Raw genomic sequence first — 55371 nt, 5'->3', positions numbered from 1 at the left:
AAGCTGTGTCTATATATCTCTGTTTAAAGAATGGCTATCAGTTGTAATGCCGTAATGCAGAGAAGGTGATGTAAAAATAGCTAATTCACAAGAGAGGCATTAGAAAGGGCAACCTACTGTAAATACTTGAATACTGGGTACTGTATGTACTTCCTGGTTTCTGTGAATCTGTCAACATCAGCGGATGAGGGTTCACTCTCCTATGAATGTTCTAGATATGGAGCTAAGCATTGACTGAGACATTGGGCTTGATGCTGTGACTCATGCCTTTTCTCGTCAAACCAATGGCGAGAAATAATTATGGAAATATGCATAACCTTGAGTGCTGATGGAAAGCAGCAGGAAACGGTGCCGCTTTTGAACCATTATGCCTAATTTATGCTTCGTTGTACAATGGTGTAGCAGAGTGAGTATAGCCTATCTATAAGCATACAATGCAACGCATTGTAGATCATCAGATTTTATGGGTGTGACACCGTCGTACAACAAAGTATAAAGGGGGCCTTAGAGTGCTGTGTATATGTATGAAGTACAGTGGCGTTATCCTGCAGTATTACAGTATTACATGAACAAATGGCACTCATGTACAGTACAGTGTAATCTTTGATAGGTGGTGTAAACAAGTTTGCAATTCTGTTCATCCACATCGATGAGTGCGGAGGAAAGGTTTTGTCCAGGTCTGATGAGCAAAGATGTATTTATGTGAAAGACAGATACATTTTGTATATTTTCTAGAGTTTGTGAAATGCCAAAAAAAAGAGGCCTATCGTTTTAAACAGCCGTTAGTACAGAAAATGTCAATGAAAACTTGCTCATGATGTTTTATCATGAGTTCCTTTGCATGAAATGCATTTACTTTGCGCAGCTTTTTGTGAAAAAATTGTATTGGTTTGGATCTTGGAAATGTTCTTTCATGAAATGTCAGTATTTCATGTTCTTTATGTTGTGGACACAAATTCACAATTGCATTCTACTGCTCTTATACTCGTCACTTTCAAAGCAGAGCATCTTCAGTGAAGTGTTGCGTTGGTCTCAGTAATGACATAGACCAAAAGAAAATACTTCATATTCTTTAGATAAAAAAACAAAATATATATCCTCTGTGGTTTTGACAAACACAAAACTATTCTGGATAATAATCAATCTGAATTTATGATGCGAATGGATGTGGCTTGTTCCTTATCCCTCTTTGTACCTTGCAGTCTGTCTTTGTATGTCTGACTTTCTATATTCATTGATATTAATATTTGCCTATTTATGTTTGAACAGAAACATATTTGAAATGGATGTAACTTTTGGAGATGGACTTTTGACTTAGGTGGGTAATTCTCTCATTCCAAAGACGAATACGAATCGACTCACTCACAGAGTTAGTCAGTTTGCAAAGGCTCAATGAGCTTTGCAACCGATGTTCATGGTTTTTCCTTTGGTCTGACTACAGCTATCCTCTGAACCATACGTTCTATTCTATGTTGTGTCTCCAAAAGTGCCTTTACGCACAAGACTATTTTGTCTTTTGTTGATTATGAACATTTCTGTCTTTCCTTTCAAAACGAAACTGCAAAATGTATTTAAATTTTAAAACAAAAAAGGTTTAACAAAAGTGCTTTTAATGACGCTAGACTAAATCAACATTTGAAACCCGGAGGCCTTCAAAGTACTTTTAGCCTTTCGTTGTCTAAGATGGGCAACACAACCTATACGACCTTTTACCTTTTTTGAATAAACCAGTGCTATTTTGAATAAGATTGGTCCGTCAACAGTATATCACACAATGGGTGCTATGACTCAGTTCCCTTGTTGCAGGTGTTGATGTGACAATGTTTTGTACAGCAGAATAGACACTTGCATACTAATGACTCTCCAAGAACGCGGTTATATGACCGTCTCCATGATACCAGGTCCAGGAGGTCTTGAAGTGTGCAGAATGATAATGTGCCATTTAATTGAAGTAATTCTCTGAACATGACATGACTGGTATGGAAATAATTTGGCTTACTCTAAGCCATGCTCCTTTGTCTTGCAAGTGACAAACGACAACAAACTAGCAAATTAATTCCTTTAATTTGCATGATACACATATTGTGAATATTTTACTAATACATGATCAATGGTCATTCTCATGACTTATAAGATAAAAAGCACATCTCTATAGCAACACATTACAGTATATTTGAATGTTCTGTTTCTCAGGATATAAACGCTTAATGTAGAAAAAGCTTAATGAGGCAAAGACAATATTGAGTATGAATCATTGAATGAGTATTTAGTGTGGTGGAAAAGAAACAATATTAATCTGTAATCAAAAATAAATCAAAGATGCCAGCCAAAATCAATGAGTGTGTGTGTGAACAACATGAAGTTTCACATTTTTGGGGGAACCAATTAAAACCGTTAAAAATATTTCTGTTTTCCTTTATTGTTTTATTTCACAATCAGTTAAATTGTTTCCCACATTTATTGTTGCATATAAGAGGTCAATGGGACAATCCTCTTGTGCAATTATTTGGGTAATTCATTTTCCATCACAGTTATTACTCATAATCATATCACAAATACATGATTTTAATTCATGTATGCTAATGTCTCATTTAATCTATTTCCACATTAAGGGTCCATTATCCAGATATCCGTTATCAATTCAAGCCGTGCTAAAGGTGTACAATTGAAGGGAAGGGCTGACCGGAAACTGTATTGTTTAGTAGTTTTACTGTTATTTGGTAAAACATCGTTATACGGTACCAAGTTTGGCCTGTAAGTAATATCAGTCCAGACTTGACAACAGCCATAAGAGGGCCCTGTTTCACCTTTTTTCTCCCTGACCCCAGAGGAAAAGGGCTGGACAATCAATATCTGCCCTGGTTCAGGTGAATGTTCAGCTGCATACAACAGGATTTAAAGTCTGAATTATACTTACTGAAAATAGCAGAACTATTGTGGCTCTGCTATTTTAGGTGTGTGACACCAGTGCGCCACTAAGTATAAATACGGCTTAATTCTAAATTCATGAGACAATCTCACAAGGTCATGAGCCACTTTTAGTTGAAGAATTCATGGTTTATTGTTGTGTTGATATGGGAGTCGGAGCCTTATATAGCCGATACTATGTTGATGTCAAACTATAGTTGTTGCTATTATAAAGAGTAAACCTTATATTGTATTGAACCTGTAATTTTGAAAAAGATAGTTAGCTAAAGTGTTTGAAAAGATGTGTAGCCTACGCTTACCACCGTGGCTTAATATGGTCTCAATTTTAAATGTGTCTGGACAGAAATAAGCTGCCATATACTGTATCTTGTAAATGTGATCGTTCTCAATCTTGGTGATCGTGTTTGTCAAAGTGTAATTTGCCTCCTGTATTTCCTCTGTCGTAGACCGACGCATGAATACTAAATGGTTTTCATCTTACTTGACTGGCAGATATAATCAGGGAGCTGCAGGCTTTGTAGGCCATGAACAGAGATCTCAAGGGGAATTTGAACTGTGTCCTTGTTTACTATCCCTGACACGTTCATTTGAATCACTGGAAGACACCAATTCCAAAGGAGTTCAAAGACATGAACGTATAGCTATATACTGGGTTTCAACTGTGAATGATATTATTGTTCTCTCTCCTCAAGGACCCCACCCCCCAATTTACCATTCACAATTTTCCTTTGGGTGTTAATCATTTCAGGAGCTCGGGAAAGTGATATAATAACTGTAAAAACTGTCTTCTTTTTCTGTTATTAGACGAATAGCATTAGAGGAATGGATTTGAGACTGAGTGCAGTCACAAATCTTTAACTCTGCCAATGCAGACTGATTCTGCCAATGCTTCTGAATGCATGGGAACGTGGTGCTCCCATGTGAAAAGCAGTGGCAGAACACATTGAGATTGCTTTTTTCCCCACAATAATTTGAAGGTTGTACGTTTCTTACTGTATGGGCTACTACCTCACAGTAATGATCCGTGGTGGATAAAGTATTCAACCCCATGCAGTACTTGAGTAAAATACTCTGGTTAAGTTGCTCAGTCAAAATTCCACTTGAGTCAAAGTTAGTCAAAGTACTAGCTTTTAAAAATACTAAAGTATTCAAAACTACAAAAACACAAAAAATACAAAGTACATTTTCTTTTAAATATCAATGCATTGCTGCATTGGTTAATTTGTATGTACAGCATAAATACATGAATGTACTTTTTCCCCTTCCTAAAAATGTAGAGTTAAAAGTACAAATTGTCATTGAAATGTAGTGGAGTGACAAACAACTATTATAACTACTCAAGTCTACTTGGTTATTATCCACCACTGGTAATGATTACCTGTTTGAATCCATCACTGGTCTGCCATTCTGGAAACGTATCTGTGTTACCTGCCTCTGCCAGGTTATAAGCTCATCTTTTGTTTTTATTTAATTTTGTATTTCACTGCATAGTATGTTGTATTATCTTGTTGACAAAAAAATGTATTTTGTACATTATTGAATAATCCACATTAAATGTTTTTAACTCGTTGACTATTGTTATTGACCCACGGAAAATCTGATTCATTGTTTGTACAGGTATGCTTCTAATATCGAAACTAATATATGAACACTTATTTTAGTATAAGTATAACATAACTCCCCCAACACATGCAAATGCTTCTGACATGCAGAAGCACACACACGCCCACGCAGTCGCTGGAATTTTAACCACAAAAGTGGTCCCAAAAGTGGCCTAAGTAAGCTAAGCACACGCACGCACAGTCACACACACGCGTATATAGTATACTAACTACAACAAAAGATTCCTTTAAAAGACTCCTTTCATCTATGTCCCCTGCTCACGCATGCACGCACACACTCTCACTCTCTCACACACACACACACACACACACACTGTAGTGACTAGACCGTACTACGGCCTAGTCAAATTATAGGACAATGTCACATATTTTACAGGAATATTAACCACAACAAAAATCCCCTTTCATGTAGTGAACCTGCAGAAAGTGTTAGAAGGGGGAAAGATGTTCACTTTTGCTAGAAACAATGTACACGTTATTTGTACTGTTTTACACACTGTACTGTAAATGCATGTAACTAAGGAACTAGTGGTTTTAATGTCAGACTCAACTAAGGACACCCAGTTGAATATGTTTTGAATTCTGGAAAAGGGAGCCTTGGGCTCACAAAGATGTCATTATAATGCTCTTATCAGGACCTGCATGGGAAAGAAGGTGAATGCCTTTAATTCCGTGATTCTCAACCTGTGGGCCAAGGGACCACTGGTGGGCCAGCCATGACATGAGGGTATTCAAATTCAACACACTAAGATTTTAATGATACAATATAAAAATAAAATAAATATGCATAAAACATTTAAAAAAAAAACCTTTTCATTGTGATACCGATAAATAGGAATGTTGTGGTTCCACTGATCCAAGCAAGGACACCAGCAGGAGCGAGGTGAATTTACCGACCGACATTGTCCCGTATAATGTAATTTCAATACAGTGCCCAAAAACACCCCAAGGAGTGGGGACTATTCTAATCGATTGACTAATAATTAAAATAAACATGCTCTGACCATCTGACTATCTGACCACAGCAGCAGCTGAAAGACTGCCGTGTTATGTGGTCAGATGGGCTTTTGATAGTTGATAAGCGCGCCAGATCCAGAATAAGTTGAGAACCACAGATGTATTGGTCATATTCAGACCGCAGCCATCTGGCCAGCAAGGTGCTACCTATAGGTGATACTTCCCATTGACAACCCATTCATCCAAACAGAAAAGTCTGATTATATTAAACAACGTCAAAATCACCAACATCATTGCAGCTGTAGGGAAAGCTTGAATTATCCTCTTTCAATCTGTAAAAGTGTTTGTTTAATAAAAATCCACCGTAGACTTGTTATGAGCTACTTCCTTATGAGAAAGTGTTGGAGTTTGGAAGCGCTCGTTGAATATCACTCATTACTCAACGGCCCTGCGTACCACCTGTTTTGAATGTGCACATAAAGTAGTGCAGCAGGCAGCAGGAGGTTGCTTTACTCATAACGAGCGCTTCCAAAATCTGATACTTAGAAAATAATCATCTGCAAGGAATTTCTTGACAGGAAGTAGCTCATAACATGTCTACGGTTGATTTTTCTTAAACAAAAACTTTACAGATTGAAATAGGATCATTCAAGCTTTCCCTACAGCTGCAATGTTGGTGATTTTGACGTTGTTTAATATAATTAGAGAGGACTTTTCTGTTTGGATGAATGGGCTGTCTATGGGAAGTATAGGTATCACCTTGCTGGCAAGATGGCTACGGTCTGAATATGGCCAATTGGTGTTAATCTGGGTGCGGGTGGTGTGATAATATTTAGCACTGTTGCAAGAGCCATTGTTTTCACCACTGATATACATTTAAGTGTACAAAATACTACAAATGGAACCAGATGGATTCTACATTCTCTTTGCACTGGCATTTGACATGGGAATCATATCAAGCATTCATGTACTGTACACTGTGTTTCTGTATGAACCCCAATAGAATAGACATTTTTAACCTGCCTTTTTCTCTCCAATTTAGTCATGACTCATTATGCCAATTGATTCCTCCCACGACCCCACACACATTTCTGTGTTGTTACTGCAGAGTCCTACTGACTCACCTGCCTGTGAGGAGCCCTCACCCGGAGGACGTAGAGCTTTCGTCCTATACTCCTCCCAACTAGTACATGCAATGACAATTATCACCCTCCCCGCCCGGCGTCCCTCCCTCGAACACGGGCCAATTGTGTATTTTAACAGCTTAAAAACTATTATTGTGGTTTAAACATTTCTCTACGCCATAACACCCATACACCTGTATTTATTCAGCACTGTGTGTTTAATGTTAGACACACAAATATGGCATAGGAAATGTAATACTATAAAATACTTACTTATGTACTTAATGCTTGGGTAGGGCTGTCCCCGACTAAGGATTTGTATAGTCGACTGATAGATGAATAAATTAGCTGTTAGTCGACTAATAGTCGACTTTTTTTTTTTGCCCCAAAAAATTGTATATAAAAATACAATATTTACAAAAATATAAAAAAATATTGTATTATTCCACTAGGTCTGTGGGGGACATAAACACATTTGAACATTCTGACTGTTCAAATCTTTCTTTTTAACAACTGAGAGGCTTGTCATTAGCCAGATTGAGCACAGCAGGTGAGATTGAGATTCTGGAGTCTATCAGGCCAGCACACTGTGCGATTCAAGTCACAGGCAGTGGCACATTGCCACACAGGCAGACACACTTCAGATGCACATTGGAGATTTGAACAGTCAGAATGTTCAAATGTGTTTATGTCCCCCACAGACCTAGTGGAATAATACAATATTTGTGTATATTTTTGTAAATATTGTATTTTTATATACAATTTTTTTTTTTTTTTTTTTAGTCGACTATGAGGTGGTCAGTCGACTGAGACCCGTTCCGATCGATTAGTCGACTATTCGACTAATCGAGGTCAGCCCTAGGGGCTATATTTACAATACCACACAGAGACATAAAACATCCACCTGTTGAATAAATAATGTTTACAGTCTAGTGCTCCAGGTGTGCACTTTGCACTGTGCAATAAGACTGCGTACAGAGCATTGACAGAGAGAGTGGACAAGGTCTTTCTATTGGACTGTTGGAGACAATTAGTGGTAAACATCTAACATGATGTTAGCCTGGTGAAACCACTTCCCCTGCTGCACAACATTTTCAATGAAAATCTGGCGAGGGGGGAGGGGTTTACCCAGGCTAACGTAACATGGCCTGACACTGCATAGGATGTGTTTTAGAAATACCAGCAGCATTGTCCAGAATCCTCCATGAATGGCAGATTATGGCACTGCTTGCGTGGAATTACAATCCATATGGTATGGTTAGAAATAAACCCCACAACAAAACTGTTCACCTGTTCTGAAATCAACTGTTTAGGGCTGTCCCATAATAGCTGATCAATCAATATATCGGTTGGTTTGGTCCTCCAGGCTCCTAGTCGACCAATACTTGTTTAGTCCTTTTTTTTCCTTCTGCAAGTATATCTCATAATCTCTAGCTCTAAACTTAGTTTATAATTTGTAGCTGCCGGTAGCCATTTTGAAATCAACATTAGAATGTTCCGTTCTCAACCTTTTGTTCTGATGAATTGAAAATGGAGGACCCTGATATAAACAAGTCTTAGTGCTTTTCCTGGTTTCATCCTCGTAGTAGTTTTTGTGCTTTCGTTTGAAATGTACCCATTCTACATACTGTGAATAGCCAATTACAATGGAACATCACCCCTGTGAACATATGCAAGATGCAAGAAGGATTTATCGCCCCAATAATAATTTTTCTGCAACAAACGGTTACACTTTTTGCATTTGCGGCGCCCCCTATGGATGAAAATGGAATTGCTTTTAACTTTTGGTTGATTAAACCATCCGCAACATCTGATTCAAATTCGGGGTGGATTGGACGTTTGGTTCATGATTTGTGGCATTTTTTGTAAAATAGGCCCCTCCCACTATCTTCGGAAGCCGATTACGGCCGAACGATACGCATCAAAATTCTGCCTGTGGTGATTTAATCAGATATATCCGGAGATCATGTGTACCAATTTTTTAGAGATTTGGACAAAATCTGTAGGAGGAGCAGCAAAACGTGTGTTTGGAAGAAAATTCAAATTTGGTGGAAATTGGGCGTGGCATATAATGGGAAGACGTCATGACCCAAGGAATCCATGGAAAAATATTGATTTTAATTTTGATGGTTCAAGAGTTATAGGGAAAAAAAGTGAGCTGTTATAGCGTCACCATGATGCCGATTGATGTAATTCATTTTCATAATTATTATGAACCTCCCCCCAAGTCTTGTAAATATGGCGCTTACGGTCTCCGAGGGAAAGAAAACTTAAATTGGAGCCTTAATTAGTCTTTGATCTTCCCATTATAAGTCTATGGAGAACAAATTAATTTATATCAATTAAACTATACAACGGATCTGTTAGCAAAATACAAGCACACGATTCCCGATGAAGCCGGGCGATTTGACATATGGCTTGAGTGTGTGCGGCAAAAACTGTGGGAGGAGTAGCACGCTAAAGTATCGCTCATTTACAATAACAATAGTCTGGTAACCACACTAATAACACCCCACTCACTGAAAGTGAGTACTACTCACAGTGAGACGCCATAAATTCATGATTTATGATGTGGTCCTTGATGTGGTCAGCACGTCATCAAAATATCTAGATTGTAATTTAGGACGATGATGATGAACAACTAAAAAAGCAAGTGCTTGTTTCTCAGACAGAGGAGATGGCATTGAGTGGAACAGTGAGTGTTTGGGGGCCGGCCTGCTGATTGGGGCTGGACTTGTCCAGGACGGAGATCTGTGTGACAGTGCTGCTCTCTGTGAACAGCGTGCGTCGTCTCTTACTGTAACGCAGATAGTTCTGTGTCTGCCATTTCCACAGCCTCTTCTTCAGCTCTGCCTGCACCTAAGACACACACAAGACAATATACAGTATATACAGTATGTGTGCGTGCGCGAGCGTGTGTGTGTGTGTGTGTGTGTGTGTTTCTGTGTGCGCGCACGCACTGACCCTTTCACAGCCATGTAATATAAGGGTAAACACAGCTGCAGTCATACGCATGTTTGATTTTTTTTCCTGTACCACTTAGTTGGTACTGGCTAATGTCTGGTCTGGCTCGTTGGTACACCTAGGTACATAAATAGACTCATTATTAATTCACGTAATGAGCTGTAGCAGTCTTTATCCGTGAAAAGAGATTGAATGATGTGTTGGAGATAACCTATTTTAGCCTGACACTCAGCCTGAATTTTCATTTTGTTTCACTCCATTATTCAGTCTGAACGCCCTCCCTACTACAACCGTTTCTGGGATGGGCGTTGCCAAAGAGGCAGTCTTCGGTGATTGGTTCATACCAACCAATCAGAATAGTAGGACTAGGAAAGCAGATGACGTTGTTGTCAATCATGTGGCTATGGCTAACCCGTTTGCTAACCAAACAAACACAGCCAACGAGCGCTACTAGTATGTAAACAAAAGCGGTAAAATATGTCGGATGATGATGTTTATAAAACCTCTCATGTCTTCAAAGAAACTATTTATCATACGTCGATTTAATAGCCAGATTGATACGGCCGTGAGTTACCGCAGTGGGAGCAGCCATGTTTGTTTGTGTCTGGACGGCACTGTTGTTTGACGTCATCGAGTTGAAACGACGCTGATTCGTCGGTTGGATTTCCAACCGAGTCTGAGACCTCCTTCGGGAGCGTCACCAGACCCTAAATCGCCTGAACATCATTTTTTAATGTGCCTAGCGATTTAGGGGCTGGAGCCAGGCTAAACCTATTTATGGAGGAAGGACGTTTTTGTCTCGCCCCCTAGCGAGATGAAAACATAAGCAGCCATAGTGATATTTAACTTAGTGACCTGGATGCATGACAGCATGATCAGTTAATTCCTTGTGAAACGGTCCTCACTTACCTCTCCATTCAGGAAACAATAGAGCAAGGCCACCACAAATCCCTGAGAAACAAGACACAAGGCTGTTGACTACAACTTTAACCACAAACACTCATTCGCACACACCCATCTTTCCCAATCAGGTTTCACTTCCTCACAGCCAGCATGTGAACGATGGCATCTACTGTATATCCTTCCCCGGACCTCCTCTATATCCCTTTTATTGGAATCATGTTCTCTTTGCCTTGTCATGGTATAGGCCATTTATAATTTGGCCATTTTATTTTGCGTGTCTTAAGTACCAGGTCTTATTACCTAACTTGAGTAAACTAAAGACCTGGAGGCGTGATCAATGCTCTTTGGCCACTCAGAATATAGCCAAATGACTCTGTAATTGTTAGCCTTCTTGAAGATAATGAAGTCCAGCATGGGCCAGTTGTCGATGACTTCATATCCTGGTGTGACAAGTAATTTTTACAACTAAATGTGACCAAAACTAAAGACATGATCATCAGCTTTAGACGGACTCCTCCCAGTCCTGCTCCTACACTTATTAAGGGCACAGAAATTGAAGTCGTAGAGAGCTACAAATACTTGGGTGTCGTTCTGGACAACAAACTCTCCTTTGACTCTCATGTTGCCTCTACTTCAAAAAAAGTCCAGCAGCGTCTTTTGTTTGGAAAATGCGTTCTTTTAATGTCTCACCTGTAATGATGACTCTTTTTTATAGAAGTTTTACTGAATCTGTTCTTATGTTTTGTATGGTTGCCTGGTACGGAAATCTGACCCTAGCAAACAAGAACAGGCTCAGCAGCCTCGTCAAAGTGGCCAGTAAGATTTCTGGGAGAACCCAAGCCCAACTTATAGATCTGTACAAGAGGCAGATGCTTAAGAGAACCTCCACCCTCGAGGCTCCTGGAGGTATCGGATCACCCACTTTGGTCTGAGTTTGAACTGTTGCCCTCAGGTCGTCGGCTGAGGGTGAATGTTGTTGTTGTGTGTATTTTGTGTGTATTTTTACTATGATCTGGCTGCAAACCAATTTCCCGCAAGGGACAATAAAGATAACCTTGAACCTTGAACCCTTGACCAAATAGCCTATTTTCGTCCTACACAAAGTGTGTATGAATGGAGAATGATGATGTACGATGATAAGAGCGCCCCTTATTTCACACGGTGTGATTATTATTTTATATTTCTATTTTTTATTTAGAGTAGTAGCCAATTATTTTTTGTACTTCCTTTTCCTCCCAAATTAACTGATTCACAGAAATGTTTCATGGGGAGGAAACATCTAAAATTTCAGGTCAATATCATATTTTATTGGCTCACAAACATCACAATAAAAATATGCTTATGTGTTTCAGCAGAGAGCCTTGTGTGCTCTGATGTAGTTGTGCTGTTGAAAAACGCATTGCTTGAATCCCTGAACATTTTCACCCATCGAATACCGGGCCAATTGAGTGTAGGTTTGACCTTTTCTGGAGATCTCCTGCCGATATGACTGTCCAAAAGGTATCTCTCAGAAGCTATCTGACCTTTAGACCAGCTGTTCAAATTTAGACAATGGTGTGGGATGTGACTGTATATGATAATCAAGTAGATCTAGTCGCACATGCACAGTCGCACACGCATGCACGCACGCATGCACGCACACACACACACACACACACACACACACGCACACGCACACGCACACACACACACACACACACACACACACACACACACACACACACACACACTGTACAGTATACCTGAAAGGATCCCAGTCCCAGCTCTATGAAGATGCGTGCCTCTGCTCCAATTTGTTCTGGCAGGAAGGCGAACAGCATGTAATGCATCCCAAACAGAGGGATAAGAAACAGGGTGGACTTGCCCAGTCTCCTGCACACATCACAGGGAAAGAAAGATAAATATTATGTACAGTATGTGTATCAGAGGATGCCTGGATCTGGACAGTAACAAGGTAACCTTGTAAAGTGAGGACATTTTATGAGCTCTCACTTCAGTGTACGTAGAATAGGATTAGGTATGGGCGACATGGGCAGCCGTGCATACATGGCGGCATCGTGGGGGATGGAGTGGAAAGGCCTGCCTGCATAACATCACCTCAGGACAGGTCTCCCCACTGGAAGTCTGAGGTAGGGGGAATCTATCAAATTGTACCTCTAATTTTGTACAGCATTAGCTGCCGTCAGTAGGGCCGTTGGACCATAAGGTTCTGGCATGACAACTCAGTGTAGCAAAGTTGGGTAAATAAGTCAAGTGGTAACGGTAAAGTACTGGGAGTTGATACCAGCTCGGTGCACCTCAACAATATATCTTAGGAGTCTAGTAGCGCGATGAAACTACAACCTACTGAAAGATGTTAAGTGTTTTGTTTAGTTTAAAACAATGTGTTAAATAGCTCCATAGTAGGTGTTTCACCGTCTCTCTAGCTCTTTAGTTAAAAAAACCTAAAAAAAACAAACATTTTCCTGTGAGTTACCAATTTCATCCATTCAGGAGAGAGAACCCATTTATCAGCTTCGATTTTATAGTGTTCCATTCCTGCTCATTTGTCATCACTTTATCCTGTATTATTTCTGATTGGATACAATTGGTATCCCGACCTGATTTCACTAGTTCTGTTTCACTAAAGAGCTGGAGAGATGAGCACTAGCCTATATGCACTATCACCATGTTCTTATTGTGTTTGTGGTACTTACATGAAGTGACTGGTGTCATTGCCACCAACACCTGGAGACTTGAGTTTCTGCACCAGGATACGGATCACATTCATGAAGATGACAAAGTTCACCTGAAGCACACAAATATGGAAGTATCAAACAGACTGTAAGCCAAGCACCATGGGAACATGGATGTGTGTGTGCACTGTGCAGTGGTGTCATGGTGTTTTTTGTACTGGTACCACAGCGTTTAATGACGCCACATGCACGCGTGTGCAAGCACGTCCACGCGTGTGCATGTGCGCATCGCAGAACACACAGAACAGCTGATATAGCCTAAGCCTATTGTTAAATTGTGTGTGAGAGTCTTAGACACAAACACAAAAGTAGACTTAAAGATGGAGTGCCACGATTTTTTTCCACCCTAAAACATGATCATCAGGTATTATTATAAATATAAGGAGGAATAACTTTTTCCAAAAACAATTGGACACGCCAGTTCATTAAGTATGCCTGGTTTGCCTGGTGGGTGGTGATCCACCTGAACTGAAGCCGCACCCACAGCTGTAGTTGTATGATAATGGGGGAGGGGTTAGGGGATATGACTACATGAAAAGCAATTCTAGTGCCGTCTATGTAACATGCTATAAATCTGTATAAAATGCTATCTAAGTCTGCATGAAGTGCTATTTAAGGGGCCGGGTGCTATGGGCCATGATGGAGTCTAAAAAGGTGGGTTTTCACACTGCGGTGGAAGATAGGGAGTGAGGCTGCAATTATTTTCCCCCAGCCAATCCATGTGTTGATTGATTTGGATTCACCTGTGTCCTGTTAATCTTGTGCCTATTTAAGCCCTGTGTTTGGTTATTGTCTTGTATCCCGAGTTTCCAATTCTGTTCTCCACTTTATGTTACACCATGGTTACCCCTATAACAGATCATACAGAAGTCACGATTAAATGAAAGTGCACTTACTTGGTAAATACAATGATTTGGTGTTAGCATCATGTCTGCTTTAGCTATTGAAAAATAGATCTACAAGCTCATAGGGCGCCACCAAGTGGCGCGCTACGAGCTTGTAGGTCTGCTATTTTTTTTAAATCGAAGAACGACTGACGTAGAAGACATTTTTAGAATCTGATCTCAGGTCAGAATGGAAAACTGTCAGGATGTAGAAGACATTTTTTTAATCTGATCTCAGGTCAGAATGGGTTAAGGCTTATACTCACTAGTAGTGATGCAGTTATCGGACCCTCTATGAGCCACCATATGAAAGCCACATCTGTGTCATCATCCCAGCAGCTGGTGAGACAAACGAGAAGGTCAGAAGATTGTGCTAATACCTAAGGCTTGGGTAGGTGGGTGACTCACAATGAATCATCCTTGGGCCTAGATATTACTCATCCAAATTCCTCTAACAAAGTTTTCTTTTTTGTCAAGTAGGGATGTTTTGTTATATTTTTGGTTTCACGGCAACATCTTTGAGAAGTTGCAATGGTGATCTTAAGCCCAAACCACACCAAAGGGTTGGGTTGGGACAAAACGTTTTTTTTTAAGGTAGATCACACCAATGCAACTCATTGCAACTCAATGAGTTGTATTGGTGGTCTACCTTAAAAAACGTTTTGTCCCGACCCTTTGGTGTGGTTTGGCATTAGATAGACACAGAAACACAATGAGACAGATGGCACAATATCTTTCTCTGTACAGATCACACATCACACGCAACCCAGCCACACAACTATATGCCACATTACTGTATTTCACATGAACGCATCCTTCCATTCATCTTTTAATAGCATTCAAGCCGAGGTCAAGCTGAATCCTCACCCCCTGTTATAATAGACGTGTCGGGTTAGGACCCACACCATTATGATAGTTGTTGGGAGACCTGGAAGGGCACAGGTTGACATACATGGTAGTTAGACCATACTGTAGCTGTAGCATTATAGTCAGACCATGTTCAGATTGGGCAGCAAAGAGAAGAAACAGAACACAAATCAAGGCGGTAAGACCCACTTTGTTTTTGTTTGGTTAATGGCTTTTTTAATCTAAAATCTTCCTTGTGCTCTGTATATCTCCAAAGCATTAATATAGAATTTTACAGAAACGTTTCCTCCCTTACCACACGATGCATGGGCATTGCAGGACACACAATAGCAGGATACTCACCCCAGCCGATGAGAATGTACCACCAGAAGTATTTCTTCTGTGAGACAAAGGTGAGGGCCAGTAGGGTCTGCAGGTACATGCCCTCCACCAGCAGCCAGAAGTAGTTGGCCAGGATGCTGAACTGGAAGAAAGCCACGGCTGACTTGCAGGACATCTGCAGGACCAGACAAGAAGACCACAACAATATATTGTTCCAAAGAAAACAACAACAACAACAACAAGATACGCTATGATCAACAGCTCCAAAACACAACATTTGCAGAGAGACAGACACAGAGAGAGAGTGTGTGTGTGTGTGTGTGTGTGTGTGCAGCTTAATACTTTTTGTTTTGGGCCTGGAGCGGAAAATGTTTGAAATCCCCTGCTCTTGGTCCAAGTGTTTACTTTCTATAAATAGGGTTTCTTGTGGCTCTGACATGGCAAAGGTCTACTGTTGTGTGTGTGTGTGTGTGTGTGTGTGTGTGTGTGTGTGTGTGTGTGTGTGCTCCCTGCTATGTCCCAGTGATGAGCAGATGCTGGACCCTCGTGGCTACACAACGGGCATACTTATAGTGTGATTTCAAGTGGCGCTATCAGCACAAAAGGGGGAGTTGAGTTTGTCAATGGCTACGTTTACATGAGCAGTTAAATCCCCTTTTCATTCCGAATAGAAGTTCAATCCTATTAAACGTTGTTATGTAAACACCTACAAAAACTTACATCCGAATGAAAACGCTCGATGCGATCTAAAAACCATTCCGATTTCACTGGCCGGATTACTCCGATGTTCAATGCGATTGAAAGCAAATTGGACTCATGTATACACTGCTTCGGATGTAAATTCATTCTGGTCTTTCTGAGCATGCTCATTTCCATTGCGCTCCAACTCCAAGGCGCTCATAAGCCTCATATCCAAGGCGCGCCGAGGAGTTTGCACATAGAGTGCGTTATTTCGTGCATTTTGTGTGTGTGTGTGTGTGTGTGTGTGTGTGTGTGTGTGTGTGTGTGTGTGTGCATGTGTTCAACTGTCTCTCTCTCACTCTCTCTCTCTCTCTCTCTCTCTCTCTCAAAAATAACGAGCGACCCGATACAATAATAATCAGTGTGTTGCGTGCCCTGGCCGTGCTGTAGATAATAAAGTAGGCTACCCATAAAATCGAGATGATCACCTTCCCAGCGGAGAAGGGGAGCCGCAGCAGGTGGGGAAAAAAAGACGGTAAACATAATATGTATGTCTGTCCCTATCCAAGCAGCAGCCTCAAAACTACTGCGGAATGAAATGATGGGATTTCAAAGTGTCGTCTTTCGTCTGAAAGTCACAATGAATGAACTGCCTATATTTTATGTGTCCAACAGATGGCGTAGTTTCACGTGAATTAACATGTATCATGTCTTCTATCACTTCTCCATATAAACACTCATTCGGAATGACCATTTCCCATGTAAACTCGCGGCAAAAAACATTACATCGGATGTATTTTATTCGGAAGTATTTATTCGGAATGATCACCCTTCATGTAAACGTAGCCATTGGCTACGTTTACATGGACAGTTAAATCCCCTTTTCATTCAGAATAAAAGTTAAATCCTATTAAAAGTTCTCATGTAAACACCTACAAAAACTTAAATCGGAATGAAAATGGTCAATCTGATTTAAACTTAGATCTGATGTAACTGACCGGTTTATTCCATTTTTAAATCCTATTGAAACAATTGTGGACTCATGTAAACACTCATTCGGATTGAAGTTCATTCTGGTCTTTCTGTGCATGCTTGTTTCCATGTAATTGGTATGGCTATATTATGCTCTTGTTTTGCGATTAATTATATTAAGAAATTATATTAGAAACCTCTCATAGGCTACAGGATACATCAAATATAAAGTAATACGGCATAAAAGTGTTTTTCTATTATTATTATTTTGTTTTACTGAAATGTAGTGTAGTAAAAGTAAAACAATTGGAAAGTAAAGTAGAAATACCTCAAAATTGTACTTTAGTACTAAAGTAAATGTACTTTCCACCACTGGACGTAAACATATCCGCCCGCCCCCTATCCAATCAGAAGCCTTCCCAGCCCCAAACCTGATGTGGAATGAAATAATGGGATTTTAAAGTATTGTCCATGTAAACACTCATTCGGAATGACCATTTCCCATGTAAACACGCAGCAAAAAACTTACTTCTGAATTAATTAATTCTGAAGTTTTCATTCTGAATGAAAAAGCTCTCCCAACCGGAACCCCGGCTCATTCACGGCTGGAGCTTCAATCCCACTCGCTGCTCTCAACATTAATAAGCCCCGCGGCCATGTCCTACTGGATGCCGTGTCATTAGTTATGTGTTAAAGAGTGTTTACTTCGATGGCCTTAATTGTGTATTCATTTAAGTATGCACAAACTAAAAGCATAAGCACAAAGTGTAAGTGCACTGTAATTGCTTGTGTTGACACTGATTTGTTGTTCCCTTTCAGATTTACATCAAGTCCATTATTAAGTTATGCCATTATCTGTCCATTAAGCCCATTATGTGTACACTCACAATACCACTCCAAGGTCCGTATGACAAAAAAGCTAAGTGTTATGGCAGGGGTTACACGCACAAATGCACGCACGCATGCACGCACACACACACACACGCACACTGTATGGCGAGCCGTTTATTATTGTTGTTATTTCTGGTATTGTTGTTTATTTCATAGTTATGGTTCGATAAATATATATATATGTACTTTCCATATATATATATATATATATATATATATATATATACTAACGAACTACTGGTCATATACAGTTTTGGAGCTAAGGTTATTGTATTCATATATGTATATCGACTGCTGGTAGTCTTGTTTACGCTGCACTGGCCATGAGGCTCCACTATGGCCAGTGTTGCTGTTGTGTTTACTGTGCTTACTGCTTATCCCAGCTACAGACTAAGGCTTCACTCACACCTACACAACAGAATGTTGTATAGCTGATGCATGAGTCTTGTGCGTGTTGCAAGCTCGCAATAAATTTCCAATGGAGTCTGTGTTGTATGAGGGGGAGGGGGGCAGTCGAAACACAGCCGAAAGCTGTACAACCGCTTGTAGGCGCAACATCCACACAACATCCACACAACACAGAGGGTGGCGTTTAACCACCAACCAATAGGAGAGAAGAGCTGTTTTTGATCCCAATGGGCGGAGTTTCATTGTAGTCTCCTGAGTCTACCAGCACATTGAGCACAACTACACGCAGAGAAACGTGGGTCTGTTGTTTCCGCATTCCTCTCTAGCGCACCGCCCACTTCCCGCAAAGCCAAGTGTGAAATGGAGGCATCTAGTGAGGGGACGGCCATGACACTTGCAACTTGCTTACATCTTCCATGTAACATTGTTGTGTAGGTGTGAGTGAAGCCTAAATATGTCCCTTCTCGCTTGCCATCTCTCACGAGAACCGGTAGAAGCTGCGTGAGGGACTGGAGACCTTAGTGTCTAACAGTCTTTGCCTGGACTCCGACGAGATAACATTGCTTATTTAACTCCAGCTGTTCGTTACTATATCTTGTCAGTTGTCAACTTTTGCTTATTTTTGGTTAGGTGAAGTTATTGTTTTGTTCGTCTCCTTTTCTTTTGGGAACACCCCACCACTAAGTCCTTGACCGTTCTGCTTAATATCCTTCTCTATAACTAATACTGCCTATTAGTTATCTTTATTATAAATGATAGCCAATGTACTTGAAAGTCGATTAACTTCATGTATTATTTGAGCTATTTGTACTGAAAACAACACTTTTGTAACGTTGTAACATTTATCCTTAAGTGCAAGTAAAAGCATTTTTGAATTTGCAGTGGGTTTCCTGTCCATTTTATATGTTATGCGTACCTTTACCCCTAGACTAATTGGTCCGTAACAACACACACACACACACACACACACACACACACACACACACACACACACACACACACAGACCGTGGTGGACACTGCTAAGCACTGGTCCGTGTCCTCATCAGAGAAGAGGACACCATCTTTAATGAAGACGGCGCTGGCTCTCAGGGTGAAGGAGGAGAACAGGTTGATGTGGATGTAGTTCCTGGTGCAGTGGAACTTCCTGCAGGCACAAGAGGAGAAGAAGAAACGACGAGAATCATTTTATGAAAGGAGAGCTCCACGTCTTTACATTTTATTGAGTTATTCTGCGTGTGAATCGTCTATAGTCTTGTGTTTTAATTTATAACTTTACCTTGAATGGGGTCAGCAGGAGCTGTGGGGGGCAATTATTTTTGAGGAAGTAAACATGCATCTTTTAAATCGGTTGTATCACTTCCTGCTTGAATGCCATAACCACTTAAGAGTACCCATTTCAACCTATCTTCATCTAACTATAAATGCGCCACGTCTCTGTCTGCGTGTGTGTGTGTGTGTGTGTGTGTGTGTGTGTGTGTGTGTGTGTGTGTGTGTACGGAACTACGGATGTAATGCATTTAACTAGAGAACAGTTTGCCCCACCGACTTCAAATTCGACACACGCGTTCCACACCACCGCAGGGAGTGCAGTGCCTGGCCTCGAGTCTGTGGCATACACCGTTGTCCAGAAACACCACAAAAGGCTCTGGTCAGGCTCTGCCAGTGGGCCTAATGAGGCCAAGTCCCCTCACCTGTGCAATTTCCAGCCTCTGCCTCAGCCAATTGATTGCCACGGCAACCCCACACTTGCCAATTTATTACTTAACAATGCAATGCATTAGAGCTATGGTACGGGTATATATATATATATAAGTTATTTTAACTTCAATCATTTCTTAAGTTTTAAGTTAATTTGTTATTTACTTTTCTTATTTCATTTACTTATTTTCTTATTTTGAAGCTTCCTGTATTTCGGTTCACTTTACTTTGAAACTTCCTGTTAACGCACCACACTTAGCTGAGGCCTGCTAGCTTCACACATACCATTCTCACTCTGAGTCAGTGACAGAGGGGAAGAGACACACACCATCATTTGTTTGAACAGCGTGACTTTGTTACACTGCAGAGCAAGGTATGAACGAAATGTTTGACTCTTTATATGCATCATGCACTTTTGTACTCAAAGTAAGGTTGCCTGTAACTTGCAGTTAGTGAACAGTTGATTGAATGATTGAAGTTGTTTATATTGTTCTACAGCGCCTGTCACACTATGTTGTGACTGTTTGGTGTACCTGTGACTGTTTGATGATGTGCCCTGAGGTTCAACTGGTTCATGCAGCCCTTTAGCAGACTAAAGTGGAGTGAGGTACGGTATGATTGTTTATTTTGGTTTGGAGTCTCATTCATAATTTGTTTGGGACTTTATTAATTGTATTTGTTTATGGTATGTTTTTGTTTATGATATTTGGTTACTGTGCATTTTTCCTTTGGTATTTTATTGGTCATGTATTGAAGTGAACTGATTTATTGTATCACTTTATTATAAGTTTATTAGTGACATTTGTATTTGAGACTGGCTGGGTTTTACCAGATTGTTGGGCCATGTCATAATGGTGTTGAGGACATAGTTGTATACTGGGCCATTAACAAATAGTGCATATTTTGGATTTTGTTTGCTGTGATTACTTTAATTACTTTATTTGCTTTTGGTTTTGCATATTTGTATTGTTTTGATTTGATTGTTTTATTTGCTGTGTATTTTTAGTGTGGAGAGCCCAGTAGGCCCTGAAGACTTACTTCACCCATAGCTAAAGGGCATTTAGCCTCGGAGACCACAGGCATTACCTGCCCTTTCATTGGGCTCAGTCCCACTTTTAGGATCATGATTTCCCAGCTATAATAACCCCCCTCTTCTGTTCTGTATTTTAACTTGAATATATTTTCTATACTTGACACCTTTGTTACATCAGCTTCTGGTTCTGTTCATTCTGAACCCGTAACCTTACCTTGTTCTGTCACATTGTCCAGCATATATCTAGGTTTAATGCTATGGTTAATGTGTTTGAATGATCCCTCACTCCTATTTGTGAGGTTGGCCAATTATTCATTTCAAAATATAGCCCTGCTACATATAGGCCTACAAAGTTCTCTTGGAGAAGCAGGGGGTTTACTAGCCGCAATTTGCAACTCTAGATTTTTTTACAATCTGTTGAATCTAGAGTTGCAACACCCTCCATCCACTTCCTATTCATGATTTTCGGTTTCTGATCTGCTGGTCTTAAATGACGTTAAACTCACCAACATTGCAGCTGTAGTCCAAGCTTGAATTATCCTCTTTCAATCTGCCGAGCTTGTTTTTCATAAAAATCCCCCGTAGACATGTTATGAGTTACTTTCTGTCCAAAATATTCCAAGAGTGACATTTCCGAGCCGCCATTTGTATTTTTGCAACGTGCCGTAAAACAAGATGTGAGGGGGAGCGCTTGTTTAATAGAATCTTACCTGCGCAGGTAAGACACCCAAAGAAGAGGCAGACACAGTGCGACGCCCCATCACACACAGCCTTCTATTAAACAAGCGCTCCCCCTCACATCTTGTTTTACGGCACGTTGCAAAAATACAAATGGCGGCTCGGAAATGTCACTCTTGGAATATTTTGGACAGAAAGTAACTCATAACATGTCTACGGGGGATTTTTATGAAAAACAAGCTCGGCAGATTGAAAGAGGATAATTCAAGCTTGGACTACAGCTGCAATGTTGGTGAGTTTAACGTCATTTAAGACCAGCAGATCAGAAACCGAAAATCATGAATAGGAAGTGGATGGAGGGTGTTGCAACTCTAGATTCAACAGATTGTAAAAAAATCTAGAGTTGCAAATTGCGGCTAGGGGTTTACCTGAACACGGTGAACACAAAGATGGCAGAAATGAGAGAGATAAGGGAGGTGGCGTATCCAACGGTGTACAGCTGCTTGAAGTTGGAGCGGTAGGTTGTCTAAAATGGGGGACAAAAAGGAATAATAGATTCACACCAATGTAATGGCTGATTTAATTGTTTTTTTAGTGCTCGGATCGCCGCCTTTTCTCATACATAAATGAATGTGCACCCCTGACCACATACAGTACAATGCTTCTACCTCTGATTCCACTTCTATGTACTCATGGTCCTCACAGGCCTCCACGTAGTTGGGATATTCGTCCGTCCAGCCGTCCTTGGTGCAGTTTCGGTAGATGAACCCTGGGAAACACAGATCCTTGATTATAAGAGAAGATAGGAGACAGAGTAGGGTGGAGGCCATTTACCCAAAGGACAGGACATGGGTTATAAAAAGTTCTGAAACCCACAAAATGAGAAGAGATATTTGGTATTTATTAAGTCAGCAAGAATGCTGGCTGTGGAACACAAACCAACACCAAATGAGGAAAGACAGCAATTTGAAATATAATGGGAAATATATGTAAATAGTACTAGGATTCACTGACCGTTACATGGATGGGTATCTTTGCTACACCAGATACCCATGTAGCCTACCTGTCAAAATACTTTCTTAATGTCAACGAAGTCCACAATCACAAATGCCAGAGGGAGTTCAACAAAACACGTGCAACCCAGATTCGGCTCAAAGAAGGGTTTAAAATAAATTTTGCTCCTATGCCACTAAAATGTGGAACGCCCTACCAACAGCCATTTAGAAATGTGAATCCCTAGACTCCTTCAAAACCGCTCTCAAAGAGCACCTACGGGTGTCTGCAATTCAAAACTGGCCCCTGTAAAAAGATTAAAGTCCCCCCCCCCCCCTATATTTCTTCTAACCTTCTTTTTGAGGGGCGCCCCTCCTATGTCCAGCTTTGAAGGTGTGTGTAAACACATTTGCCTGAAGAGCTAGACTGCTAGAGGGTCGAAACATTTTAATAAAGTAAGTCTTGTGGAGCTCTAGAAACAAATGTGCGGATGTTTCTTCCTCCGCTTTGATGTGTGTAAACTGTAAACACAAACATTGTCATAGCACAAACATTAAATGCCATTGATAATGAATGGCCAGCTTTGAGCATTTGTCCCGGCCAACACACACATTGAATGTCATTACAATTTACAATTTAGGCATTTGGCAAACGCTCTTAATCCAGAGTGACTTACAATAAGCTTAAGAACCTAACCGTGGAATATCTATTTAAGGAAACTATGTGTATACACTATAGAGTGCTATGTCTACACAAAGTGCTATTTAAGTTAGATAAGTTGAGCCTGTGCATGTAGGAGGTCGAGGCCAGGGCAAGTACTACGGCAAGTGCTATGGGCTAAGATGTAGTCTGAAGAGGTGCGTTTTCCGAGATGGAGGGCCCAGTGGAAGGCAGCAGAACCATCCGGGCTTCACCACTACATCGAGGATCCCACATGTGTTCCTGGCCAGCACCTGCCCCGCAAGGAGTGGACCGGTGTCGGACGTTTTGGTGCAGCCATGCAGAAATGGGGTCTCACAGACAGCGCCCACTGCAAATGTGGGGACCCATTACAGACTGTGGAACACGTGCTGACCAGCTGCCCCATATACCGGCCACCGAATGGTGATCGTGGGTTAATTGACCTAGACAATGACACACTGGACTGGCTTGCTGCAACGGAGCTGAAGGTCTAAGGACATACGACAGAAGAAAGTAATGATGGTTTCCATATGCAGAAAAGATAGTTTACGATTTCTAATAATTACGTCACTGCATAACTAATAAATGTTCAGACAAACATTTGTTACAATGTTATTTGTGATGATATAGTTATCAAGTCAATAGTATGGAAACATAATTATTTTTCTATACTTTGTTTTTGTTTATTTTTTTGTATTTTCTTATTTCCATACTTATCCAGACCTAGAAATTACAAATATCGAATTCCATACCTTTCCATACCTCCATGCTCAGAGGTTTAGCACTCATATTCAAACCAGTAGTTTTCAAGATGATGTTTTTTGGAACCAACGTGTTGGACGTACGGACCAACACCGCCATCCTCAGAACATCACTACCAGTGGGGCTAAAATTTAATTACATTGAATAAGTTGGGGGTCACAGCAGGTCAGTTTCAGAATGATGTGGTCATATTAAAAACCACAATTTTCACCTGGTGATGTTGCACCGCTTTTTGGCTCTAATTTCACATAATTTCCTGTAAACAGGATGCGGCGTGGCAGACAAGTTCAGTAGCATTTCCCTTCAAGTTACATCCTGCAAGAGTCAAGTGTAAATTGGCTTATTACTGATCATTCTGCAATGTTACAGACCTATGTAAATTGCTCGATCCATTAGGGAAGAGAATGAAGTGGTAACAAAATATATTGCCAAGTGCAAATTGACAAAGTTACTTTCCCACACACCGAAGGCAATGATTGCTGAGCAGAAATAACCCTGCTGCTCGATTCATTAGGATTTAATGGACCAACATACAATCATTCTGCTCCTTCATAATTAAGACTGGAGTTGTCAACTCAACTCTCACCTCCCCTCACATTGTCTACTCTAGACTCTCTAGAGTGCATGATATCACATAATGCAAAGCAGTGGTTCTCAAACCTTTTTCATGTCAAGGACCCTCAGTTGAATTACGGTATGCATTTGGCCTTGAACCGTGTGTGTGTGTAGAGCTCTATTTTCATCCAAGCTTTCTAAAGCCATGCATTCCACGTAAATTGCATGCTGCGTTCATGATTGGAGGCTTTTTGTTCAAGACGGGCAAATCCTGCAAACTTTGAAAGCCAATGTTAGCCAATTAGGATGGAATTTGTAATATCGGACAGTGTATAATTGTACGTCTCTAAATGTTGAATTGAAAATGGTGGACCCTGTTGTAAATAAGTGTAATGCTTTATCATGGATAGTGGACAACGTTTTTTTGTATTGACTTGTGCTTTGATTTGAAATGTACCCATTCATCATGTTTTTCCAAAATAAGTATCTGGACATTTTAATATACAATATTACACATATTTAAGTCTGGATCACTGGCAGAGCGCCATGGATGAGACACACATGCATCTCATATTTACCATTGGCCATTACCATGTTCCAGCACACATCTGCTAGGCCAACACCCAATCATACTGACCTACAGATGTGTGCATGTGCATACACACTCATGGAAATTCCCCTATAAGTAGTATGGTTGGACAGAGATAGACTCAGATAGACTGTAAGATAGAGATAGAGATGGAGTGGGACTCGGACTACAGATGGTGATGGACTGCAACTGAACTCGCGGACTGGCAGTGGACTCAGCTGTCCCTCGCACCAGACACACCATGTCAGACAGATTGATTTGTAACCTTTTCTAATAAACCATGTTTACTGAAGAGACGTTAATCTGAGTCTCCCTGTTTCTCATTCTGCAATATCACATCAAGATCCTACAGCACCAAATGACTGGGTGTGGGTGGCAATGAAAGTATGAAACATGGTCAGTAACTGTTTGTGGCTCTGGAAATGAATGCTGATGTGAATCTACAGTTTGTATGTTGTGTTGTATCTGCTGTTGAAGGTATGCGAGTGGAGTTATAACGGGGAACACTGCTATGAGTGAATTTGCTATTTTCTTTTGGTTGCATCCCTCCAGGCTATGGGTCCTATACGTCCATCTCATGCACAATGGTTTGTTTACAAAGTGACAGAGAGATGGCAGAAAAGCCAGGGGATGTTTTTCTAACCTGTTCACAACCTATATACATATTTTAGCATGATGATTCGGTTGAAAACGAGTAATACACCGTCTGGATGTCATCTTCAATTGGATTAAAAACGGAGGATTTCTGTAATCAGTAGCACCTGTGTTATGTTCTGACAGATGCGCAGATATGGGAATCAAACTGGTGAGCTTGAGTTTTCGTTTTCAGGAAGTAATAAAAAAATGTTTTATGGACTTTTGATAAAAACACAGAAAATGTGTTTTTCATTTCACCTCGCCTTTAATGTCCCTGTCTCCTTACATGTTAAGGTTAAGTGACAAGCAACTGAAGAGTTTCTCCTGAAGCTATTGAACATAATATGGCAGACAGTCAAGGATGTTAACTAAACTATCACACAAAAAACTGTAGGCCTATAGATTATTATTATTGATTGAATCAATCTTACTGTCCTGAATCAATCTTACACGCCTGCACAAATATATCTACATTCCAAAACATGTACATGTGCGATGTGCGTGCACGCACATACACAGTTCCCATACATTATGCACACAGCTGTTGTTGAGAACTATGAGGACCTTATATGTTATATCCTGTTCAGATAAAGCATGTGTGCATACATATACATGTAGACAACAATCTACATATCACATGCCTAATGCACAAACTGTATGTTTCACAATATGTTCACACCACGAGCACAACAAAACCTTATTTATTATCTGACTGTGAGAAATCCTTTAGCAAAGCTCTTACTCTGTCTCAGATGACTGGAGTTGACTACTGTAGGTGTTGAATATGAATGAGGGGGGGGGGGCATGTTCTCCCACAACATGGCCTGGAGTTAGATCGACGGAGCTCGCTCACAGTCCTCAGCAGCCATGACGCAGACAGGGTCACCCGGGCTCTTGGCAAGCGTTTGTGTGTCCCTGTATGTGTTTGGAAGGCTAAAAACTTGACAGTACGTGGTAATAATAGATACCAGCTTTGTGCTGCTCACAAACATGCCTGTCCGGCGCTCCTCAGCACCGGAGCGAAGCAGTCTGTGGGTGGTTGTCTGAAGTCATCTTGCTGCCAGAGATTTTCCTTGTACCGGCCTTAGCGTTGTGCAGCCGGTGCAGGAATCTAAATCCCTGCAAGCGATGACGAGGGCGCGTACAGCGGTTGGCTGTGCCAGATAGCCTTGCTCACTGAAGGTCCAAGGGTAAGGCTCTGGGGAGGGCTGTGCTGTACATTTCCTACCGCTGCTGTTAACAAGCAGCACCAACTCCTTCCCCCGTGCATGGCTCCACTGTGAACTGTTTGATTTTCCATTAATTCATTATTTTCTCAATCCGTGGCCTTTCTGTTAGTGAGGCCACGTCGAATCGCAGCTACTTATCTTAACCCGCTGCTTGAGGGAAGTGGAGTGTGAGCGCCTACCAACGTTTCAGTGAGCAATGCGTATGAGCTAAACTTTCACTGAGAACTCCACTGGGTGCTTTTCTCTACTATTCTATTTTGTTCTCTTTCAAACTTTCTGCCATTGAAAATAAGTCTGTCATATCATCATTCTTACATCCCACCTACACATGCACATCCACCACTCCTACGTAGGCTATGTGCTTTAAGCTTAAATCCACTTTTTCCTTAATTAATATTTTTACTAAATATGTTAATATGCAACACTAACACAAATGTGGTCGTTGGAGGTGTTCTCCCTGCATGCTCTTCATTTGAGAAATGCAGATTTTGTGGTTGGGTAGGACCACTACAAGACGTATTTGAAATATATTTCCCCTGTCCAAACAGGCTTTCTGTCATTTAATTGACAGTGACAGTCTTATAGCGGCATAAAACAAACATGAATTGCCACATTATATTCTATAAATAAGCACGAGCAGGATACCTTAAGAATGGTCGGAATGCAGCTTTAAGATGTGTATTGTTCTGTTCTCAATGTGTGTGGAGGATACACAGATAAACAGACAGCTTCGAGCCAACTGTTAGCTGTCTGTTTATCTGTGTATCCTCCACACACATTGAGAACAGAACATGTATGTTTGTGACATCATGGAGACTTGTCACTTGGGGCAACGCAAACAATTCACAAAGACCCCTTTACCCTCACCACACACATGCGCCCATGGATGCAAACGCAACGCCACTTGTAAGCCCTCAAGCTTATCCATAGTTCTCAGCCACGTCCTTTATCTAAAGGCATGTTTGTTTTCTTTAGGTGAGCCAGCTGGACATAGCAGTTGGCAGAAGGTGGGGTCTTGTAAATAGTCTAGAGATTGTGGATTTCTGAAAGCCAAGTTCGTGTCAAGAGACGAGAGGGACAGGACCCTCTGTCTATAAAACACTGTGAAATCATAACATTGTTCCTAAGAGATAGCTATAGCCTAATCCAGTGTTTAGCTAAACGACAGATGCAATATGGGCTTCCATTTATTGTACTGTAGCGTTTGTGCCTGCAAAACTTGCCACAGATTAATCTTCTTGATAGACAGAAAATGTACGTAGGCTACAGAAAAAAACACAGAATGCATAACTTCACAATTCCTTATTGTGGAGTTGAGGTATTGTTGGGGGGGTATTGTTATCATTACTCCAAGCTGCACAAATGGTTACAGTACAGTGTGGCCTGAGGACGCATCATTTACCTGGGTGATTAGCGAAAAGCAGTGAGATGTTGGCACAGGAGACGCTGACCACCTGGCCCACCTCGGCACGATGCCAGCAGCGAATGGTGTCCCAGAGCGTCCGACAGCCTAGGACAGGATGAGAGACGGTTAACACAGAGCCAGTCCGACAGCCTAGGACAAGATGAGAGACGGTTAACACAGAGCGTCCGACAGCCTAGGACAGGATGAGAGATGGTTAACACAGAGCCAATCATACTTCCATGTTACTATACCTCACACAGTCCAGACAAGCAGAAAGTAATCTAAGTACATTTACTTATGTACTGTACTTAAATGTGTCGGGGAAACGGAAATGGTGGGAATTTTATTTTGAAGTTTCAGACGGTTTCAACTTGAAACGCCGCTCTGAAGTTTATGAACCAATCAGAGCGTTGCATCCCTTCAGGTGATGGGACGGTAGCTATGCTATGCAGGAGCATGGTGTGTGTTTGTTTACAAGTCAGATAGTCGGCCAGCTGTACCAGTTTACTGTTACGTATGTGGCTCATTTCTACCCTATAATGTTTTCAGATACATATTTTAGCGTGATGATTAAGTTGAAACCGAGTAATACACTGTCTGGATGGTATCTTGAATGGGAATAAAAACAGAGGATTTCTGTAATCAGTAGCAGCTGTGTTGGACAGTGTTGGACGGATGCGCAGATATGGGGAATTAAACGGGAGATTTTTATTGGCTTTTATCGATGTGTATCTCTACACGTCATCACGCAGCATGTTTTCGTTTTCAGGAAGCAATTAAGTTAGTAATAAAAAACATTTGGCACCCATTGTTAGGTATGCCCATATGATGACCACGGATATGGTCTAAAAGTGTGAACAATTGAACAATTCAGCCCTATACATTTCGCCCATTTGAAAATAGCCGATCTACAAACAAGCTCAATGTGACACATTGTGAGCTTGTAGATCTGCTATTTTCAAAATATTTGTATACATTTGAAATCTTTAAATTGGACATTCTGCATAATGAGTATACTTTCTACTTTTGGTACTTTAAGTACATTTCGATGCCAATATGATGCCAATAGTACATTTTGCATTCCAGACTTTGTAACCAGGGGTCATCAATGTGTCCGTGTCAAGACTTGTCCATGTCCATACAGAACATGCATGCATGCCCAATGACTGGCCATGGGCCTTGAAAAATCTGCCTTAGCCCTGTTTATTTTTAAAAGCTAAGATTTTGTAATGACCGGTGGATGATGTCAATATGACAATCCTTTTCACTGTCTCTTATATTGTCTTTAATGCTTTGAAAAGTTCAAAGCATTAAAGCAATCAGTGAATCACTATAGAAACACTGCGTGAAATCCATTGTGTGTGGGACGGCATACCCCAAGCTGACCCCAGGGGTGGGTAATTATTTTTCATGTAAGTATTTTTTCCACCACTGCAGACGAGCTGCTTGTCTGACGAGTTCACTGTACAGTAAACGCAGAGGGCCATAAATCTCTTCCGAACTGAGGAAACGTTTCAAATTCGGATACATTCAGGTCCAAGTGAGGCAGATGGAAAGCAGGCGTCCTAATAATTCACCCAGTCATGAACTGAAAACAGAGCAGCATCTGTAAAATTTCCCGAATGTGCACACACACACATCCTGTTAAAAAGGGAACCCTTATTTCAAAATAATCTGGTCACCCATTTAGGCCGTGTTGGGACCATAGACTGTAAAAAATATGGACAAAGCGTTCCCCGGGTCTAACATGGACGTAAAATGAAGCCTGTTATTCCTGCACTGTAAGTCGCCATCTTTCTAGATCCGTTTGGGCCCAGCTGGCCATTGGCTGGCTCCGCTGGCTGCCCAGACAACGAGGCGGGACTTCCCCCCTTCTTCTCCGTTGGTTTTTATTTTGACTCGAGTGGGTGGGGACTCCCGATAATAGACTGTAACGGTAGCCACGCCCCTCAGAACATACGCCACTTCATGGTCATTTATTTTATAAATGGGACCATAATTTTCCAAAAAGAATATTATGACATTAGAAATGAGACTTTAAACTAGTGACTGGAAGCAGAAAGTATTCATGACCATGTTTATTAAGGTAATACAGTCTAGGTGAAGTTGGGCCCAAATACATGGACTTCTATGGGGCTATGGGTTTTTTTGGGTCCAGTGACAGCGCCACAACAGACCATTATATTAACCCTTTTACTGCTGCCATTTATTGAGAAATTAGGACCTAATTCATGCCAGCATTTTTTTAATTTGAGCTCTTATTTTGAAAAGCCACATTTTGCCTCAACCGGAAGTGAGCTTATCCCTGCCAGCTTTACGTTGCCAAGACAACCTTTGTTTACATGATCGAATAAATGCCGGTACATTTTAGCCATCCACAACGTCGGCTCGTGCCGTCAAAGAAACGCTGTTTTGACCAAAAATGCCATCTGGGACAAGGAATAGGAGATACAGGCGATTGAAAGAAACGGATAGAATGGATTCTTATGGTGACGGTGAATTAATATGAACGATCCAGTGCAGTGCTAACAACACTGCTAGCTAACCGGCTAACGTGAGTAGCATTATGGCTTGATCAATCATATGCACTATAAAAGTGCAATTGCCGAAGGGCTTCGGCAATGGCAGCAAGCGTTAATATCAAATTAATGCTTCAATTGCCGAAGGGCTTCGGCAATGGCAGGAAGACGGTTAACTTTCAGGAGTTTCAGGCTTCACAAAAGATCTGTCTGACTGCCCCCCTGGTTGGGACCCATGAAAAAGTGCTTAGAAAATGAGTTTCGTTCCCATGTCATGGGAACTACTCATTCAATGCATTTTTTCATAGATAATACCCTTCTAGACTTTGGGTTAAAAGTTCTACTCATAATATCCTGCAGTATTTTGTCACAAGCCATAAATGTATAAACGGTGTATAACCAAAAAACGAAAATCTTGGGCTGCTGTTTTTGCTTGTAAAATGTGTTTTTGGCAACACAAAGTCTTTCTCAAATGTCAAATGCATATACTTAACATCTGAAACAAGTATTGGTGCCTTTAGTTTACTCATATGTGAATTTAGATCATGAAATGTAGCATATTTGTTAAAGAATATGCTTCAACTTAAGTGTTTGCCACACAGTACAATGAATCCTACACAGTAAATTGTGCCAAAAGCTTATGTTTCATACATAGAAAATGTCTCAACCTACTGTGTAATGAAAGGTAGAAAAGAAAATCAGGGCACCTTGGACCAAAATGGCAGAAAATCTATCCAAATGTTACCACGCCCCCTAAATTGGAATAATGCAAAGAAATGGACAAGACTAAAAATGAAGTACTAGAGGTCAGAATTATTACAACATATGGTATGAAACATCTATTTATTTACAAGTTCCGCAAAGTGTCACAGCATCTGTCATTTGTACATCCAACCCCCCCCCCCCCCCCCCCCCCAAGGAAATATATGAAAATACAAAATAGCATACAAATGCATCACAATAAAACCTTCTGTTGGCTGTGTAAGTAGCCTGTGCTGTTTGCATTTATGCATTGCATTTAAATGGATGAAGGCAGTGTGGCAATTCTTTAACATCTTAATAATTGTTGAACAAAACAAGTAGTAGGCCATGGTAACATGTTGGGTTACTCATCCCTATCACTTTCATCAGAGTCATCATCCCATGTACCTCTTTCTTCTGTTTCTTTTGACACATTTTCACAGTCCTGGCCGTGACATAAATCAGTGCAAGACAGTTTTGCAGACATACATGAACATCTTTCAGTCTCACATTTGCTTTTTTTTACAATTACAGTGGACTACCTGCAACACACTATCAGGGGCAGGATTTCTAGTCATCCATGTTACTGTTAACTCCCCATCCTCCATGCCCCAGCCATTGCCAATGGGTGAAGGAGCACACATCCTACTAGTCAGAGAACGTCTCATCACTGCTGCTTGGTAGTTTGCCCTTTTGCAATATTATCAATGTTATCCCACACCAGTATGGTAGGTGCCTTCTTTGAGAACCCCTTAGGAATTTTGTCTCTGCCCTCTAGAAGTTGTAGTTGAGCTAGGCTAGTGTCTAGACTGACAACTGTGTTCCATGAAGCACAGTGTCCTAATCCTATTCAGTAGTGACAGAACATTGGATGAACCTGTTAAATGGCGAACAGTTAGACCAAGACACAGTGACTTAGGCGTCTGCTTCCGACCTTTAGATGCACAATGTATTGACAAACAGATAAAACTTTTAGGTTCACATCTTCAGGAATATCAACATAACAGTCTAGTGTTGGTTCCTCTGTTGCACCTATAATCCAGGAAATTACATTGAATAGTTCAACTGGCACAACAGATTTTGCTTCAGAAACATTCAAATCCTCTGCTGTGGGAGGCCAAGGGCGTTTCATACCGGGAGTTTCATTTACAAGTTCAATATCAGTCCTGCACTATACAGTGTCCTTCTGTGCTCTGTAGTTTGTCCAGATGTTTTTTCATTGTCACTTTCTGCTTTGCTTTCAGCTTGGCTTACCTCAGTTGACTCAGTTGTTGTCGTGTCTGATGGATAGCCTGTCTAACAGTGTATCTGCTGATAATGTTTCAACAAAAACCAGTTCGGAGATGTTGCGCGTTGCAGCTGGGGGAAATCACGGGCCAACCGCCTTTTCAGTTTATCCTGCCTGCAAAATGAAAATATAGAAAAAGACGAGCACAAATGTATAAATAAAGGGATTTTTTCACAATGAGAAACAAATTAATTTAAACATACTGTCATAGCCTTTCTTGTGAGCGAATAAATCAATAAAATTGAAACTTTTCAGTATGAAAGAGGTTCTTTTTTGTTTACTGAACTGTCAAGGACACAGTTACCTGTAGTCTGAAGCATCAATATCCTCATTCTTCTTAACGATGTCTATGAACTTCTTCCTTAGTTGGTTCATTTTCAGGATTTCTTGTTTATCGATAATCCTTTGACGGATGACTTGTTCGCAGAATATGTTGTAGCTGGCAGCAAAGGGTTGTTCATTTCTGAAAACACACACACACAGACAAAAAGATTTGCAAAGGTGTCTGCTGTCAACATTGTATCTAAAGACAGCCAAAATACAGAGTATATATAGTATCATATCACACATTTACGATGAAAAATGTGGGTGAAATTTGTTTTTGTATCTTCTATCCATTATTATTACAAGAGAAAAATAGGTGAAGGGGGGGAGGGCAAGGAGATCAAGGCAATAAAAGAAAATGCTCCCTCTCTCTCTGTATGTGTGTCAGTGTGTGTGTGTGCGCGCGCGCGTGTGTGTGTGTGTGTGTGTTGGGTGGGGGGCTATAAATAACAGTGACCTGCCCCCTTGACCTCCATGCATTCCTGGGTTAGGGTTAGCTAATAAAGTAGTAATTAAATCAGCAGTGTTTCAGACTCTGTTCTGTAGATGAACACTTTTTTTTATCAATGATAAGTAATATAATATAATAATATATAAATGCACTACATCACAAGACCACCGCCTTTCTATCTGCAAACTTCCTTACCCAAAAATACATGATTTTCAACATATTCAACAGAGTGATCCCACAAAGCCTTGGCCTCAAACACAGCACATCAAATACCTCTGATTTAATGGGAAAATGATAGGTCTATATGTAAATACCGGTAGCACAGTTATCGTCATAATATGACAAATCAATATTTCACAGTCCAAAACTGGCATGCATGTTTTCCAGTCCCATGTTAACGTGTGTGTGTGTGTGTGTGTGTGTGTGTGTGTGTGTGTGTGTGTGAGAGAGAGAGAGAGAGGGGGGTCGCTTACCTGACAGACACTGTTTCTGCTTGTGAAAGCTTCTTCCGTTTTCCACCAACAGTAATATATTTGTCCACAAATGATGCAGATGGCTGGAAGGACATGGCCAGCAGAAGGGACGGGCAAACCTGTCCGAGACCGAAGTTTCTTTCGGGGGGTTTCAGACGTGACTGTCCGAGGCAGCGACTGCATCTAGTTCTCCTTCTACACCGTCTGTGTGCAGCGTTTCTCGGCCAAACACAATCGTCTTTTACAAATAAAGCGACGGTAACACGTGGCGTGAAACACAGCGTCCTCGTTAGAGTCCTTTGATTCCCTTTTACGCACTTTCCCCCGCTGTTTTGGTTTATTTTTCCCCTCTTGGCTGCTTGAACTGGTGGCCGCCATTGCTCTAATATTATTATGGGAAGGGAATAAAGCTGCTACGCGATTGGTCCACGTGACCAAAACCACACCACTCCCCTTGCACATATTATTACGCCTTGTAAGAAATAGTCCCGTCTTTGACCACTGATTATAAAAATACTACAGGATGGCACGAGTAGAACTTTTTTATTTGGACTTTCTACCTATAAATCTCTTTTATGGAGAAAAAATTGTTTAGTCCCCCTTCCGTGGGAACGGAACTGAACGAAAAGGGACCTCACAATACGGCCTAATTGTTGAGATGCTTGTTATGTTGGACAATGCTTGATGCAGTATTTTATTTTGATATTTGATATTCATTTTAGCTTCCCCGCCCCCTTCCTATACAAACCCATTGTAACATCAAACTCCATTTTAACCATTTTAGATTCATTCATTCTTTTGAAAGTAGGCTACATGGGCAAGATTTCCTCTTTGATTAGGTAAATGCAGACCGTTTCCCACATGGGGAGAGCAGCACTTGTAGATTCTGTCTAGGCTTTGCTGCATGCGTAGGTGTACAGTATTGGAATCTCTCCGAGTGGCATTCTAGTTAGCTGACACACTTGGATGCCTCGATACATGAATGAGAATCACAATGTAGTGAACGCTAGTGTGTTTACAGTAGGCCCTATGCAAAAATGCTTGATGTTCCAGAAATATCTTAGGTTAGAACAGGAGACAGTGTATTCAGTTTCAGGCACCTCAGCTGTGGAACCTTCTCCCAGTTTCGACCCGTAAAGCAGACACATACGTAACATCAAAAACCTTTCTTTACGACAAAGCCTATAGCTAGATTTCTTGTTTTTCAGTACTCAGCAACCCTACAAAGTTAAAAGAGTAAGGGTAAAAGGCAAAATACCTTTCCCTCTCCTCCTCTCCCCCTCTCCACCTCCCCCTTCCCCTCCCCTCTTCCCTTCTTCCCCATCCTCTCTCTTCTCCTCGACTCCTCCTGTCTCCCCTCTTCCTCCCTTTGGTTGTGTGGGTTCATGTCCCATCAGTGAAAATGTAATTAACACTGTACAGACTCACGCTCCAGTAAGGTCTGCCATTAACTCAACATCCGGGGAGCTGCTCAAATCAATTCAGATCAATGGGCTATATGCACACAGAATAACTCTTTCTACTTCCGGGCTACTTCCCTACTTCCTTCAAAGGTGTTACGATGCTATAGGCTCTGTTCCATTTAGTGTGCAGTGGTTCTCAAACTTTTTAATTTCAAGCATATTATATATATATTATATATATATATATATATATATATATACACACACACACACACCGTATATCTAGGTGTGCCCCGAGATTTTTAGGCTATGAAAAGTGTGTCCTGGGACAAAAAAGGTTGGGAAATACTGCTCTAGAAAACGCCAATGTTCCAATCGCGATCACCGGATAATCAGAAATGACCTCCGAACATCGGCGATTAGTTCAAAACCACGGATAGCAGCGTAGTTTCTGAGAAAAGAGCGTGTAAAGGCCGTGGCTAAAACAGAAGCTATGGAGAAACAAACACGCCACTTTCACTCTGACACCCACGCATGCACGCACGCGCACACACACACACACACACACACACACACACACACACACACACACACACACTCTATACATTGAGGAAGGATCTCGACTCCATCTTAATTATTCCATATCCATGTCAGGGTTACATATCAACTACGTAGGCTGAAGGTTAATGAAGAAAAGCCATTAAATCCATCTGTTTGACTACGGTAAGTACAAAGAAGGACTATTTGCCCAGTAATCATCTAATTCTGATTAAGAAGGCGGGGAGGTGTCTGTGAGATCAACGTCTAGACATTCAATTCCAACTATAAATTAAACCAGGCGGTATATTTCCTTCCATTTAAATTACTTGCTTCTCTCGCTTTTGACTCGTTTTGTTTGAGTTACCATGCAACAAAGCCCCTCATACCATTTTGAAAGTCAAATGGCAAAAAAGTGGATATTTTGCATTAACAATATTTTCTCCTGAAGTTAAAAAACATAGAACAAAGTGGATATTACTCACAACCCATAAAAATGGTTGGTGTGACACTTTATTATTTTATTATACCACGTGCCACTAGCTGAAATTAATTATATTTAATAACTTCTACGTCTACCCGTTACTATAAAAATCACACCCGTGTGAAGTGAGGGGCGCTAATATATTAAGGTCTAACTCATGTTGATTATAGGTGATGTAATGGTGATGTAAAACAAACTGTGCCAACACAAACATTATATTCTCTTTATTGTTAATGGCATTTAATGTTTATGTTAGGGACAAGATGACGTAAATTTTCCCTTCATTGTCAATGGCATTTTTAAAACAAACATTGAACTAAAAATAGCCATTGCTATTCTGTCACACAATCATCCTACACTTCTCCAAAAACCCATTCAGTCCACAGCGCCCTCTAGAGGCAGAGGCACCTGGACCCCAGGAAGACTAGAGGCTCATTCATGTGTATCTAATGGGGATCCTTCAATAAACATAAACCTGTACAGTTATCACCCTAGCTGTTTGATTTAACAATGCAATAGCTGTATGAAATAAAAAATAATGACACTTAGTGTGCACCATCAAAATTATCGACTGCACCCATAGTAATTTCATCCTAGAGCCAGCCCTGTGCTCCCGTTCACCTCCATCCACCTCTCTGTACTCGTCAGCGCCACCAAAGAGTTCCACAGCACATTCTCCGCACACCTACCGACAGTTCCCAATCTCCTCACCTGCCCTGTGTCGGTAATCACCTCTAGGGGCTACAAAAGCCTGGCCTGCATGCAGCTCAGCGCTAGATCTTAACCAGTTTACAGTTGGTAAAGTATAACCAGCCAAGCCTCAGTTCAACTTAATGTTGCTGTGCACCGGCCATGTATGTTGGAGCCACGAGTGAGTCATAACCGGCCACCTCTGTCGAACTATTGATATGTCGGACTAACCATTGCCCCCGTGATTACCTTTGGGTTAATAAATACACCATGTGGGCTTTAACCCTCTTGTTTCCTCCTCCTTGCTGCATAAGCGCTCGGGTCACACCACACACACAAGTCCTAACGATAGGACCACATTGAAAACAAGTACCCTGGCTATTTTGCGTTATCCTTTTTGCCTTAATGTCTTACTTTACCACGTGATGTTTACATTCCTGACTAATAGTGTCCAATCAATCAAATTCTCAACAAAGTAAGTAGGCAGGCTACCTGCCTTATGATACAATAACGTCATGTCACGTCAATTGAAACTACAGCGTTGAACCACAGGCTCCTCACTTTTGCCCGCAAATTTGGACCATCCATATCACAACCATGTCCCTTGATCAGTATGGCTTTGAATATGACTTCTACATATTTGTCATTACTTCTGCTTACTTTACTTACTTAGAGCTCTCCAGACATCCCAGTCCTGGGCCATTTTCTCCAGCTGTCCCCATGTGTGGCCAGATCTCTTCACATCTGCATCCAGGTCACAGCGCCAGGTGTTTCGTGGTCTGCCCTCTTCCTTTTCCCTTGTGGGTTCCAGAACAGGGCATATCTTGTGATAGGATGCAGGCTTGCGAAGAGTGTGGCCAATCCACCGCCTTTGGATGATTTCTTCCTCCACCGGGTGTTGACCTGTTCGCTGCCACAGTTCCCGGTTACTGATTTGATTTGGCCAGCGTATTCGGAGGATTCTTCTGAGGCAGGTGTTAATGAATGTCTGGATTCTTGCCATGGTGTTTAAAGGTTTTTGCTCCGTACAGCAGGACCGGCCTCACCATAGAATTACTTTGTGTTCATGGGAAGATCTGAGGCTCCTCAGACATTCTTCAGCTGATGGAAAGCTGCTCTTGCCTTGCCAATTCTAACTTTTACGTCAGCATTGGAAAAGATGCTTCTGCTTACTGTTTGCACAATAATATTGTGGAGCTCATTATCGTTTCATGAACTGGATGGGTCCCATAATTAGCCTGTTACTCCAGATGGACACGTTGACAGCTCTCCAGCTAATTAAAAGCCACTCTATTAGAATACAGACTGTAGTGCTGAGAAAGTGCACCTTGCTGTCATTTGAAGTTGAGTGTTTGAATGCGGCTTTGTTGGGTGCCAACAGTTATTACCTTCATTACACTAATTGAAGCATTGTAGGCCTACAGTGGCAGGTTTGAAAGGAAGGCTGCATGCTAAACTTGAGCCCTCTGGTTTTCTATCTGGGCTTCTTCCGGCCTGATTTATACTTAGTTGCGTGGCTGTGTTGTGAAACCGTCATCAGGTCGTAATGTTCCTATCCGAGAGAGTGTCCCGTACTTATTGAACCTCAAGTGAAGGCTGTGTGTGTTTCACAGCCTACTTTTGCACGCTCAAGCTCTTGGATGTGTCTCATTTCCTTTATTTCCCAGTTGTCCCATCAATAAGTTCAAACACCTTCACTAATGGGTAAGCAAACTAAGCATCACATCCAGGGAGAGAATGAGGGCCAGGAGATATATGTGGGCCTATACACATACAACTAAATACACACAGGACCAGTTTCTCACATGCAATAAGCACGCACCTACACAGAGTGAGAGAGGCAGAGATACAAGGAGAAAGAGAGGGGGAGAGCACTTCAGCAACAACGTAAGTGTAGGATGTTCTTGATCTTGTGGGCTTGTAGATTGGCTATTTTCAGCGAAGATATCTGGTGTTGGTAGTAAAGTAAAGTAGAGGCAGGGGTGTGCCAATATATCAAAGATATCATGATATATTGCAATACTTCCTCCCGCGATATATTGTATCGTCCTCCCAGATTCTTGCCTTTTATGGTTATTTTTTTCATTTTCACTTACAGCTATCGTGATATATCGTTGATGAAATCTTTTGCAATATATGAGCATTTGCGCCTGTCGTAGACATGCGCAGAGCAAGTTCAGTCAGGGAACCTCAGTCAGCGCGCCGGCCGTCAATTGGGCCACCGCAGCATCAGGCTCTCATCCACATGATTCACTCAGCCAATCACACGCTCACCCAATCTCTCATACCGGCTACTTGAACCAGAGGTTTGCATTCCTCTGCCTTCTTGCTTGCTTACTGCTGTTGTATCAGCGTGCTGCTGTCATACAACCTGCGCTCAATTCTGCTTGCTTACTGCTGTTGTATCAGCGTGCTGCTGTCATACAACCTGCGGTCAATTCTGCTTGCTTACTGCTGTTGTATCAGCGTGCTGCTGTCATACATCCTGCGCTCAATTCTGCTGCTGCTGCCTTTTTGTATACTGCGTGCTGCTGTATACAAAGTGCTCACCCACCTCCACCCCAGCTACCACCTGTCGTTTTGGATCTACTGTTTAGGTACGGGGGATTCAGAGTCCCTATGGTCGGGACTGATGCGCTTGACCTGAGTACCTAAAAAGCAGATCCAATACATCGCCAAACCATAATAAATATATTGCATTGATTATCTTATATTCAATGAATATATATATTACATCCTCCTTGAGTTGTCTGACTGAAATTGAATATCGTAATATCGCAATATTATATATCAAATATCGTGATATTATCATTATCGAGGGCCTAATATTGCCACAGATATCATATCGTGAGGTACCCATATCGTCCCACCCGTAGTATAGAAGCCCTGGGGTCAACAGGCCTCATGACGGCGTGGTTTGTGAGAAACACTGCGTCCTGTGCTGAAGGGCAGAGGCGTTCCATCTCCGAGCTGCACATTTGATGTGTATCCGTGACAAAGGTGAATTAGATTGACCAGAGGTGGAGTGCATGTTCCATCGGTCCCATTTCCCGCCGCCCGTCAGTATATATCCTCCTCAGGCTTTAGTTTCTGTTGGCCGATTTGTCTTCCATCTTTTCATGTACGAAAGAGCAATAGGCTCTGTTCTTAACATTGTTAGCAACATTGCAGCTCAAATAAGCGCTCTACGGGGAAATATAATGTCCTCGCTCACCATAAGTGACATTATTAAGATTGAGAGGGACGATGCAGAGTGGGATGGAGAGATAGAGAGGGAGAGCTTTTGCAGTATTATTCAGTGTAATGATGATGTTCTTATGCCCATGAGGAAGAACATTGATAAGGGCAGAGCTTTGGTATACAGTACATGTCAGTATCAGACAAGTCAGACAACTGGCTTCTTAAAAGCATGCCGTGTCGTGGTTTAAACAGTGGATAATGATTATGGAAACCTAGAATTCTTTCAAATATTTAGACTGCATGTACACATCCCTCCCTGCATGGGTTCTCTCTATCTCTGTCTCTTTCTGCTCTCTCTGTCTTAACTTCTCTCCTCTCCTCTGTAGCTTCCCAACTCCAAAAGCAAAAGCAACACCCACCAGACCAACAAATGCACAAACTAGGTTTGCACCGACCAGAATTAGATTGATAAAAGCAATATCGTCAAGTGATGCATGCTGTCTCTCTGAAAGTTGACGTGTCTTGTCTTGCATCGCAATAAACCAGTGGAAACTTGGTGGGTGTCGAGGTGGACAGGGTCGATTCAGGCAGATACAAACAGACACAAACAATAAATAATGGGTACTATCGAGACACCACACACACACACACACACACACACACACACACAAGCGCACACTCCAGTTGTTCAGGCACACACTGTTAGCCTGGTGCCAACGGCTGATTCGGTCTGGTTTATTAACCAGGCTAACACACTGTGTTCTCTGCTATGTTATAATTGGATATGATAATGACAACGGTGGCCACATGGAGATGAGAGAGGGCAGGAGAGCCAATGGTGACCCATGATCCATGGAAATGCCAAACGAGGCTTTAAAGCCTTGCACGCACGCACGCACGCATACTCTCCCTCTCGAATGCAGTGACTGATATGGTAGCGTGATAGACGGACTGACTGACGGACTAACTGACTGACTGACAGGGTTTTGCAGGTTTTCATATAATCTGCAACCTATGGCATGCAATATAAATTTATTTAGTTTTGTATTAAAAAAAGACTAGAATCTAGTTCAGGATCTTGCAGACAGTCGAAGGATGATGCTAATAAAAAATTACACTTAATGCGAATTTTCTCATTCAATACCTTTGACTGTAATCAACATATCTCTGGCCCTACTCTAGATATAATGATTACTCATGTTTTTGTTCCGGTAAATCTCCATTAACATGCAAGCCTCTGACCCTGCTGCTATCCTCTTTAATATTCCCCTATCGGTCTCTACCATGAGAGGCGCATCACTCCACAGACATGGAGAACACCTATCAGGCTTCTCAGCAGCTTGATCTTCTATTCTTCATGTTCTGTGGAGTAGCTGACTATTACATTCATGCAACGGCGTTGCACTGCATCTTTAGATACTGTAGCCCCCTTAAATGAAACCACCACCATGGTTTAAAGATATATTCAGTGATTTCACTTAATTCAAATATCACTTCTTTTTTTGTTTTGTTGTGATAATCCTCCCTACTATAGAGTGTGCTGGCCATATAAGGAGTTCCTCCCTGTCCCCAGTTAACCCCTGGGGGTCAAAAAACCTTTTTTGAGTGAAATCACTGAATATACCTTTAATGATCCATATCCAGAGTGTAGGAAGGGCATGTAGACATGCTGAACTTAAGAGCCACCAAATTACTTTGTAATCACACTGCCAGCCTTGAAGGTGCTTTTAAAAGAGCTGCACAACTATAAACTAAGAGATCAAAATATGTCTCACATCTCATTGCTGCTAAATCTCATGACCCAATTAAATCCCCAAACTTCTTTTCAGCTTTTCACCAAGGTGAAATATCGCACCCAATGAAAATGTTTTGCATCTTCAGACTTAATTCATATCCTGTCTGACCTCTAACATGTTTGTCCTTCACAGACTAAGGAAGTGCAATGTCAGGGGAGGGGACCAAATGTTATTTTGTATTCTAGTCTTTGTCCCTAAACCTCTCACCCTCCAACTGTGGACAGCTGTGTGTAAACAAGTATGAATATTCATGTAAGCTGAATTCATTAGCGACAGCATTAAAACCATGGGAATTGTTTGAATGGAGTTATTTATTTTCTTTTTTCCATCAAGCCTACTTCTTCAGCCCTCCCTGGCCGAGCCTTTGTGTTTCAGGGTGTTTGTGCGTACGTGTTTGTGTCTAGTGTGTGTTTTCTTGTGTCTTATTATCTGCACGCAGAGTGTGCGCGTGCGTGCGTGTGCCTGCTTGTGTGCTCGGCATGGCATTTAGGATGCGTGCAACCAGCTGGACCAGCAGTCCCTCTTGACTGTCCCGTAGCCCGACACCCCTTAATTCCGCTGGGCCAGTTCAGGCTCCAGTGGGCTTGTACATGCGTCCTGATTCTGAATGGTACTGTTGTCACATCTTGCTTGGAATGATCACAGCAAATGGTGACAAATGATGCCATCAATTCAGAGTGATACACAGCTGTGGTGCTCATCATCTATCCCAGGGGCAAGAACTAAGACTGGATACCTTTCACTATGCACCTTCTCAGTGGCACCAGAGAGATGGGATGGGACTGGGGGAGGAGGGGGGTACACTTGCCTGGAATGAACCGCACTGAATGCTCCACCTTGTGGAGTTTAGGCCAGGCACAAATGCAGAGAGACGTTTTCCTACACGATCGCTGTGATTGTACAGCGCCCCCTTCTGTGACGCATGCGGAACTGCCTCTCACATGAGCAGATCATCTTAACTCCCAAACTCCCAAACTGTATGGTATAACGTTAAGCATTAGACTTCCAATCCCAGCACATCGGGATCAAATCCCTCTCCCGGTGCTGTTTATTTATCTTATCTAAAATGCGTTGCAAATTATGGATAAAGGATATAGGCATAGTTTTTGTCTCCCCCAGCTAAGCTGACCACTTGGCCCACTTGGTGAGAACAGACTGCAGCATAAAGAGAGAAGAAACAGGAATATCCAGGTGCTCACCGGAGATTACAGCAGTAGTTAGGCAAAATAAAATTAAAACGGAGGTGCGCCACCTCTAGCAGACACCCGGCGCGATCACGTTTTAGGCATTCTGACTGAAGTAAACCGGAAGCGCTGCAGGTAGTATTAACTAGCAAACATGTCTAAAATATCGAAATTATTAGGCTGTGACTACTCAAAGAAGCGCAAATTGAAAGAGCAAAGACTTGAAAAACAGAGACCGGGAGGAGGAGGAGACGTCTCAAACCGCTGTTCCGTCAGACATGCAATCACAACATCTGCCTCCACAAGAAGTAGGCTTTGCTTAATTATTTGCTGCTTGTTGTGTTGTCGAGTTGCTGTCTGTGTGTGTGTGAGAGAGATGAGATGAGATATACTTTGTCCCACGAGGGGAAATTTGTCTTGGGCAAAAGTGCAGTAGTACATCAACGTTTTTAAAACAGACAATACACAATAGCAGAAATGTACAAGTATAGTATCACAAGAGTTCAGTGCAAAATTGCAATCAGAGAAGGTATATGAATATAAAAGTACTAGAGTATATATTCACAGTTTATAGTATCACAGATATAAGTGCAATAAATAACAGATGAAGGTCAAGAAATCCCTTCCCCACTAAGAACTATGAACTATGTGGCGGTTGTTTAGTAGAACAATTGAAGTGGGAAGAAAATAAAGTTTGCTCTTGCAACGACACGCTCTAGCATCTACCAGAGGGTAACAGCTCATACTCTGAAGATAATATATGTGAAGGATCAGACAACACTCTATTTGACAGACTGAGCACCGTTTTCTCAAAGATTGTCTGAAGAGATGGAGAATCTTTCCTACCAATTACCTTCATGGCTGTTTTTTTCCATTTTAGCTATTCTAGATTTGAGCTGGACAGTGTCCCAAACCAAGCTGACATGCCTTATCTAATAACAGTACCTAGATCTGATCATAGGTTGACATGACTCCTGTGTGTGTGTGTGTGTGTGTGTGTGTGTGTGTGTGTGTGTGTGTGTGTGTGTGCGCGTGCGCTTTACGGTGTTCATTTCATTACTCACAGCTGTGCTGACTGCCTGACTTTTCCATGGCCTTTGTGTGTTTACCACTGTGTGTAGAGACTGAAGTCTTTTATTTCATTTGAGGAGCTGGAATTATTGATTAAGATAGCCTAATATTGTATGGATCTATATGTATGGACAACATCATTGCTGGTTCGTTTTGTCTCCTGTTCTGTGAAAAGAAAATTGCGCGAGTCGGGAAGGGCGGATCCGTGGGATGTGGCCTAGGACCGCAATTCCCTAAGGGTCGCTGCCTGGGACGTATCCTCAGTGATGTATCCCAAGGTCCTCGGAGTTTCGGGTCTGCAGACAACATCATACCCCTCACTCGGGTGATCCAGCCAGGGTGATCAAGTCCCAACTTACGTCCCAGTAGCTACCCTCGATCAGTCCCATTAGGGAAAAACCAGGGACACACAATCCGCTGCTCCAGAACTACTCTGCCGGTACTGGGCGGGCCATCTGGTACTGGGTGGGTACTGGGCACCTGGGACGTATCCTCAGTGATGTATTCCAAGGTCCTCTGGGTTTTGGGTCTGACAACATCATACCTCATAGGAAAAATCATGTCTATGGGATTTTCTCTTGGCAATATCGGCAGAGGGCGCAGTGGAGTAAGTAAAAACAAAATCATTTTCTGGCATGTGGTGGGGGGCTCAGAGTGGGCAAGAAGCGACCTCGTCCTAGAGGGTGAGGTCGCGTGCACGCATCCGCCTGGGTGGCGGCTGGGCTGGCGCTTTGGCATGGGGGGGTCAGATCAACATATGGAATGAATTCTGTACTGGCCATATACTGTATGGAGTGTGTCTTGAGTGTACAGCGTTCGATGATCAATGATCAATCAACATATGGAATGTCAGAACAGGTCAACTCCATATATGGATATCTAAGGGTGGCAGCGTCTTGAGTGTACAGGGTTTGATGAGGGCCCAAGTAGGGCCGGGCCTTAATTTTTGGGCCTGTTGAATGGACAGGTATCAGTCAAAAGGGAGACATCGAAGAGGAAGGACGGGTGGGGAAGGATCAACATATGGAATGTCAGAACAGGCTAGATTAATGTCGCAGGAGGCGGCAGGATCCGTGCGTAGCGGCATTGCGTGTGAGAATACAATGGATGACTGCAAAGGGTAAGTCAGTGACGTGTGAGGTCCGGACTGCAGGGTGTGTTGTTGAGGGCTCGCGACACTAGTGTTTGACTTGGGGTTATGAACTCTATGTGAGCTCTAACTTTTCTCTTAACTATGAGCTGAAGTAGATGAAAATGCACTAAACTGAGTACACGCATGTGCACACATGCACGCACTGACCTGTTGGACTGTCGGAGTTGTTGCGTGCCTCCTGTCTTTGTATCTGCAGACATGCCTCATGAGCCATCATGTGCTGCTGATGAACCAGACCACAGTCTGGATGAATGGCCTCTGCCTGAGGGAGAAAGACAATGTATAATGACAATTGGCCATATTCAGACCGCAGCCATCTTGCCAGCAAGGTGATACCTAGGTGATACTTCCCATAGACAGCACATTCATCCAAACAGAAAAGTCCTCTCTAATTATATTAAACAACGTCAAAATCACCAACATTGCAGCTGTAGGGAAAGCTTGAATTATCCTCTTTCAATCTGTAAAAGTTTTTGTTTAATAAAATCACACCTGTGTGAAGTGAGTGGTGCAACTTCGTGTGTGTGTGTGTGTGTGTGGGGGGGGTTGCGACAGGGGGTGAGATCCACAGGATCGCACCCAGGGTGCCGGCCCGATTCCGGCGAGCCGCCCCGCGTCCGAACGGTTGAGATAGAGTTACCGTGTGGGGGTCCCTCTACTGTGTACCCTCTACTGTACTGTCACTGTACTGTACTGGCACACCCGAAATCATATACATATAATATGTGTGTGTGTGTGTGTGTGTGTGTGTGTGTGTGTGTGTGTGTGTGTTTGTGTGTGTGTTAGGTTGTGCACAGGTGGTGAAAAACAACCATGCTGTTTTCGTGCTCAGAGTCAGACACACCCACCCAGCCACCCAGCCAGCCACACACATAGCTCCGTAAGGGAGTCAAAAATCCACCGTAGACATGTTAGGAGCTACTTCCTGTCAAGAAATTCCTTGCAAATGATTATTTTTTAAGTATCAGAGTATGGAAGCACTCGTCCTGGCTTTGCCTACTCTTGCTATGACATCACTGAATCAGGGTGATAATCATCTCTGGGATACCGTAATGCCTCAGCAGCTTCCACAGAATCTCTCTATCCAAACTATCAAAGGCTTTTTCATAGTCTATAAAGTTTATAAATAATGGAGAGTTCCATTCGATGGATTGCTCTACAATGATGCGGAGGGTGGCGATTTGGTCCGTACAGGACCAAAGTTTCACTACAATCGGACGCTGCATTCTAATTTGCAGAATTTTCTTCTAAATGGGCCAGTCGTGCAAACTTTAGTTTATGTTAATCATAGCCAATCATGGATTTTTCATATTCCACGAAACAGATCCTGTTGATCACCAGTGTTGGGGAAGTTACTTTTAAAAAGTAAGGAATTATAGTTATCGTTACTTATCTAAAAAAGTAATTTGTTACTTTACTTTACATTAAATTATGAAAGTAACTAGTTTACTTTACTTTACTTTACTTCTGTCGCACAGTAGCCTAAGAGAAAAGACAACTCCCTCTTAACATTATGAAATGTAGTGGAACAATAAAACATGTTCAGGAATTTTGACAAGCATCTTTATAGAGATATTCTAATTCATCAAATGTATTTTTGAGCTCATCTTCCATTTTAGAATATTCACTGTTCAGGTATTTGGAAAATGTATTTCTGCACATTGGCCCTGCTTTCACTGGTATTTTGCTGACCAAGGAACAGACTCCACCGGCGTTGAGAAGGGAAGCATTTCCTCAACAACATAGGCTACCTAGCAATCATTTTGTCGAGTTGACTCTTGGTGACATGCTACTGTGGCGATTTAAAATCGATATTTCCAACCCCCAAAGCAACCGATCTCGCTGTCATGATCCGCATTTCTGTCTGTGTAGTGTCTATGTATGCGTTACAAGGGTTTCTGTGTCTGTGACTACATTTTTTACTGTTTAAGTCAGCCAATAAGCCCGCCCACCCTGTAGACTGTCTCTGATTGGCTTACCCTGAAATCTGGCCCTACGTTAGCCAATCAATGACCTCTTCTGCGACGTGCTTTTATCAAGTTAGGTTGTATCAAGCCATGTGGCCTCAGAGGCTAGTATGACTACACAAAGGAAACTGTCAACACAGAGAGCGCTCTCTCTCTCTGCACTGCAGTCAGCAGCACAGAGACGACTGCATGATAGACTCACGGAGCTGCGAGACTTTTCACTGATCACATAAGTTGACATAACGCCATAACGCGGGTAACGCTCGCACAATAACTATAAGGCTGTTATGGAATGGGAAATATAAAGCGTTAGGTTACAAGTTACTGCAAATAGTAGTTACGTTATGTAACGTAACGCGATGTAAGGGCGTTGGGCGTTAGTCACAACACTGTTGATCACATGACTATAGAGATCCTGTGTATCAATTTGCGTGAAATTTGGATCAAATCTAAATTTCGAAGGAGTAGTATAAAAAATATGTTATACTAATATACTGTAATTGGTAAAATCAAGGTACTTGATAGAGATGTTGGCATGTGTTTGCCCAGTTCTAGATTATGGTGCAGGAGTCTGGGGTCATGGGAGATTCCCTAAGAGTGTAGCTGTACATAACCGAGCCCTCCGATACTTCCTGTACCTATCCCGTTTAGAATAGGAACAAGTGCCCAGGCGGTGGCGTAACCGTCTGGGCACCCGACTGGTAATCCAGTCGCAGTGTGCCGCGGGTTCGACTCCCGAGCCCGACACGGCCTTTACTGCATGTCTTCCCCCATCTCTCTCCCGTTTCCTGTCAGCCTACTGTCTGTCCCTTCAAAAAGCCAAAAAAAAAAAAAAAGGCGTAAGCCGCAAAAAATATATATATAAAAAGAAAAAAAAAAAAAGAATAGGAACAAGTAGCACCTATAGGTGCTACCTAGAATAGACAATTACCCCGTGTGAGGTCAAAAGGAAGGTGATTGTGTCAGAGTGGCTCACAACCTCAGCCTGATGACCTGAAAGTCTAATATCTCCCCCGAGTCACAGGGAATTCCCTGTGGCTTAGTGGTTAAAACAGTTTCCGTGCTTTGAATGGATTACTCCAGTTTAATGTCGCTGCCATATCGGACATACGCGACTTTTGTTTTATGTGTTTAATCCGCCGTAATGTAATAAATAAAAATAAAATCCTTCTTCGCCGCGGAGAAAGAGAGTAGATGCATTTGTGTTGACGGTGAAACCGGAAATCGTCACATGCTGTGGGCTGCTAGGGCTTCTGGGAAATTGAGGCCAATGCAAACGAATGGGGTTCAACGCCTCATGGAGGAGGGTCCTGTGCTGCGTCTTCCGGGTGTACCAAGATGGCGGGTGGTGCTGCCGTTCATAACAAACGGGGGGAGCTTTTTTCGCTCGATTTTCGCGGATTAAAAGCCCACATAATTCAGCGTATGCTCTAAAGGTAATACAACAATCTCGACAGTGAAGGGGGGTTGATTAAAAGTCTGGTAAATCGTTTTCAGCAGTCAAACTGTTAAGATGTTGGCTTTCCACATGGGAGACTGGGGTTCAAGTCCTGGTTTAATATGTTCAGGATCAGGAGTCATTTCCTCTCTCTATGGGGCAGCCTATGCATTGTGTGACAGACAGCTGTCAATCTGGCAGTTGCCACTATGTTTAAAGATACCCCTGTACTTGTATAACTATGAACCATATCCTGCTACTCTCTCCTTTTCACGACCAAGAAAGGACGTGTTAGTATGACCACCTGTTACAGACTGTCTATGCTATTGAGTGTGGAACTGGGAGGATATAAATGGGGGGTGATTGCATTGATGAGTGAGGAACGGGGACGCAGTGATGCTGTCTATTTGCTGTAACTGACTGAGAACTTGTGAATAAAGATGACTATGCCTGAATCTTGAGCCGGAGTCCTGGGTCTGATGCTTCCTCCTGCTTGCTACTTTTGGGACACTATGGCTGCGCACACAGTTGCTGCGGCTCAGTGCTCTCCCGGTCGGTGCTTTGTATGGCTTGTTGTGTATTTGTTGTTTGTTCTATGTACTTTTTGTGAAGCGTACAACACCTACAGCCGGCAGGATCTCCTTAGGATAGGAGTTTGCCACAAGCGGAATGTTACAGCCGAGTTTCACCGCTTGCACAACACACCGGCGGACATCGCAAGGAGCCCCGGCTCGGTATGGTTTACTATCCCCGCCGGGAGGAGGCGAAGGCGGCGCGGAGAGAGGAGGCAGAAGCGGGGCTGCAGAGCTGGCGCGCTAGTCAGGCTACGGAGGCAGCCGCTCAAACCACCGCTTCCCAGCCTTTTTATCACAAACGCCAGATCCCTCGCTAACAAGATGGATGAATTGAGGCTACAGACTTCAGCGAATAAAACCGTGAAGGACTGTTGCATCATGTTGATCACGGAAACTTGGCTTCACTCACTCATACCGGACTCTGCTATCGAGCTGACAGGCTACACCGCACAGCGTCATGACAGGACGGAGAACTCGGGTAAGAGCAAAGGAGGGGGGCTCTGTATGTACGTCAATAACAACTGGTGTACAAATACAGTGATTGTAGATAGTCACTGCTGCCCGAACCTGGAGTATGTGACTGTGAAATGCAGACCCTTTTACTTGCCGAGAGAGTTTACCGTTGTCATGACGACGGCTGTTTACATTCCACCGGATGCTAATGCTAGCTTGGCTATCGGACAGTTACATGGCAGCATTAGCAGCCAGATGAGCAGACATCCTGACGCTGTACACATCGTAGCGGGGGACTTTAACCAGGCGGATTTGAAAGCAGCACTCCCCAAATTCCACCAGCATGTTAAATGTGCTACGAGAGGAGCTAACACTCTGGACAAGGTCTACTCTAACATCAAACTTGGCTACAGGGCAAAACAACTACCGCACCTGGGCAAGTCTGACCATATGTCCCTGCTTTTAATTCCTGCATATGCCCCCCTAAGGAAAACTGCCCCCACCATCACAAAAACTGTCAAAACTTGGCCTGAGGATGCCTCTGAGCAGCTGCAGGACTGCTTCGACAGGACCAACTGGGAGGTTTTTGAACACCAGGACCTGAATGTGTTCACAGACAGTGTTCTGTGCTATATAAAAAATTGCACAGACAATGTCACAGTGGACAAACGCATCCGGGTCTACCCCAACCAGAAGCCCTGGATGACCCGGGAGGTCCAGCGGCTGCTGAAGGAGAGGAACACCGCCTTCAGGTCTGAGGGTAGGGCTAACTACAGCGCAGCCCGAACGAACCTGAGGAGAGGCATCAGAGAGGCCAAGGCTGACTACAGGAGGAAGATCGAGGACCATCTGGACAGCAACAACAGCAGGCAGGTGTGGCAGGGAGTCCAGCAGCTTACCAACTACAGGACTACCGTCGGAGCTGTCGAGGGTGACGTCTCGTTGGCAGAGGAGCTAAACATCTTCTTTGCCCGCTTCGAGGCAGAGCCACCGGAGGCAGCAACGTCACACCCCACGGTCCACAGCAGCTTCACCTTCACAGTGGAGGAGCACGAGGTGAGGCGCACGCTGCGGGCCATCAACCCGAGGAAGGCTGCAGGTCCTGACGGCGTCACTGGACGTGTACTGAAGGACTGCGCGGACCAGCTGGCTGGGGTCTTCACCAAGATCTTCAACCAGTCCCTCGCCCAGTCCACTGTCCCACTCTGTCTGAAATCCTCCACCATAGTCCCCCTGCCCAAGAAGCGCAACATCTCCAGTCTGAATGACTACCGGCCAGTCGCACTCACACCAGTGGTGATGAAGTGCTTTGAGAAGCTGGTCCGGGGTCACATCACGTCACTCCTGCCCCGTGGCTTTGACCCCCACCAGTTCGCTTACAGGGCAAATAGATCCACAGAGGACGCCGTGGCCACAGCCCTCCATGCTGCACTGTCCCACCTGGAGCAGCAGGGGAGCTACGCGCGGATGCTCTTTGTGGACTTTAGCTCTGCTTTCAACACCATCCTCCCCCACAGACTGGTGGATGTTCTGGGGGAACTGGGTTTTCCACACAACACCTGCATGTGGATTAAAAGCTTCCTGTCTGGTCGCAGTCAGAGGGTGAGAGTGGGACAGCACATGTCTACGTCCCTCAGCCTCAGTACCGGCTCCCCACAGGGCTGTGTGCTGAGTCCGCTGCTCTACACCCTCTACACACACCAATGCACCCCCGCCCACCGCAGCAACACCATGGTGAAGTTCGCGGATGACACCACAGTAGTAGGGCTCATCTCCAAGGGAGATGAGTCAGCCTACAGGGATGAGGTGGTGCAGCTGACGGACTGGTGCAGAGAGAACAACCTGCTCTTGAACACATCCAAGACCCAGGAGCTGGTCATAGACTACAGGAGGAAGAAAACAGTCATTCCACCCCTGTTCATTAATGGGGACTGTGTGGAGAGGGTGTCCTCTTGCCGGTTTCTGGGAGTCCACATGGAGGAGGGCTTGACCTGGAGCACGAACACCTCTGAGCTGCTGAAGAAGGCCCAGCAGAGACTCTACTTCCTGAGGGTGCTCAGGGGGAACAACATCACACAGAGACTGCTGGTGTCCTTCTATCGGTGCTCCATAGAGAGCATACTAACGTACTGCATATGTGTGTGGTACACCAGCTGTACAGTGGCGCAGAGGAAAAAGCTCCAGGGGGTCATAAATACGGCACAGAAGATCGTTGGCTGCCCTCTCCCTACACTGGAAGAACTACACAGAGACCGCTGTCATAAAAAAACTCTGAACATTATAAAAGACACTTCCCACCCCGCTCACTCACTGTTTGAACTGTTGCCATCAGGCAGACGGTACAGAGTGATCAAGTCCAAGACCAACAGCTTCAGTAACAGTTTCTATCCCACAGCGGTAGTTGCACTAAATGCTGCTAAAAAATGATCTGTTGCTGCGACACTTTTTAGTTTCTATTATCTATTATCTATTACCTTCTATTACTATTTATTATCTTAAGTACAATAAGGGTTTGTTTGTTGTACAAAGCTACACAGCTGTACACAGCTGAAAATGACATGCTTGTGCATTAGGGCTGCTGGGGTTGTGCAATAACAAGAAGTCATGTGTTTTTGTTTTATCTTGTACAGTATGTTTTGTGATATGATGCACTGATTGGTTTGCACTTTTAATTTCGTTGTACACGTTGCAATGACAAATAAAGATCTATCTATCTATCTATCTATTTCACGCCACTACATTAGGCTCATGTGATGTGGGTTATGTGGGGTTCATGTTTGACCGGTAATATGGTAGAGTCTGCACTGATTGTTTCAGCTGCCTATAAAAGGCTGCCAGGAAGCACACACCCACTCAGTGTTAGATCAGTGAGAGAGGGCATGGTGGAGCTGCACACCAACATGCCCTATTTGTTTGCTGCGTGCACGTGTCATGCCATTTCCCATGCTGTAACCTTCTTTTGGGAATAAACCGTGGCTGCATTTTACCTCCTGACTCTGTGCTCATATTGGGCCAACACTACAGAATGATAATAGACTAACAAAAAAAGTATTTAACTGAGACAAACAACAGAATGGACCATGGATAGAGGACATGCGTAATATGTTCTGTGAATATGGAATTGAGGATGTTTCTTGGATTGGAGCAGGTTAATATTGTGGGGCTAAGGGAGATACTTTTTGATAAGGTCAAACGTACTTGGACAGAAGAGATCTGGAGCAAACCAAAATTACATACATATAGGGAAATCAAATGACTATAATACTGACAACTATGTTTTATTTAATCTGCCAAAGAAAAAAAGATCACTTTGTGCGCAGATTAGAGGAGGTATACTGCCACTTTATATTGAAATGCATCCTTATGTTGGATTAGATGAAGAAGATCGAATCTGCCAAATATCTGATCTCAATTAATCATTTTGTGTTGTAGGCCTACTGTCCTTTTTATGGTGAGGTAAGTGTTGTTTAAAAATATAAACTATGTTAACCCATTTAGGCCTTACGTCGAAATAAAAAAAAGTCTTCTCCATAGAATATATATTCTGGCCCAGGCCGTAGCGTAACGGTCTGGGCACCGGACTGGTGATCCAGTCGCGGTGTGCCGCGGGTTCGACTCCCGGACCCGACACGGCCTTTACCGCATGTCATCCCCCCATCTCTCTCCCGTTTCCTGTCAGCCTACTTACTATCCCTTAAAAAAATCAATAAAGGCGTAAGCCGCAAAAAAATATCTTAAAAAAAAAATATATATATATATATTCAAAGATTTGTGCCACCTTTTCACGATTTTTCAAAAATAGCAGACCTACAATAATAATAATAATAATAAAACTTATAGCACCTTTCATGACATGAAATGCAGCTCAAAGTGCTTTACAGAACAATGGAGAATAAAAGAAAAGCAAGAAAAGCAAGGCAACGACATTAAAAAACAAGCAGTAATGCAATACAGTGAGGACATGAATAACAAAAAAATAAAAGATCAATTAAAAGCAATGTTGTAGAAGTGGGTCTTGAGCTGAGCTTTAAAAATGTCTACAGAGGCTGCCTGACGAAGGTACAGTGGGAGCTTGTTCCATACCGACGGCCCGTAGAAGCAAAACGCTATGAGCTTGTAGATCTGCTATTTTTCAATAGCTAAAGTATAACATAACGCTTAGTTAAAACACCAAAAGGGGTTCCCGCGGGGGCGCTAACGAGCAGGAAATGGAGTAGGTTGTGTGTTTGACGAGTGTGGGGTTGTTTGTCTACAAAAATTGAAAATCTTATAAATAAAGTTATAAAAAAAGAAAAAGAAAAAGGTGTTCCCGCCCAAAATGGGTTAATATGATGGATATGATGCACAACTTATTAATTGTTTATTTGAAAAATACTTTATATTGGCAAATTATCTAGAGAAAGCCTGGGACCTGAGGAAAAAGGCCAAAAAGTAATAAAGTAATAAAGTTACACTACTTATTACTCCCTGAGAAAAGTAACTAGTTACTTATTACTTTACTTATTACTTTTTTCTCTCGCCCCCAGTAATTGCATATTTTGTCCCCAAAAGTCTTACTTTGCATTTTCAACATTAGCAGTGTTTATTTAACTCATGATGATGAATGATGGATCCATTTGTACACATTGATTAGAAGTAGATATCGACGTGGAATATAGCTTCTTCCGTATGCACAACTTGCAGCGGACAAAAATGTTCATCTCGTCTTGATCGCGGACATATACTCAAAATAATGCGAATACTTCCAAATATTGAATGTTATAACACTTTGTTGTGCCGGTGTCTCTGTCTCCTCCACCTCCTCCATTGTTAGTTTATTTACATCTCTTCTCTCTAACAGTGCAGTCTAACGAGTTACACACACTAGTTTAGGTTGTTGTTCCGTGTTCCGGACGGTTTAAGGCCCGCCCTTCTGCATCCGATACTTCACACATATGTACCGACGAGTGTGCATCGTTTCCGTATCCGCTCTAGAGTCTAGATCTAGAGCGGATCAGCAGTCTGCAAAGCAACTTGACCTTAACCCAGTCTACCATTATAAATAAACACTCAAACCCACAGTTCCACCAAGGCTCGTGAAAATAGTAATAATATTACTTTTGAAAAAAAGTAAATGTAATATTACTC

The 55371-nt window shown here is 42.3% G+C and overlaps 1 protein-coding gene across 1 annotated transcript; it reads right to left on the bottom strand.

Moving 5' to 3' along the window:
- Positions 1–9295: 9295 nt before the first annotated feature.
- Positions 9296–38430, bottom strand: ghrhrb (growth hormone releasing hormone receptor b; the record flags this gene model as incomplete). The annotated part of the gene is made up of 12 exons (XM_083766681.1): positions 9296–9490; positions 10505–10546; positions 12241–12370; positions 13195–13286; positions 14384–14456; positions 14985–15045; positions 15327–15480; positions 19276–19402; positions 22096–22193; positions 22336–22436; positions 28515–28622; positions 38097–38430. The coding sequence occupies 12 exons, from the start codon at positions 38428–38430 to the stop codon at positions 9296–9298; spliced, it is 1515 nt and encodes a 504-aa protein (XP_083622807.1).
- Between the last annotated feature and the right edge of the window lie 16941 nt (positions 38431–55371).

Source organism: Protomyctophum parallelum (genome assembly GCF_964188405.1).
Source record: "Protomyctophum parallelum genome assembly, chromosome: 6".
Taxonomy (NCBI): Eukaryota; Metazoa; Chordata; class Actinopteri; order Myctophiformes; family Myctophidae; genus Protomyctophum; species Protomyctophum parallelum.
This window is presented reverse-complemented; position numbering and strand designations above follow the sequence as displayed.